The 72,089-nt window shown below is 42.9% G+C and overlaps 2 protein-coding genes across 3 annotated transcripts in view; one reads left to right on the top strand and one right to left on the bottom strand.

Annotated features, from left to right (window-relative positions):
• LOC136121639 (zinc finger protein 62 homolog) overlaps positions 1-3,641 on the bottom strand; it is a 12,719-nt gene extending 9,078 nt beyond the window's left edge. Inside the window, exon 1 of the mRNA XM_065875551.1 lies at positions 3,597-3,641. The gene's annotated coding sequence lies outside the window, so the exon portion shown is untranslated. The remainder of the gene's footprint in view (positions 1-3,596) is intronic.
• A 45,268-nt stretch (positions 3,642-48,909) lies between these two features.
• On the top strand, positions 48,910-66,986 carry BTNL9 (butyrophilin like 9). Of its 2 annotated transcripts, XM_065875556.1 has the most exons (11): positions 48,910-49,083; positions 54,025-54,159; positions 56,104-56,451; positions 57,792-58,073; positions 60,384-60,512; positions 60,691-60,723; positions 61,039-61,059; positions 62,462-62,482; positions 62,713-62,739; positions 65,125-65,151; positions 66,057-66,986. In XM_065875556.1, the coding sequence occupies exons 2-11, from the start codon at positions 54,051-54,053 to the stop codon at positions 66,680-66,682; spliced, it is 1,623 nt and encodes a 540-aa protein (XP_065731628.1). In that variant the 5' UTR covers positions 48,910-49,083; positions 54,025-54,050; the 3' UTR covers positions 66,683-66,986. The 2 variants fall into 2 exon arrangements, with proteins under 2 accessions (XP_065731628.1, XP_065731629.1); XM_065875557.1 differs by lacking the exons at positions 48,910-49,083; positions 65,125-65,151; positions 66,057-66,986 and adding an exon at positions 63,301-63,314 and having other exon boundaries at positions 54,150-54,159.
• Positions 66,987-72,089: the final 5,103 nt, after the last annotated feature.

The raw sequence follows: 72,089 nt of genomic DNA, 5'->3' as shown, positions 1-72,089 counted from the left end.
ACAGTCAAGAGAATAACAAAATATTAAGCTATCCTTACAAACATTACTGAAGATACATTCCAGTATCTCAGTTATCTCTGCGACTGAGCGTTACCCAGCAAACTTATATAATGATCCATATCCTACTTTTCTCTGCAGCCACTGGGCTAGTCCTAGGGACACAGAGATGGATAAAACAAGTCCTGGCCAATAAGGACTTGCAAACTAGTATGAGAGTCTGGCAGGAAAACAACCAACACGATAAAAATGGCAGACACTAGTCATGGATGAGGGAAGAAGGGGTAGGGATAGACTCTGCTTCAAAGAACTAGGAAGAGCTTCAAGAAGAGAGGAATAGTTCTAACAGAGGGAAGAGCAGGTGCAAAGGGGCTGGTGTCCACCACCCTCTGGACATCCGGAACAGAAGATGGCAGGCACAGCTGGATAAGTGGGCAAAAAGAAAGGCTGCACCAGGCTCTGCCCATCATACTAAGGAGTCCAGACTTGATCCCGAGGGGTTTTAGACAAAGAGGGACAAACTCGGATATGCATTTTGAAAGATCACTTATTTGATCAAATCAGGAGTTAGTAAAGGGTCAGACAGAAAACATTTTAGGTTTTGTTGGCCACATACAACTCTATTACTTGTTTTTCTTTTCCTTTTTTTCTCTTTGCTTTGCTTTTTAACATCCCTTTAAAAATGTAAAAACCATTCTCAGCTTGCAGGCCATACAAAAACAGACCACAGACCCAGAAGTCTACCAATTCCTGTTAGATAAAATCAAGGAATCAGAATTAATTTAGGATGGTGTGAGATAATGGCATTGTGGCCATTATCTTTTTTTTTTTTTAAGACTAAAGTATGCTAGGATAATATGGCATGATGTCTGGAATTTCCTTTAAAATACTTTAACAAAGAAAAATGAAAAAGGGAAGAGGGAAACAAATGTAGCCAAATCCTAATAACTGTTGAATCTGAGTGATGGATGTATGGAGTTCACTGTACTATTCTAGTTTCCAGTTATGTTTACATTTTTTCATAATATAAAATTAAAAGAAATACAGATCACTCATACTAGTTGCAATGGGAGAATGGATTGGGAGCGGGAGGCGGGGGGAGAACTGAGTCCTGCAGTCTAGAAGGAGGTTATTATAATCCAATCAAGACTGATGTGGTGGCTAGCTCATGTGTCCCCTATGACACAAGAAAGGAATCGCTCCAAAAGCACAACTCCTGCATACAGAGAGGGACAGACAGGTTTAATTTCTTAAAAGTTCTCAAAGCTGATGATGCGGAACTCCTCTCTAATCAGTTTTCAACAGAGAGAGAACTGGTTACATCCCAATAACCTAGTTACATCAGTTAACAGTTTCAGCCACAGAAAGCCATCCACTCCTTCCAAATTACACATGACCCACACCTCTGGGCAAATGTGTGCTTCATGCTGTTCATATTCTACCACCAATGCCTAGAAAAGAACATGCAGATAGTAAGAATCTGTCCGTAACTCTTACTATCCCTGCCCAGGAGAGTCAGGAGCCACTTCTCAAGAGTAGACAACTCACAAGAGAGGAACTGTGGCTCACTCTGGTTGAAAATTCCTCCCTTAACCACACAATTCAATAAGCAACAGGTGCGACACCTGCAGCTGCCGTGGATTTTCAGAGTACCAACCATATTCCATAAATCAATCTACCATCTGAATTAAGTGTCTTAAGTTCTTGGATATTATACTGGACTTGGAGGTGACCAGAGAAAGGAAAAGAGAAAATAAGAGGGAATATGAGGGCAAAATGCTTACCAACTCAGAACACAGAAGTGGGAGGATGAGACGAATGAAAGATGAGACTAAGGAGTGAGAAAAGTGATACGCAGATGGACAGAGAGTACGATTTGTGATTTAGTTATTGCATTAAGTTTACGAGTATCAGAATTGTAATTGGTTAACATAAGTTGGTTCTACTGCTTAATCCTTATGATTAAAGGTGATTTTTCCTTAAAGTAAAAAATGAAATAGAGCACTCTCAAACTTGGTAGGGGAGAAGAGATTTCTAGTCATCCTAAGGAATAAGGTAAGCAAAGGAGATTTTCTGAAGCTAAAGGGGCAAAGACTGGCTTGAAGACAGTCATTAATAGATGGTTGATTAGGCTACTGTAAGTCTAAGTATCATAAACACAAGTCTCTGGAGAGAAAAGTTACTTGGTTTAACTTGTTCCTTAAACACTCTACATGACTTATTATAATAATGTATTGCCATATTTAACAATCTACCGATAAATGGCAGAGTTAATGTAAAACAAAATTTTTTTATCACTGTTAATCCCTTCTTTAAAAACCCTTGCTCAGATAAGCTCTGGTACAATGTCCCTGGGTGTGCCATTGTTTGATGTAACAAAGAAACTGGAAACAACGCAAATAGCCTGAATAGATCTAAAAAATTACAGGACATCCAAAACATCCAAACAATGTCCAGTCCAATACCACAGCAATGTATTAAAAAAAAAAACAAAAAAAAAACCCTTTGTGTTCTGATGACCTCTAACATAGATTTACCAAAAGAAGCAAGGGTCAGAACTCTGAACAGTACCTTACCACCTGTGTAAAAAAAGGAGGAACTAACTACATTCAGATCTGCCAGTGTTTGCATAAAGAAACTCTGGGAAGATACACTCAAATAACCTAACACATGTGGTTGGTTATATACTGGGGTTGGGCCTAGGCAGACGGCTGGGCAGAAGAAAACCTTTTCACTGACATCTTTTCATATTTTTAATATCTGAACCATATGAATACATTACATAGTCAAAAACTTATTTAAGAAAAAATCCTCGTGTTTTCAAAAAGAAAACACTCCTGGTGGCCTCCTAGTCCAAAAGTCTTAGAGCAGCACACCCAGCCCCGACATTCCCCATTCCTAATTCACATCCCCACGCCTGGGCTCCCACAGGCTGTCCCCAGGTCTAGGAGCCTCCTTGACCTTCTTCTCCCTGGTACCTAGTCAATTCCTTCTCATCTTGTGAGAGGCAGCTACAGGCAGCCTGATCCCCTGTCTGTAAAACAGGTGAGCTCCCCTAGGGCGAAGGCCGAGAAGCGCCTCCCAGCGGCTCGATCCACACCTGCGGTAAGAGTCTCTCAACATCACTGCCCCATCAAAGAAAAATGAAGGGGGGGGGGTCCCTCCAACGCTTGTATTCACTCTCAAATCCCAAGGCCAAACTGAACTGCCACGGGGGCTTATTTTAAAGCACTAATTTTCAGTGTTCCCCTCCCGCCCGAAACAGCAGCGAAGAGTTGAAAAACACGGGTGCGGGGCCCCAGCCCTTCTGCACGCACCGGGTAGCCCCAACCCGGCCCTGACCCCCTCGGACCCGCCCGGAGGTGGGGCGTGCAGGGAGCCCATTATATTCCAGGGGCGAGCCCTAAACCCCTCGGCCGGCCCGAAATCTTCCCTCCCCTCCACTTCCCCGAACGCGCTTCCTGATGTATGTGTGGGGAGGGGGCGCGCTTCCTCCCGGATCCCGCCCGAGACCCGAGGGGTAGCTAGCACCCTGCCAAGAAGGGAAGGGCGTGGCAGGCTAGGGCCGGGGGCGGGAGCCCGGGCGGCCTCGGACTCACGTACTGGCTGTGGGGGCACCGCGGGAGCCCGGCCGCCGGCGGGACAAAAGCGCTGACGGCCCGGCCGGAATAACTCACTCCGGCTCTGGGGCACTTCCGAGTCCTCTCTGGGAGGTTGGAGGACTGACTCGATGATAGTTCCCGTTTCGGGCACGTGACCCGAGGCGCTTCGCGACTGAGTGGGCGCAGAGAGTATTGTTCCTTTACTATTAAGATAAATTCAGTGCTCGTTGTGGCGCGAGCAGGGGGGCGAACTGACGAAGTTCCAGTTTTCAAGGACTTTACGTTCTGGGGTGGGGCACATAATAAAGCAAATAAGTGGCTCGGTAGAATAAACACCTGATAACCTCTGTATTTGAACGTAACTTGTTACAAAGTGAGGCTGCGTGGGCGACCCCGGGAGGGAGGAATGAGGGCAGAGGAGAGGGCGAGGACTGGGGCCCCTGAGGGTCTTAACACGGGCCGGCGCGGCGGCTGGAGAGCTCCTGCCCTCAGAGCGAAGCGAAGCGCTCCCGGACGGGCAGCTCAGAGACCAGACCTGACCCCAACTCTGCAGCTGCGGCAGCGGGGCAGTGACCTCCGGTGTCGGCTTCTGAAACCCTAGCTTGAAATGACTGAAAAGCGATCCTTTTTTTAAAGTAACATCTAAATATCTTTTATCTTAAGTTTAAGTAATTGCAGAAGACATCTTGAGGGCACATTGTGAATACGGACATTAAAAAAATATATAACAACCAAACAGCTTCTCATTCTTTAAGACGCATCCAAAGGACTCTAAATACGTGACGATTTGATATTATTATCAACTATTATACGTGACGATTTGATACTATTATCCACTTTATATAGTCAGGAATTTTACATATTTTTGGGTATTTTCCTTGAACCTATATCTTTATGTACCTCACAGGGTTTTTATCCTAATCTAAAATATTTTAGTTCTATGTGCATCACTGAATTTGATTCTAATGTAAAGTAGTTTTATGCTTTAAGTCTTATCGTTCACCCTAGCATGCATTTCCATAACAAAATTAGTTTACCATTTTTTTCTCGTGTTAAATATTTTCTGAATTATTAATAAAAGTGTATAGCACAATATCAGTATCAATTCTTAGACAAAAAGTAAAATGCTTTGGAAGCACAACTTTTAATAAGATGGATTTTTTAATAGTTCAATATATGCAAGTTACTTGGATGGATTTTACTTATCGCTGTAGTTGTTACAGGAGAGTAGGTTCTTGTCTCACGGCAGAAAAAATTCAGAGATGAGACATGGAGGTCAAGAAAGAAACTGAGGGTTTAAGCGCTAGCTAGTAGGCTCTGAACGGAAGAGCGGGCGGACCCAGGTGAGTAGCTACCCAGAGTTTCTTTGGCAAGCCGGTGATGTGGGGTGCAGAAATGAATGGAAGGAATATTCATTGGGGGGGGTTGGGGTCGTATTTCCTGATTTTCATCCCAACTCCACCTTCCCGAGGGGAGGAGTGATTTTTGTCCTTGTTTAGCCTTGATAGGTAGTGTCATGGCATTGGTGCATAATGGGAACTTTTTATCTGCAAGGCCAATTTTATTGTAATGAGGGCATATTGAGCAAAATGTTACATTTGGACCCTGGAGATTCCCACCTTTTCTCACCTTTCTTTGCCTCCAGGACACATCACCCCAAAATATGTGGTTTCCTGTCAGTCTGGAGGTTCCTGCTTTTATTTGTTTGCCCAAGGAGCCCCGGTGTTCAGAAGATATATGGTTTCCTGACATTTGGCCTGTGCACCTCCTTTCTCTGCTCATATCTAGCTATCTGCCTGCTCTGAGTGAGCAAATGTTCAGCATCATTTCCACACTTCTTTTACATTTTTTATAGATGCAGGTAAATAGTGGGAATAGAAGGGGATTCCTTGTAGCAATGGGTCTTTGATCCATCTGGCTCCATACCAGTAGGAGGTGTGCTCTGTCATAGAAAAGACCCAGGCAGCTTCAAACCCTGGGAGGAGAGTCCCAGGACGTTTTCAGCTGTGTGGTTTTAGGCAATAGCACATGCACATGTTGAGGACTGGGATTTTGAGCTACCCCCAAAAGTAGCCTAGAACACATGTAGGTATTGAGCAGTTGAAAAGTGGCTAGTTCTCTGAGCATCTGAATTTTTAATTACAGTTAATTTAAATAGTCACATGTGGCTAATAGCCCCTTACTGGACAGCAAGGCTCTAGATGTTGCTTTGGGCAGTCCTCACATGCCTCCAGAAAGATGCCTCACACTCTAGATTGAAGGTTGCTATGTTGGGCTTGCCTACCATACATGGCAGAGGAAGACTGTTTTTATCCTTTATGTAGCAAAGTAGAAAAATATTTATGTCCAGGCTGGGTGGCTTTGCTCAGTGAAAGGTATTTGGTGGGGTAGGGAGTGGGAGACAGGGATCATTATTGAGAAGCCCGCATAATCTTGATTTTTATTTTAGGTAATTTTTTTCCTCCATGAGTTTTGCTATACTTCAGGCACCTTTTGTTTGGCCTTGTGTCTACACACACGCGCGTGTGCGCACCTTTTCCAACACCTGTCTCTTCTGGAAATCTACAAATCAGAGCAGTGTCTAGACCTCCCCTGTCCACTGTGTTAGCCACTATCCACATATGGTAAGCATATTAAACAGCTAGCCTGAATTGTGATGTGCTGTAAATGTAAAATCCATACTGGATTTCGGACTTGGTAGGAAAAGAGAATGTAAAATATTATTATTTATGTTGATTACATAATGAAATGATAATATTTTGGTTTTATTGGGTTAAATAAAAGATATTGTTAAAATGAATTTCACCTGTTTCTTTTTACTTATGTGTCTGCCAGAAAATCAGAAACCACATACATGGCTGGCATTAACATTTCTAGATTACGTTTCTAGATGCTGCTCTAGAAGGCCAAAAGGTACCGCAATGACTGCCCAGAGTTTGCCCTTCCTTTAGGGTTCATCTGCCCCCTTTGGAGTGGTTCAAGTAGAGATTAATGTTGAGCTATGCCCAAAGGAGCTTGCTTACAACTCCACTTTTAGTCCTTGAATTTGGTCAAAAGTCCTTCTCCCACTATGGCATAATATCACCTCATTATGTAAAATTTGGAAAAAAAAGAAAAATTAGGAAAACTAATCACTTTTAATCCTGTTACCCAGTGGCAACCACTGTTAACATCTTGGTAAACTTCTTTCCCTTTTTATCGCCAATTTTCAGTTTTAGATAGTTATAATTGTACTATATCTCCAATTTTTAGATAGTGTTTTTACAAATTAAATTATACATTATCATTTTCCATGTTGTTACTCTTTGTGATATTCTACTGACCTATAATCTCTTCAACTTCTCTGCTTTTAATAATTTAAGTTCTTACTAAGTCTTTTTTTTAAAAAAAATAAATCGGTGCTGTAATACATAGTAGTGTGCAAAAGCCTTTTCTATGTTTTCCTTGGAATAGTAAGAAGAGTCAAGAAGCATTGGAAGCAATCAGAGCAGAGAAGTGGACAAGGATGTTACCCCCTCCTACCATTATTTCCCACTGCAGCTGGATAAGGGAAAAGAAAGCAGAATATAAACACTGGAAAGCAGGGGCATAATTATCCTATTTGTAGATTAAAAGATTTCATTTTTGAAAAGCCCTAGAGATTCAGCCAAAAAAAAAAAAAATCTAGAATAAACAAGAAGAGAATTCTGTTAAGGGTGTGGCTCCAAATTAACATACAGAAACCAATCATTTCCTTATGTACAAACTAGAATTAGAATAATGGAAGGAAAGCTTATGTTTACAGTAGAAACAAATATACAAAAGGCCAAATACCCAGAAATTAACCAGATATGTGCAAGACCTATGTGAAGAAAAGTTACATTGCTCCCGGGGTCACAAAAGATTAGCTAAACGTATGGAAAGATTCTCAGATGCACTATTCACAGACATGGATTCAGCATCAGAACAATGTCATTTATAAATTAATCTGTAACTAATGATCCCAATAAAAAATAGCAATAGAGGGTGGGAGGGAGGGAGACGCAAGAGGGAAGAGATATGGGAACATATGTATATGTATAACGGATTCACTTTGTTATAAAGCAGAAACTAACACACCATTGTAAAGCAACTATACTCCAATAAAGATGTTTAAAAAAATAGCAATAGAATCTTCTTTAGCAACATACCATTTATTCTAAAGTTCATGTGGGAAAATGAACAAGCTCTTGCTTGTTTGTTTCTAGCTAGAAAATGCCTGAGAAAAAGAAAATGTGATGGGGGAGCACTGTTACAGAATATCAACAATTAAGTTGGTATAATTATGAGACATAAAGTCTGAAAATAGACCTAAACAGCCATAGGTATTTAGAGTCTGATAAATGTTGCACTTCAAATTAGTGGTGAAAACATGGTGTGGGGACAACTGTCAAGCATTAGAAAAGCATGTTGGGATTCAAACCTCTGTTCTTATACCAGGATAAACTCCAGATGTGTCAAAGAATTAAGTGTAAAACTTGCCCACACTAACCATCACCGCTGCTGCTAGCACCTCCATAAAAATATTAGAAAAAAGAAACACAGGACATTTTTTAGATCATACTGGAATGAGGAAGGGTTTTCTTTTTTTCTTTGTTGCTCTAACACAAAATCCAGAAACCATAAAAGTGAAGAGTAATCAATTCAAATACACACAAATAAATTTTATTTTAAAGCCACCATAAGAAAAGTGAAAAATCAAATGGCTAACTGGGAAAAAGTATTTGCATTTTGTATCATAAAGGGTAAATTTCCTTGCTACACAAAGAGCTCTTCCAAAACTGAAAGAAAGACCAACAATCTGATAGAAAAGTGGGTTCACAGAAACGTATGTACAAATGATTCATAATAAAATGCAAACCCAAACTTCACGGAGATGCCATTTTTCTCTCATCAGAATGGCAAAGATCCAAAAGTTTGAGAACACACTGTGGTGATGGGAAAAGGGAGGAAGCAGCCCTCTCCTGCTGTGCTGGAGGAAGTGCAGACTCTCCTAGCGCCCAGGAAGGCACTGGGCAGTATGGATCACCATGCATGCATCCTTTAAAAAAAAATTTTTTTTTTAATTGAGGTATAGTGAGCTACCAGAAAACTACTAGAGCTCATCAACAAACTTGGTACAGTTGCAGGATACAAAATAATACACAGAAATCTCTTGCCTTCCTGTACACTAACAACAAAAAAATCCGAAAGAGAAATTCAGAAAACAATCCCATTTACCATCACATCAAAAAGAATAAAATACCTAGGAATAAACCTACCTCAGGAGGTAAGAGACCTGTATTCAGAAAACTATAACATACTGATGAAAGAAATCAAAGATGACACAAACAGATATAGGGATATACCATGTTCTTGGAGTGGAAGAATCAATATTGTCAAAATGACTATACTACCCAAAGCAATCTACAGATTGAATGCAATCCCTATCAAACTACCAATGGCATTTTTCACAGAATTAGAACAAAAAAAATTTTAATTTGTATGGAAATACAAAGAACCCCCCCCCCCGCCCCGAATAGTCAAAGCAATCTTGAAAAAGAAAAACAGAGGTGGAGGAATCAGGCTCCTTGACTTCAGACTATACTACAAAGCTACAGTCATCAAAACAGTATGGTGCTGGCACAAAAACAGAAATATAGATCAAGGGAACAAGATAGAAATTCCAGAGATAAACCAACACACATATGGTCAACTAATCTATGACAAGGAGGCAAGAATATACAATGGAGAAAAGATAGCCTCTTCAATAAATGGTGCTGAGAAAACTGGACAGCTACATGTAAAAGAATGAAATTAGAACACTCCCTAACACCATACACAAAAATAAACTCAAAATGGATTAAAGACCTAAATGTAAGGACAGACACTATAAAACCCTTAGACAAAAACATAGGCAGAACACTCTCTGACATAAATCACAAGACCTTTTTTGATTCACCTCCTATAGTAATGACAATAAAAACAAAAATAAATAAATATGACCTAATTAAACTTAAAAGCTTTTGCACAGCAAAGGAAACCATAAACAAAATGAAAAGACAACCCACAGAATGGGAGAAAATATTTGCAAATGATGTGACCAAAAAGGGATTAATCTCTAAAATATACAAACAGCTCATGCAGCTCAATATTAAAAAAACAAAAACCCAATCAAAAAGTGGGCAGAAGACCTAAATAGACATTTCTCCAAAGATGACATACAGATGACCAAGAGGCACATGAAAAGATGCTTAAAGTCACTAAGTATTAGAGAAATGCAAATCAAAACTACAGTGAGGTAGCACGTCACACTGGTCAGAATGGCCATCATCAAAAAATCTACAGGGCTTCCCTGGTGGCGCAGTGGTTGGGAGTCCGCCTGCCGATGCAGGGGACACGGGTTCGTGCCCCGGTCCGGGAAGATCCCACATGCCACGGAGCGGCTGGGCCCGTGAGCCATGGCCGCTGAGCCTGCGCGTCCGGAGCCTGTGCTCCGCAACTGGAGAGGCCACAACAGTGAGAGGACCGCGTACCGCAAAAAAAAAAAAAAAAAAAAAAAAAAAATCTACAAACAATAAACGCTGGAGAGGGTGTGGAGAAAAGGGAACCCTCCTACACTGTTGGTGGAAATGTAAGTTGGTACAACCATTATGGAGAACAGTATGGAGGTTCCTTAAAAAACTAATATAGAACTACCATAAGATCCAGCAATCCCACTCTTGGGCATATACTGGAGAAAACTGTAATTCGAGAAGATACATGCACCCCTTTGTTCATGGCAGCACTATTTACAATAGCCAAGACATGGAAGCAACCTAAATGTCCATTGACAGAGGAATGGATAGAGAAGATGTGGTACATATATACAATCAAATATTACTCCGCCATAAAAAAGAACAAAATAATGCCATTTGCAGCAACATGGATGGACATAAGGATTATCTTACTAAGTGAAGTAAGTCAGACAGAGAAAGACAAATATCATGTGATATCACTTACATGGGGAAGCTAATAAAAAATGATACAGATGAACTTGTTTACAAAACAGAAACTGACTCACAGATCTTGAAATCAGATTTACGGTTACCAAGGGGGAAAGGCAGGGAGGGATAAATTGGGAGATTGGAATTAACATATACACAGTACTATATGTAAAATGGATAACTAATAAGGATTAACATATACACAGTACTATATGTAAAATGGGTAACTAATAAGGACCTACTGTGTAGTACAGGAAACTACTCAATATTCTATAATAACCTACATATAGGAAAAGAATCTGAAAAAGAATGGATATATGTATGTGTATGACTGATTCACTTTGCTGTACACCTGAAACTAACACAACATTGTAAGTCAACTACCCTCTAATAAAAATTAAAGAAAAAAAAAAGAGAAACTAGTTCTTCAAGTCAGCTATGGCTTGACCATAACATTGGATATTATAGATACCCATTGTCTCATTTATAAAATAAATGTCAATACCTGCAAAAAAAATTGAAGTATAGTTGAGGTACAATATTATATAAGTTACAGATATATAATTAGTGACTTACAATTTTTAAATGTTATACTCCATTTATAGTTTCATAAAATATTGACTATATTCCCTGTGCTGTACAATATATCCTTGTAGCTTATTTTTCTTTTTAATTAAAAAACATTTTTAAAAAATTTTTGGCTGTGTTAGGTCTTCATTGCTGTGCACGGGCTTTCTCTAGTTGTGGCGAGCATGGGCTACTCTTCATTGCGGTGCACAGGCTTCTCATTGCAGTGGCTGCTCTTGTTGCAGAGCATGGGCTCTAGGCACGTGGATTCAGTAGTTGCAACACACAGGCTCGGTAGCTGTGGCACGTGGGCCCTAGAGCAAGTGGGCTTCAGTAGTTGTGGTGCATGGGCTCAGTAGGTGTGGCTCACGAGCTCTAGAGCACAGACTAAGTAGTTGCAGCACGCGGGCTCTAGGGCACATGGGCTTCAGTAGTTGTGGCTCACAGCCTCTAGAGTGCAGGCTCAGTAGTTGTGGCGCACGGACTTTGTTGCTCCACACCATGTGGGATCTTCCTGGACCAGGGATCAAACCTGTGTCCCCTGCATTGGCAGGTAGATTCTTAACCACTGAGCCACCAGGGAAGTCCTGTAGTTTACTTTATACATACTAGTTTGTACTTCTTTTTTTTTTTTTTTAAGAAGATGTTGTGGGTAGGAGTTTATTAATGAATTAATTTATTTTTGCTGTGGTGCGTCTTCATTTCTGTGCGAGGGCTTTCTCTAGTTGTGGCAAGCGGGGGCCAGTCTTCATCACGGTGTGCGGGCCTCTCACTATCGCGGCCTCTCTTGTTGTGGAGCACAGGCTCCAGACGCGCAGGCTCAGTAGTTGTGGCTCACGGGCCCAGTTGCTCCGCGGCATGTGGGATCTTCCCGGACCAGGGCTCGAACCCGTGTCCCCTGCATTAGCAGGCGGATTCTCAACCACTGCGCCACCAGGGAAGCCCCTAGTTTGTACTTCTTAATCCCCTACTCCTTTCTTGCCCCTCCCCCTTCACTCTTCCCACTGGTAACCACTATTTTGTTCTCTATATCTGTAAGTCTGTTTCTTTTTTGTTATATTCACTGGTTTGTTGTGCTTTTTAGATTCCACATATAAGTAATACCATACAGTATTACGCATACATCCTTTGCCTTGGCAACTCTGCTCTAGAAATTCACCATACTGGTGTAGTCATGCACTCATGAAATGGTGTGTGCAAAAGTCATTCACTGCGGCACTTTTAAAAGTAAACGATTGAAGAAAACCTAAAAAGTCCAAAGCAGGAAAGTAACTGAAAAAATTCTTGTACATCCACATGTACTAGTTTGCTCGGGCTGCCATAACAAAGTACCATAAACTGGGGTGTCTAAAGAGCAGAAATCTATTGTCTCACAATTCTGGAGGATAGAAGTCCAAGATCAGTGTCAGCAGGGTTGGTTCCTTCTGAGAGCTGTGAAAGAGAATCTATTCCATGCTTCTCACCTAGCTTCCGGTGGTTTGCTGGAAATCTTTGGTGTTCTTGGCTTGTAGACACATCACTCCTTCTCTGCCTTCATCTTCACATAGCATTCTCCCTGTGTGCATGTCTGTGTCCATATTTCGCCTTTATGTAAGGAAACCAGTTATACTGGATTAGGGCCCAACCTGTGTAACAGAGAACAAATCTGACTCCACATTAGATCTATTCCTTTAGCTCTAACCTTTGTGCTCTGTTGCCTGTGCTTAGTCATGCTGGCTCTGCACCTTCTGTAAAAAAATGTTGCCTATAGCCTGAAATATACAGGATAGCCCATTCTTAAGGCTCTGACCTTTAAAGGTATAACATTTTTCCATTAAAAAGTTGCAGAACAGAGAACAAGTTTTGTCTTGTTGGAGGTTTATAGGAAAATTGTGACCAGACCTACTTGGACAGTTGCATGAACAAAGGGTTCCAGTGCCAAGAAGTTTGCAACAATCAGCCACACACCCTCCTTTTGGTATAAAAGAAGCCTGAAAATTAAGATGGTTATTTGGGACACTAGTCCACCCCCTCTTGATCGGATAGCTTTTCAGATAAAGTCGCTATTCCTTGCCCCAACAGCTTATCTCTCAATTTATTGGCCTGTCGTGCAACGAGCAGTACAAGCTTGGAACTGGAAACATCTACTCCATTGTGACCTCATCTTAATTAATTATGTCTGCAGTGACCCTATTTCCAGATAAGATCACATTCTGAGCTACTCAGGGTCAGGAGTTAGGACTTCAACAGAAGAATTCTCAAGGGGATACAAAACAACACTTAACACCATGCAACAGACTAATATTCACCCATAAAAAAGAAATAGGGAGCTCTTTATGAATTGGTGTGGAAATATCTAAGATGCAAGAAGTCAATGTTCCAAGTTATCATATGCTATACTTTGTGTAAGAAAGGATGATAAGAATATGTACATATTTGTATACATTAAAATATCCCTGTAAGTTTGCACCAGAAACCACTAACATTGGCTGTCTGTGGGGAGGTAGCTGGGTTGTTGGAGGAGACAGGTGGGAAGGAGAATTTTCAGTGCATATCCTTCTTATATTCCTTGCATTTTGAATCATGTGAGTGTAGTATTTATTCAAAATTTTAATTTAAGCTTAATAAAACTTAAATGGAATCAGACTGCTAAACTACTCTCAAGAAGGATTGTATCAATTTACGAGGCCCCCAGCCATAAATACAGAGCCCTTGACACACACACCTCTCCAGGATTAGGTTTTAACAGGTGTGGTTTTTTCTGTAAATTTCCAGGCAAAAAAATCATATCTTGTTTAATTTGCTTACCCTTATAGTGATCTCCTCCATCAACCGCTGGCCCTTCTTAGATCAAGTATCATCTTGACACCTTTTGTGGAGTTTTTATACATTGTACGAATACATTATGTATTAAAGGAATTTACCTTTTGAATTTGCTATAAATGTTGCTATTCTCTTTGCTGTTTGCCTTTTAATGTCAGTGGTTTTTACACAATGGATGTGTAAAATTCTTATGTGGCACTGTTGAGCTGCAGGAGAGACAGGGAGGAACCTGCAGAAACATGATTTATCAGGGACTCTTAAGGGATAACTCACGATCCCTGGAAAAAGATCTGGAAGGGACAGTAGTTCTCCTTCTGTGCTCATTTTTAGGGCAAAAGTAGATGTGTCTTTTTTTTTTTCAGAAGTCCTGGCTGAAACTTGTATCTGCAGTGATAATCAACAATATTGAGGACTCTTATGGTGTGTATTTTGTACTAGGTACTGTTCTAAGTGCTTTACATATATTGATATATTGAATTTTCTCATCAACCCTATGATGAAGGCACTGTATATACCACCCTGCATCCTATAGATGAGGAAACAAAGAGGGTAAGCAAATCACCCAAGGATACACAGCTGGGCAGTTTAGAAGCTATGATCTTTGACATCTTTGAAACATTGTCTTGAAAACATCTTTGGCACCGGCTGGTCCAAGCCCAGCTGACTGATCTCCTCTTGGAGATGCCATTTTTCTCCTCTTGTCGCTCACAGACCACAGGACACCAAGACCAAGTAGGAGCCCTTTTTTTTTTTTTTTTTTTAAAAAGAGAGAGAATTAGACTTCCTGTTGTAAACATGGATTAACTCACAGTTATATAAGACTTCGGGGAAGTTGAAAATCAAAGGAGCTCTCTATTTCCCTAATTTGGAGAGCCAGCTCTTAGAAAATGGAACCCTGCTCCAAGGCATCTCTCTTGAATCAGTGTTGGGCTCTGGGTTTCTAGGTAATTGGGTAACTCTGGGCTGGTACTTAACTGCCCTGGGTCTCAGCATCCTCATCTGGAAAATAGGTAATAACAGTACCTACTTCACAGAATTGTTGTGAAAAATAAATTAGTATATATAAAGCACTTAGAGCAGGGCCTGACATATAATAAGCACTATATCAGTATTAACTACTATTGTTACGGGGTCACATTCCTATAGGCATTGGCTCCTGAGGGGAGTAGATCATCCTCCTTCATTCCCCAGTGAAGAGAAAGATATTGAGACAGGACCTGAGGTCTTAGAAGTGCAGCTTTATGTGGGGTCAAATGTTGACTCCTTCTCCCTGGGTCTGGCTCTCTTGGAGCCCAGAGAAGCACTTAGGGGAGAGGCCTGCCTCTAGCAGGGGGGTATCTGTAAGGGACCCAGACTGCCTAGGATCTGTGGGTATCAAGTGTAGCCAGTGGTAGGTTTTTCTCCCAATAGTGAGGTCTTGTGAAACATCACGGCCTGTTCTTGGCTGGGCTAGGGAAAATTACAGAAAAGGCTGAGGTCCATATTTTTACCTGCATGGTGGGCACAAGTGTTCCTAAAACTCTGGTCCTGTGACTTCATTCTGCAGGCATGGGGTACCATCTGCTGAAACTGAATCATGGAAGCAGAAACATCTCATCTGCATCCTGTAGAGATGTGCACTCCCCCCCACCCCCGACCACTCCACCCAATCCAAGATGGCACAGCATGGGGCACTGGGTCATAAGATGGGCTGCTGGGGGGAGGGAGGTGGCACAGGCATCACCTGTGAGCACATCCAGGACATCTGTCAGAAACCAGCAGGAGAAGGGGAGAGGGGGAGGCTTCTGATTGCAGAAGGGGTGGGAGGCTATTCTGGAGCTGAGCTGTTTGCCCCTGGGATCTGGGCACCACATGGCCACCGACGCTGATAGTCAGTGCCAGGACTTCCATCCTCCACCCTGAGAAGTTTCAATCTGGACACATATGGGGTCCACAGCAAGGCACCCTCCCTCAACCCCAAAAGACACAGAAACAGGAGGAAGAAGGCTACCATCTAGGAATTAAAATACTAAACTTCACTATAATAAAGAGAATCAGTTTGGGGGAGATAAGCCAAGAAATTGTCTATACAAATGTGTTTGAGCTTATAAACATCCCAAATCCCAATGATGCCAAGAGTGCAGTCTCAGAGAGGCACTCGGGGATGGGATTTCAGTTTGTGGACTGTGGATGATACTGTTGGACGCTTCCCCAGTAGTTATTCTACCTCCCTTCTTCTTGGCTAACAGAGCCCCCAAATTATAAGGGACAGCAATATGCCCAGACTGTTCAGGATTGGTGTAATGATTCTTACTGTTTTTTCAGATACTCAATTTCCCAGCCTTCCCCCTTGTAGCCAAAGGAGGCCAGGTAACCAATTTGGGCCATTGAGGTGTTCAGGAAAAGTTTGCTGTGGGTTTAGGAAAGATTTTGTTTTTAATTAAAAAAAGGAAACCAGCACAGAAGAGAGCTGGCTGATACTGCCTGTTCCTCCTTCTTCTTCCTGCTTAAAGGTCCGTATGATGCCTGGAGCACCTGCAGTCTTCTTGTAACCATGAAGCAGCACACAGGAGAATCTAAAGGCAAACAACTGATGAGTGCAGGGCAGAAGATAGGGTGTGATGGCTAATTTTGTGTCAACTGACTGGTGCCCAGATATTTCTATTCTGGAAATTCACATTTTAAAAACTTTAAAAAATTGAGATATAGTTGATGTACAATATTACATAAGTTACAGGTATACAACATAGTGATTCACAATTTTTAAAGGTTATACTCCATTTATAGTTATTATAAAATATTAGCTACAAGCCCCATGTTGTACAATATATCCTTGTAGCTTATTTTATACATAATAGTTCATACCTCTTAATCCCCCATCCCTATATTTTCCCTCCCCCCTTCTCCTTCCCCACTGGTAAACAGTAGTTTGTTCTCTGTATCTTTGAGTCTGTTTCATTTTTTGTTATATTCATTAGTTTAAAAAAAATTTTTTTAGAGTCCACATATAAGTGATATCATATAGTATTTGTTTTTCTCTGTTAACTTATTTCACTTAGCATAATACCCTCCAAGTCCATCCATGTCATTGCAAATGGCAATATTTCATTCTTTTTTATGGCTGTGTAGTATTCCATTGTATATATATGCCACATTTTCTTTACCTCTGAATGAGATTCACACTTGATAGACTGAGTAAAGCAGGTTGCCCTCTCTTATTTGGGTGGGCCTCATCCAATTAACTGAAGGCCTGAATAGAACAAAAAGTCTTACCCTCCTCCAAGTAAGAGAGAATTCTTCCTGTCTGATGGCCTTCAAACTAGGACGTTGGCTTTTTTCCTGTCTTTGGACTGGAACTAAAACATTGGCTCTCTTTGGTCTCAAGCATGCTGACACCCTGAAGATCTTAGAACTTGCTGGCCTCCATAACTGTGAGAGCCAATTCCTTATAATAAGTCAATCTCTCTCTTTCTCTCCCCCTATCGTTTCTGTTTCTCTGGAGTACTCTGACTAATACATGGGGTAAGCCTGAGTCTCCATCAATGCCACTGGTCTGCTGCACCAGTCCTGATGTTGGTCTGCATCACCACGCTCTTGACACGTGACAAAATGAAATGTTCTCATTGTTCAAGCCATTTAGTCAGTCTTTCATTACCTGCAGCAAAAGCATTCCTAAATAGTCCTGGTTAATGGAAATGAACTGTCTTTCATTCTCAGCTCCAGTGTACAAAATAATCACCCTGGGAAGATGCACCCTCCAGAAATTGTTTTAATAGCTCTGGGTGGTATTTAAGACTGTATTTGTCACAAGCTTCCAAGGAATTCTATTAGGCTCTGAGAAACACTGAACTGCAGAAAATAGGGAGGCAGTAGGCATAATATCAATAATAAGGTGGAAAATACTCCTGTTGAAAGAAAGAGCAGGATAAAAAGCGTTAGACTGTAAATGATTTACCTATTTAAAGAGACATGCAGAAGAACATTCTCTACAGTGGGGCAAAAAGGCTAGAAAGAAATTCATTTCTAGTGGTGGGATTTTGACATTTTTGTTTGTTAGCTTTTCAAAACTTCTGTAATCAAAGCCTGCCTTAGTAGTTTTAGTGGGGGAGAACATACATGTATTTAAAAGAACATCCTTCTGTTAGTCGTCCTTGCCCATCCTGGTGATCTTCTGACTATGAATCCAGCTTCCTGGTTACCAAGGCACCTCGTGATGCCTGTCCATGTGCATATTTCAGTCCCTGACACATAAGATTTCCCATTGTAAATGAATAAGTTAGCATTTGTGTTGTTCTGTCAACTGTGAGCCTGGATATAATGTGAATCAGATAAGACAGACAAAACTGAGTTTGTGCCATCTAGACCCTGGCTTGTGGCAGGGCCCTTTGGCAGGGCTGGCAGGACCAAGAAAGAGAAAATTACACACCAGCACCCACATTAACTGCAACCAACATTTTAAGCACCTACTATGTGCCAAGTGCAGGGCTTAGCACTTCACAGACCATCTCATTTAATCCCCAGAACAATCCTGTGAGGAAAATACTGTTGGCACAAAAACCAGGAGGAACAGAGAGGATGGATCTAGGTGTAATTATTAGGAACACCAACACATAGGTGCAGATTTGGGTGGAAAGAAAGATAAAATATCCTAGGAAAAGTTAAAGCTACAGAAACAAAAAGTGTTTAGAGACTGGACAGAGGTTCTGGGGGGAAATGCAGCCTGCGATTCTGCAGGTACAGGGGGGGCTCCTTAGTGTAAAGATAAAATAAAATCCCCTAAGGAAAAGTAAAACTAAGAGGAATCCCCTGTGGAAGCAACATACAAAAGGGACCCAGCATGGCTAACAGGGGCCCAAAATAAAATGGAGCCAGGCGGCTATGACAGGCTGGGGGTTCAGTCATATATTCCGTATTCTTAGAAAAACCGCAATCACACAGCTATAAGGACTTCTGATTCTGCTAAGGATCCTGCTGGAAAGCCCCTAACAAGAAGCTCCAACAACAACAAATCATTGAGGAGTTTCAGTCAAGCTCTAAGGACTTGTGGTCAGGCTTCAAGAGCCATCCAAGTCTCTTACAAGCCTCCCAACTGTGGCTTCTGTGGTTTTTGCTTTTAAAAATCCATCGCCTCCTCCACTCCCGGGAAATGTACTTTCAGTCACAGCCAAAGGCTGCATATCCCCAGTTCGCAAACCTTTCAAACAATAAAGCTGTCCTTTTGCTTTAAGACAACCATGACCCTTTACTGGGATTTATTTCTGATTTAGGACAACAGTAGCATTGTAAAGGGAGAGAGTTATCCCATGAGCTTAAAAAGGATTAAGACTCACTTTGAACTGGTATTTACTTAGAAGTGTAAGGAAGGAATAACTTTCCCTCTACCCTTTTACATTCAGTGACTGAGGGCATATGAATTTAACTAACAGAAGACAGATTAACAGGAGAAAAAAGGTATATAATTCTATTAAAATTTGACATGCACAGGAATTCACAGAAGAGACCAGAAACTGCTGTCGAACCCAAGTTCATATGCCTCACCCACAGTGAAGCTAAACAAACCAAAATGTTGAAGTTTGGATCAGAGAAAGTTTTATTGCAGGGCCAAGCAAGGAGAATGGGCAGCTTGTGCTCAAAAGACCCAAACTCTCCAACAGCTTTTAGGGAAGGTTTTTTAAAGGCAACATTTGGGGTGAGGGCTGCAGGATGCATGACTTTCTTCTGACTGGTTGATGGTGAGGTAACAGGGTGGTACTCCAGGAATCTCAATCATCAACCTGGTTCGGACCAGTTTGGGGTCTCAGCATGTAGTTAGTTAAATTAAGGCCCCCTGAGTAGGGGCCTTAGTTCCTGTTGAATATTCAAAGATATGTATCAGATTATTACATACGTATAGATTGACATAGATGTATATATATCACTTGAGGAGGAATTAGTACTGTTTTTATGCTGAACTATTATTTCTGGACTGCTTTTCCTGTTTCTGCATTCCCTCACTTTCCTAATTAGTAACTGCTTGAATCTGTTCTTTGGAACTCAGGAAAGGGCTAGGAGACAAAAGCCTTTTCCTACAAACTCAAGGGGTGGGGGGTGCAGTCTGGCAGGGCTTTTACACAAGAAAGGCCCTGCAGCACCCTGCTCAGTTTCAATCTCCTCTTTTCCTTGATACTCCTCATTCCAAAAGGGGAACAGGTACAGGATAAGAGAAAGAAAAAAGCTTTGGACAGAGACGTTAACCGTAAACTAGGCAGAGAAACTCAGTTTAGGGGGACTCAGTTTCAAAACTGAAAGGAAAGATTAGACTCAAGAGCTTATATACCCTTCTTAACAAAGTTAAGAGGTTTTGTTTGGGTAGCAAAGGACAATTTCTGGATAGGTGACTAAGAAATATATGTGGGAACCAACAGAAGATAAGGGTTTTAGTAAGGCTTATTTTTGCAGACTTATCTGGGGTGCAGACTCTGTCTTTGGGGATGAGTGGCTTTCCTCTTCCAGGTACCCACGAACAGAGCACCGCCTTCCCATGGGGAAATGTATGCCTTGTTTTTAGGCAGATAGGGGCAGAGAACCCTTTTCTGTACCTGGTGATTCTCAATTGCCTTTAGCTCAAAACGAACCTTATGCGGAAGGGGCCTGTTTCGGGATGGCATAGTCTAGTCCCTGCCAGAGGTAGTAAGGGCCACCCAAAGAAGGGTTAATTCAATGATCTTTCCTACATTTTACCGCCACTTAAATAACTCTTCACTGTTCCAGGAAAAAAAAAATCCACCATGCCACGCGGAAATTTCGATTCTGGAGAGGACACCGTGTTGCTCACGCTGCAGGTGTGACTTTCCAGATCCCAACCGGGGAGACTGTGAGAGAGCGCAGAGCAAGCCTCTTAGCCAAGCTCCCACCACTTCCCTGTCACTTCTCCTTGGGGTTAAGCGAGTTCTGCCACTGCTCGCTCGCTCCGCCCTCCGGCAGCCAGTGGATCGCGCAGGACGAACAGGCGCTTGCCCACCCTTTCCATCCGCAGCAGCCAGAGGCATGGGAACACGGTCTCTTCCAGCCCTTCCCTCTGCGCACCTATCTGACATCCCATAGTCTACGGCTGCTTGGCCCCTGCCCTGTACCCCCAACAACTGCGGCCGTGACCCCAACCTTTGAGCAAAAGTAACCAAGACAGAGAAGCCGCCGGGGCGCTGCGCTCTACAGGCCCTCTGGTGAAGTTCTGGTTTTGCTCTAGGAGGCCGGGAGGACCGCGTGTCACTGGTTCTGGCCGCCCTGCTGACCCACAGAATTTAAGTTCTCTTTCGGAGCTCTAGTTTACCATGTTTCAAAGTTAAACCTAAAACCAGGGGTGGCTGTAGACCTTTAGGAATGAACTGAAATTCCTGCAGAATGAAACAAGCATTTTCTGAGCTCCCCAGTCGTGGCCAGGAACAAAAAAGGCTGGTAAATATATAAATCCCATTAGTGAAGCAGAGAAACGAGGGGTCCTTGGAGAAATGGCTGACTGGGGAGGGAGTGAACCTGAAACACCTGGGCCAGGCAAGAGGAATCTGGGGCCAACCTGAAGCTACCCTCTTTGGGCAAACTGATTTGCACTTCAGTGAGAATTATGACTGCAGTGGACCAAACACATCTAATAAATTTAAATCCGCGGATTGATAATGGCATCCAAAAATATCCAACACCTTGAAACTGAGCAAAACCCTCCCCCACTCTGCCAAGTACAAAGGCCCCTCCGTGTCCTCTGCTTCTTGTTTGTAGAAAAGCTGAAATCTCCCAGGCCTCCCTGAGTCACAAAAGAGCGGGCTCCAGTAGTTAACGATTTGGACAATAGAGTCACAGAATCTTTCAGTGTCTGATGCACATTCCCGAGTTGTTTTACAGATGCTATAACTGCCACCAGAGGGAAAAAGCTAACTGCACGATGACCAGACTGTAGCCATGACATAAGCTGCTCCATCTTGAGCACTACGGGGTCTTTGGCTAGCACAATTCCACGAACTGGCCTCAAGAGAATGGGATTAACATTATCGCTCATAATAACCTATATCTTTGTGGGCATCAAAATAATTGCAGCAGGCTTCCCTGGTGGCACAGTGGTTGAGAGAACCTGCAGGGGACACAGGTTCGTGCCCCGGTCTGGGAAGATCCCACATGCCGCGGAGCGGCTGGGCCCGTGAGCCATGGTTGCTGAGCCTGCGTGTCTGGAGCCTGTGCTCCACAACAGGAGAGGCCAAAACAGTGAGAGGCCCACGTACCGCAAAAAAAAAAAAATAATAATAATAATAATTGCAGCTTACTCTGCCCATATATACAAGTGAACAACTAAAATTGTCAGCAAAGAGATGCTACAGACCCAGGCCGACATCTTCCACTCTAAGTGTATAACGCCCTATGTTAGCATGAAGAAGTTACAGAAGATGGACCTTCGCCCCTAATTCTATAGAAATGGAATGATGTCTAACAGTGGAGATTTATAAGCAGCTCTTTTGCCCCTTCCCTTTTTGCCTATTTCTGTTCCCCTTAAACCTTATAGAAATGAGACCACTAGGTAACATTTAACCTAACTCCTGATTTATGCTCTACTAAATGCAGATGATAACTTGCCTAATCTGTTGACTCTTTCCCTAGATTAAGAGTAGGAGCAATCCCACTACTGGGCATATACCCAGAGAAAACAATAATTCAAAAAGAAACATGCACCCCGGTGTTCATTGCAGCACTGTTTACAATAGCCAGCTCATAGAAGCAACCTAAATGCCCATCAACAGATGAATGGATAAAGAAGATGTGGTACATACATACAAGGGAATATTACTCAGCCATAAAAAGGAACAAAATTGGGTCATTTGTAGAGACATGGATGGACCTAGAGACTGTCATACAGAGTGAAGTAAGTCAGAAAGAGAAAAACAAATATTGTATGTTAATGCATATATGTGGAATCTAGAAAAATGGTACAGATGAACCGGTTTGGAAGACAGAAATAGAAACACATATGTAGAGAACAAATGTATAGACACCAAGGGGGGAAAGCGGGGAGGGGGTGGATAGTGGTGGTGGTGGTATGAATTGGGAGATTGAGATTGACATACATACACTAATATGTATAAAATAGATAACTAATAAGAACCTGCTGTATAAAAAATAAATAAAATTAAATTTAAAAACAATAAAAGAAGTAGGAATGAAGAATTAAATAAAGTATGACTAGCTCTCTACCCCCAGCAGCCCCCTTAGCAATCCTGCAGGCAGATCACGCAGATGAGATAACATCCTAAAGAAAGATCACAAGGAGTCAGCCAGCCTGCATGCAATGGAAAATGATGCAGAGCTTGACCACCTCCCTTGATGATTCACTGAGATTCTGCCCTTTTTCTCTTTAAAAACTGTCATGGCTTAGCAGAATCTTTGGAGTTGGTTTTGGGGACAAGAGTCTGCCTTCTCCCCAGATTGACAGCCTTCCAATCAAAGCAACTTTTTTTTTTTTTTTTTTTGTGGTACACGGGCCTCTCACTGTTGCGGCCCCTCCCACCGTAGAGCACAGGCTCTGGACGCGCAGGCTCAGTGGCCACGGCTCACAGGCCCAGCCGCTCCGCCGCATGTGGGACCCTTCCGGACCGGGACATGAATCCGCGTCCCCTGCATCGGCAGGCGGACCCCTAACCACTGCGCCACCAGGGAAGCCCTAAAGCAACTTTTCTTTCTACCAGCACTTGCCTCTCAAATATTGGCTTTCTAGTGGTGAGCTGCCAAACCTGAGTTTGGTAACAATCTCATTTACTGCTAGGGAACCACTTTACTGAAAACTGGCAAAGTGTGTGTGTGGGGGGGAGGGGTTGCGAAATCAAGCATTTATTCTGTACATACATGAGTATAACCAAATACTTGATGAGAAATCTCCTTTATAAAAGCGTTCCTGATAATCAGTGGGTAGCCATGGGGTTAGGATGTCATTGCCACTCCCAATGGAAGAACGGATGTAAACAAAATAAACAAACAAAAAAACCAAATAATCCAACAAAAAACAACTAACCAACCAACCAAACAAACAAATAAAATAAAAAACCCTGAATCTGATCAATTCTCTGGATCCAGTTACCAATTTATAGGAAATATAGGAACAGAGAAGCATGAAAGAGAGTCAGCCAGCAACATACAAACTGTGGGAAACTAACAGAAAAATGACTCAGTCTCTTCAACAAAAATTTGCAAGGAAAAAAAAGAGAGAGAACTGTCATATTAAAAGATACTTAAGAGATGTATCAACTAATGATGATATTTCTAATTTATTTGGGTATTGATAAAACACAGAAAGTAAAAATATCTATATGTTGTTTGTGTGAAACAATTGGGAAAATGAGAACAATGACTGGATACTTGATATGAAAATTTATTAATTTTTTTAAAACACGATAACAGTATTGTGGTATTATTTATACTGAAGTCTTTATGGATGAAATAATAAAATGTCTGAGATTTGTTTCAAAATTATGTGAAGGATTGAGGGGAAGTAGGTGGGAATTTAGATGGCAGAAGATGACCAGGAGTTGGTAACTTTTGAAGCTAGTGATGGGTTTATTATATTTTACATATAATAAAATATTATATGTAATATATTTTATTATATGTTATTTTTTAAAATAGCATAAATAAAAATATTTTAAAATAAAAAATATTTTAAAATATTATATTTTACATCAGGGTTTATTATATTTTACTTTGTATGTGTTTGAAAATTTCCAAATTGAAAGTTTGAAAAAGGGAAGGCAGAGAGAAGGCAGAGTTTGAAGAGGCGCATACACTTGCACTTTGTCACAGCAATTGCGGCTCAGTCAGCTAATGGAGGTGCAGGAGAGAGGAAGAAAGTAAGGGCGTTTAGTGGGTGCATAGACAGGCTCCATAGCTTTACTCTCCAGGGTGGGCCTCTGTGCCTCTGCTTTCACAGCCCCTGCAAATCCAAAACACAGGGGTGCTCTCTGGGCTCCAGCTGGGAGATGGCACCACATCTAGGCAAGAAGGAAAACACCACAAGATGATAAATGGCTTGAGGGGCCACAGGGGTTCCCAGAGCAGAGCTCCATGCTCCTGGTGCAGCGACCTTGGTGTATCAACAGTATTCTTCAATCTGCACAAGCATTCCTTGGAACCCTGTTCCCAGAGGGCACCCATGATCACAGGAGTATAGCCTTTATGTGCTACATTCTCCCCTCCCCCTGCCCTCCTTTGGATTCATGATGTCATTAGGCTATCGATGTTTCTGAGGAATTCTGCAGTAATTTCAATTTGTTTTAACCTACTGTTTTGCAAAATGTTTTTTTTTCCCATGGAACCCCCTTTTACATGGAACACCTATTAATATTTCTTTGCCCCAATGGGCGTCCTATCTAAAATTGCCCCTGCCAACCTCCGCAACCCAGCTCTGCCGTGATCCAGACTCTGACCCTACTCTAGTTCCTCCTTAGCATGTATCATTATCTAGCATTATATTAGCTTTCCCCCAGTCTTCAGTAAACAGAGCTACGGTTGAACCAGTTGCTCAGGGCCCAAACCTGGACTCCCTTTCTCTCATACCCAAAGTCCAATCCACAGAAACAAGATATCAGCTCTACCTGCAAAACCATTCTGGCCCAATCACTTCTCACCTTTGCACTGTTATTACACTATTCAGAGCCGTCTTCACAGCTCACCTGGACAACTGTGACAGCCTTCATAGTGGTCTCCCTGTTTCCTCTCTTTGTTTTTTTTTTATAGTTAATAATACTGTATATACTTGAAATTTGTTGAGTAGATCTTTCTTTTATTATTTCATTCTTTTTATTCCTCTGTTCATGGACATTTAGGTTGCTTCCATGTCTTTGCTATTGTAAATAATGTTTCAATGAACATTGGGATGCATGTATCTTTTCGAATTATGGTTTTCTTCAGATACATGCCCAGGAGTGGGATTGCTGGATCCATGTGGTAGTTCTACTTTCAGTTTTTTAAGGATCCCTGCTTCCCTTCTAGAGCCCCAAAACACTCATCCTCCACACAAAGGCCAGAGGGATACTTTAAAAATATAAATTAGATTATGCTTCTGTCCTGCTCTCCACCCTTCACTGGCTTCCTGTGGCACTTGAAATGAAACAAAAGATTCCTATCATTTTCTCCAAGGCCCTGTATGATCTGGCCTTGCCTACCTCTCAATCTCATTTCCCACCCCTACTGTTCCCCCGACAGCCTCCTGCCCTGTTTACTGAGCTCAAGTCACATTGCCCCTCCCCTCACATTCCCCCAGAAGTGCTAGGCATGCTTGGCGGGGCAGGGAGTGTTTTTACTTATTGTTCCCTCTCCCTGGAAGCTATCTTTCCAAAATTTTTGCAAGCCAGTTTATTCTCTCACTTTTTGGAGATCTTTGCTCAAAAACCTCTAGAACTACCCTACTTAATAGAGCCCCCGCCCCTTCAGCCTCCCTTATTTTTCCTTTATAGCATGTATTTGTCTCTGATATTCTGTCTTTGTTCATGTGCTTATTTTCTGTCTCTCACTAGAATGTCAACCTGCCTGTGTTGTTCACCACTGTTTCTCCAGTGTCCATACAAAAAACAGGCACACAGTAGGTGTTCTCTGCATCCTGGAGCAAATGTTCTGAAGGTAATATTTGTATATGCACACAGAACCCAGCCCCACACTCATGGACAAAGGTCACTGCAAAGTTAGAGTAGGAAGCCTGATCCTTCTTCACTCCAGCCTGATCCTTGGAAAACCTTGAAGACAAAGAACAAACTGCTAAGCAGAGGCACTGCAACCACCATCCCAGGGGCCCCTGATTCAACTTTGGAAACCCAGAGAGACTATGTTCTGTAATTCTCCAGGCTCATGTATACCTAGAGACTCCTCTGAGCCAAGGTCAAGGTTCCCCTTCCATTTCTGTGAAGCGCAAAGCTGCATCATAAAATGATACCAGTTCCCAAAACAGCACATTCCTGGTATTCTCAGGCATCCTTGAGGCTTCAAGACAATGGTCTAGTGAAAAGATGGGGACATCTGTGTCTATATGTGTGCATGTTTAAAATATTTATTAAATAATCTTTTATTTTGAGATAATTGTAGATTCACATGTAGTTCTAAAAACATGATACAGCGGTAGCTCATGTACACTTTACCCAGTGGCCTCCTGTGCCCTTTCATAGCTACAGTCACCTCCCTCCCTTCCCCTATCCCATCCCCAACAACTGGAAACCACTAGTCTATTCTCCATCTCCATAATTTTGATATTTCAAGAATGCTACATAGATGCCAAAATAATTCAATGAGAAAAGAAGAGTCTTTTCAACAGATGGTTCTGGAACAACTGGATATCCACAAGCAAAAGAATGACTTTGGATCCTTACCTCCAACCATATAAAAAAATTAACTCAAAATGGATCAAATACCTAAATGTAAGAATTAAAACTGTAGAACTTTTAGAGAAAAAAATGGGTGAATTTCATAATCTTGGATGTGGCAGTGGTTTCTCATCCATGACACCAGAAGCACAAACAACTAAAGAAAACAACAGATAAATGTGATGTCACTAAAATTGAAAAATTCTGTTCCTTAAAGGATACTATCAAGAAAGTGAAAAGACAACCCACTGAATGAGAAAAAATATTTGCAAATAATTACTGATAAGAGATTTGTATTTAGAATATATATATAGGACTCTAACAAATCACTCTTACAAATAACCCAAATCCCCAAATAAGATATACACATGTTCAATAAGCCCATGAAAAACTCCTCCATAGCATTAGTCATCAGACAAATGCAAATCAAAACCACAATGAAATATCACTTCACACACACTAGGAGGCTATAAAAAAAAAAGACAGATAATAATAAGTCTTAGTGAGGATATGTAGAAATTGGAGCGCCTTTAGGTCGCTGGTGGGAAAGTAAAATCATGTAGCCACTTTGGAAAACAGGCTGGAAGTTCCTGAAAAGGTTAAACATAGAATTGCTATATGATCCAGGAATTCTACTCCTAGGTATATACCCAAGAGAAATAAATACATATGTCCACATGAAAAATTGTACATGCATGTTCATAGTAGCATTATTCATAATAGTCAAAAGTTAGAAACAACCCAAATGTTCATCACTTGATAACTGGACACACAAAATGTGGTATATCCACACAATGGAATATTATTCAGCTATAAAGAAGGAATGGTACATGCTACAACATGGATGAAACTTGAAAAACTGTGCTAAGTGATAGAACTCAGTCACAAAGACCACATGTCCAGAACAGGCAAATTTATAGAGACAGAAAGTAGATTGAGTTTGCCTATGGCAGGGGCAGATGAAGAGATCGAGAGGTGGCAACTAACGAGTACGAGCTTTCTTTTGGGAGTGATGAAATTGTTCTAAAATTGACTGCAGTTATGGTCGTGCCTATCAGTAACTATGGTAAAAGCCATTGAATTTTATACTTTAAATGGGTGAATTGTGTGTGTGAATTATACCTCAATAAAGCTGCTACAAAAAAAGAAAGAAATAGCTAAGCATGGGAATTATTTTTACAAAAAGTCTGCTATATAAGAGGAATATACAATATGTGACCTGTTGGGATTGGCTTTTTATCTTACTCAGCATAATTCCCTTTAGATCCATCCAAGCTGTTGCATTTATTAGCAGTTCATTCCTTTTTATTGCTGAGTAGTTTTCCATGGTAGTGATGTATCAAAATTCATTTAAATATCATATCAAGGTTGTTTCCAGTTTTTTAAAATTAATTAATTAATTTTTATTTGTTTATTTTTGGCTGCATTGGTTCTTTGCTGCTGCGCGTGGGTTTTCTCTAGTTGTGGCGTGCGGGCTTCTCATTGCGGGGGCTTCTCTTCTTGTGGAGAGCACGGGCTGTAGGTTCGCGGGCTTCAGTAGTCGTGGCTCTCGGGCTCTAGAGCACAGGCTCAGCAGCTGTGGCGCACGGGCCCAGCTGCTCCGCGGCATGTGGGGTCCTACCGGACCAGGGATCGAACCCATGTCCCCTGCATTGGCAGGCGGACTGTCAACCACTGCACCACCAAGGAAGCCCTGTTTCCAGTTTTTGATATTACAAAGAAAATAGCTGCTATGAACATTTGTGTACAAGTTTTTGTGTGAATCTAAGTTTCATTTCTCTGGAATGAGTGCCCAGGAGTGCAATTGCTGGGTAGTATGGTAATTGCATGTTTAGTTTTTAAGATACAGCCAAACCATTTTCCAGAGTGGCATTTTACACTCCCACCAGCAGTGTGTGAGTGAACTAGTTTCTCTGCATCCTTACCAGCATTTAGTGTTGTCACTATTAAAAAAATTTTTTTAACTTTTTATTTTATATTGGAGTATATTTGATTAACAATGCTGTGGTAGTTTCAGGTGTACAACAAAGTGATTCAGTTATACATGTATCTATTCTTTATTAAATTCTTTTCCCAATTAGGTTGTTACAGAGTATTGAGCAGAGTTCCCTGTGTGTCACTATTTTTTATTTTAGCTATTCTGATAGGTGTGTAGTGATATAAGGTGATAGTGGTTTTGATTTGCATTTCTCTGATGACTACTATGTTGAACATCTTTTCATGTGCTTACTAGTTATGTATATATCTTCTTTCCGAAATGTCTCTTCATGTCTTTTGCCCATTTTCTACTTGGATTGTTTGGTTTTTTTTTTACTGTTGAATCTTGAGAGTTCTTTACAGACTGTAAATAATAGTCCTTTTTGGATATGTGGTTTACAGAATTTTTCCCCTAGTCTGTAGCCTGTATTTTCATCCTCTTAACAGGGCCTCTCACAAAGAAAATGTTCAATTTTGATGAAGTCCAGTTTATTGATTTTTTCCTTTTATGGGTTATGATTTTGGTATCCAGTATAAGAACTTTGCCTAGTCCTAGGTTCTGAAGATTTTCTTCTTTTTTTTTTTCTAAAATTTTATAGTTTCATATTTTGTCCTTAAGTCTGTGATCCATTTTGAGGTCATTTTTATATAAGATGTGACGTTTAAATTGTGGTTCTTGTTTTGACTATTCAATTATTCTAGCACAATTTGTGAAAAGGCTATCCTTCCTCCATTGAACTGCTTTTGCACATTAGTCAAAAATCAGTTGGGAATATTTGTATGCATCTGTTTCTGGGATCCTTATTGTGTTCCATTGTCCTATGTGTTTATGCTTCAGCCAATACCCCACAGTCTTGATTACTGTTGCTACGTACAAAGTGTTGAAATTGGGTAGACTGATTCCTTGTACTTCATTCTTCTTTTCTGAAATGATTTTAGCTATTCTTTGATTTTCCATATAAATTTTAGAATAATCTTGTCTATGTATACAAGATATTTTTGGGGGATTTTGATACAAATGCACAGGTTTACTCATATATTACATTGGAGAGAATTGGTATCTTCACTATGTTGATTCTTTCAATCCATGAAAGCAGTATGTCTTTCCATTTATTTGAATCTTCATTGATTTCTTTTATCAGTATTTTGTATTTTTCAGCATGCAAGTCCTGTACATGTTTCAAGAGATTTAAGTTAAAGTATTTCTCCTTTTTTGAGCAATTATAAGTGGCATGGTATTTTAAATTTCAGTGCTCCCATGTTCACTGCACAATTAATTTTTGTATGTTTATCTTGTACCCAGTGATCTAGATTAACTCACTTTTTTTTGTTTTTTGTTTTTTTTTTGCAGTACGCAGGCCTCTCACTGTTGTGGTGTCTCCCATTGCAGAGCACAGGCTCCAGACGCACAGGCTCAGTGGCCATGGCTCACGGGCCTAGCCGCTCCACGGCATGTGGGATCTTCCCGGACTGGGGCACAAACCCATGTCCCCTGCATCGGCAGGTGGACTCTCAACCACTGCGCCACCAGGGAAGCCCTCTAGATTTTTTTTAGTGGATTTCTTGGGATTTTCTACATAGACAATCATATCATCTGCAAATAAGGGACAGTTTTATTTTTTCTTTACCAATCTCTAGGTCTTTTATTTCCTTTTCTTGCCTTATTACACTGGTTAGAACTTTCCTTATTATGATTTTTAAAAAATTTTTATTTATTTATTTATTTTTGGTCGCATTGGGTCTTCATTGCTATGCGAAGACTTTCTCTAGTTGCATTGAGCGGGGACTACTCTTCATTGTGGTGCATGGTCTTCTCATTGTGATGGCTTCTTTTGTTGCAGAGCGCGGGCTCTAGGTGCGCAGGCTTCAGTAGTTGTGCCATGTGGGCTCAGTAGTTGTGGTGCATGGGCTTAGTTGCTCTGTGGCATGTGGGATCTTCCTGGACCAGGAAATCGAACCTATGTCCCCTGCATTGGCAGGCGGATTCTTAACCACTGTGCCACCACGGAAGTCCCTCATTACCATGTTGAATGAGAGGGGTGAGAGTGAAGATGCTTGCCTTGTTCCCAGTCTTGGGGGAAAGAAATCAGCCTTCCATCATTAAGAACCCTATTAGCTATCGACTTTTTTTGTTTTGGTAGATACTCTTCATCAAGTTGAGAAAGTTTCCTGTTTCTACTTTTTCTGAGAGTTAAAAAAATTATGAGTGGGTGTTTAATTTTGTCAAATACTTTTTCTTCAGTAATTGGTATGATCATGTGAATTTTCTTCATTAGCCTGTTGACTTGGTAGATTACACTGATTAATTTTCAGATATCGAACTAGCCTTTTATCCCTGGATTAAATCCCCTGTGGTCATGGTGTATAATTCTTTTTATATATTGCTTATGTTTTTAAATGTTTTGTTAAGATCCCACCTCTCAGGTGAAAGACTTGAAAGATGGGACACATTTTAAGGTCTGTGGTGTCCAAACCCTTTGCTCCTCAGAGAGAAACTCTGAGTTGTGAGTTCCCTCCTGGTTGCATGTCACCATGCCTGGGGTGGGTTTTATGGTGATACTGTGTCTTGGTCTCTCCTACACATTTTGATCTGGTTATTTTCTTGTGTGCCTGAACATGTAGGATTTGCTCATCTAGTTTCTAGATGTCTTTCAGGGAATTGTTGCTTATGGAGCTGTAGAGCCAGTGTGTCCATAGGAGGAGGTGAGTTCAGGAGCCTCCTATGTCACCATCTTGAGCCAGAACTCTTCTTTTTTAATGTTGGCTTTTATTGCTATGATTTTTCCTTTTGGTCCTACTTTTGCTGTGTCTTATAAGTTTTGCTGTGTTATGAGTTCATTTTCATTTGTCTTGAGATATTTTCTAACTTCCTTCTGAGTTCTTCTTTGACCCAGTTGTTGTTCAAGAGTGTGTCATTTAATTTCCACATTAATTTTTTCATTTCCCTTTTGTTAGTGATTTCTAGCTTCATTCCATTGTATTTGGAAGATACTTGGAATGACTTCAATATTCTTAAATTTGTTAAGACTTGTTTGTGGCCTCATATATGATGTATCATGGAGAATGTTCTGCGTGCCCTTGAGAAGAAAGTGGATTCTGTTCCTTTGGGCTGGAATGTTCTGTATATCTGTGAGGTCTATTTTGTCTATAGTGTTAAAGTTGGCTGTTTCCTTATTGATTTTCTGTCTGGATGATCTATCCATTATTGAAAGTGGGGTATTGAATCTTCTACTCTTAACTGTATTTCTGTCTATTTCTCCCTTCACACCTGTCAATATTTGCTTTACATATAGATGATTTCATCTTGGTGTACATGTATTTATAATTGTTATATCTCTCTGTTGAATTGACCTTATTATCACTATGTGATGACCTTATTTGTTTCTTGTGACAGTTTTTGACTAAAAGCCTTTTTTTTTCTGTTATGACTATAGCCACTCTGCTTTCTTTTGGTTACCATTTGCATGGAATATGTTTTTCCATGCAACACTTTCAGCCTGTTGTGTTCTTAAATCTAAGGCAAGTCTCTTGTTGAAAGGATATAGTTAGATCTTGTTTTTTTTCTCACTTAACTACTCTGTCTTTTGTTTACTGAGTTTAATTCATTTACATTTAAAGTAATTATTGATATGTAAGGAGTTACTATTGCCATTTTTTTTAATTAAAAAATTTTTTTTTACTATTGCCATTTTATTTGTTTTCTGATTTTTAGTTCTTTTGTTCCTATCTTACTTTCTTGCTTTTTGTAGTTTGATGATTTTTTGTAGTGATGTACCTTATTCTTTTCTCTTTGATTATTACTTTGAAGTTACCATGAGGCTTTCAAAGAACTTCTTAATGTTATAACTGTCTATTTTAGGCTAGTAACAGCTTAAGTTCAATCACATATGAAAACTCTACATTTTTACTCCTCTTTCCCCTACACTCCATGTTACTGCTGTTAGAATTTACTTCTTTTTATATTGTGTATCCATTAACATTTTTTGTGGTTATAGTTATTCTTAATACTTTTTTCTTTTAATTTTTATACTAGGGTTAAAAGTAGTTTACACACCACGATTCCAGTGTTATAATATTCTGTGTTTGTCTATATATTTACCTTTTCCAGGAAAATTTGTACTCTCATATAATTTCATGTTGCTGTTTAGTGTATATTCATTTCAACTTGAAGAATTCTCTTTACCACTTCTAGTGGTGACAAACTCCCTCAGTTATTGTTTATCTATAAAAGTCTGTATCTCCTTTATTTTTGAAGGACAGTTTTCCAGGTGTAGTATTCATGATTGGCAGTTTTCTCCTTTCATTAGGTTGAATATATCATTTCACTCTCCCTAGTCTGCAAGGTTTCTCCTGAGAAATCCACTGATAGTCTCATGGGGGTTCCCTTGCATATGGTGAATCACTTTCTCTTGTTGCTTTCAAAATCTCTCTTTGTCTTTGAGCTTTGACAACTTAATTATAATGTGTCTCAGTGTAGATTTCTGGATTAACCTATATGGGGATTTTGGGACTTCATGAATTTGGATGTCCATTTCCATCCCCAAATTTGGGTAGTTTGCCCCCTTTCACTCTCTTCTTCTAGGATTCCAATAATGCATATATTGTTTCATTTAATTGTGTCCCATAAGTCTCAGATTTCTTCATGACTTTTTCTTCTTTTTTCTTTTTGCTCCTCTGTCTGGATAACTTTAAATGACTTTACTTAGAGGACATTAATTTTTTCTTCTGTTTGATCAAGTGTGTTGTTGAAGCTCTCTACTGAATTTTTCAGTTCAGTAATTGTATTCTTCTGCCATAGAATTTCTGTGCCTTTTTAGTGGTATCTATTTCTTTGTAATAACTTCTCATTTTGTTCATGTATGGCTTTCCTGATTTCATTTAGTTGTCTACCTGTGTTCTCTTGTTGTGCACTGAGCTACTTTAAAATAATTACTCTGAATTCTTTGTCAGGTAGTTTGTAGGTTTCCATTTTATTACTTTTTGCTACTGAAGCTTTATTAGTTTCCTTTGTAATGTGATGTTTGCCTGATTCTTCATGATCTGTGTATCCTTGCATTGGTGTCTGTCATTTGAGGAAGTAATCATCCCTTTCAGACTTTCCAGCTGAGAAAGATCTTCACCAGTCAGCCTCACCTGGGAATCTAGGTGGGCCAGCTTGCAGCATCCTTAGGTAATTGGGGTCTAATGGTGGGGTCTGTGAGGTCCATGGTCAAGGGGGGCCCATTACTGGTGCTCTATGGTTGGGAAGGACCAGCCATAGGTTCTTCAGTTGGGCAGGGCTGCTGGCATGTCTTTCTAGTCAGACAGGGCTGCTAGCAGGGTCAGTGGGTTTGGCTCCACGGTTGGGTAAGGCTAGCTGGAAGGACTCTGTGGCTAGGCAGGGGCCACATTTCGGCATGGCCACTCACAGAGGACGTGAAACTATCACCAAGATGTGAGTGAGCAGACCACTAACTACCTAGTTCATTTGTTTGTTTGTTTCTAGATGTTCCCAGGTAGTCTAGCCATGGCAATTCCCCTAGTGTTCTGTATTTTGATTACCGTTGCTTTGTAGTGTATTTTGAAATCAGGAAGTATGATGTCTCCAGCTTTGTTCTTGTTCAAGATTGTTTTGGCTATTCAGGGTCTTTTGTGGTTTTATATGAATTTTAGGATTGTTTATTGTATTTCTGTGAAAAATACCATTAAAATTTTTATAGGGGTTGCATTGAACCTGTAGATCACTTCAGTAGCATGGACATTTTAACAATATTAATTCTTCCACTCCAAGAACACAGGATATCTTTCCATTTGTTTGTGTCTTCTTCAGTTTCTTTCATCAATATCATATGGTTTTCACATCTTTCACCTCCTTGCTTAAATTTATAAAAATATTTTAATTTTTTGATGCTATTGTAAATGCAATTGTTTTCTTAATTTCTTTTGTAGATAGTTTATTAGTGTATAGAAATGTAAGTTACTTTTGTAGATTGATTTTCTATCTTGCAACTTTACTAAATTTGCTTATTAATTTTAACAGTTTTTTTTTTTTTTTTTTTTTTGGTGGAGTCTTTAAGATTTTCTGTATATAAGATCATGTTATCTGCAAACAGAGACAATTGAAGACTGGCTTCCTGCAGGGGAAGACCTTCACCAGTCACCTCTGCTATGGAGTCTGGGGCTTCTCAAATCTTTTCTGGTGATTTCTTCTCTGGGCTTGTGTGTGTATTTTCCCAGTTAGGAAGGTTTCTCTGTTTCCTTTTTCGGGAGCTTATAATCTCTTGCTCCCTCTGGTGTCTGTCTGCAGCACTTCAGAATTTATGACACTGCTGCCAAATGCCCCGTTCTTTGTTCTCAGCAGCCCCTAGGCATCCAGACTATGCTGGTTCCCTTTGGTTCTCCAAGTCAGGAGAGACAGAAGCAAGTCCCTCAGTCTATCCTGCAAAGAACCAGAATATTGGACACATGTTTCCCTCTTCACCTCCTTCCCAAAGGAGAAATCACAGTTTGGGTGCTTTCTTCCATTTGAACTGTGCTTTGCCGCCAGGGGGATGGGTGGTAGTAGCTAAAATGCAACCGTTTGTCTTCTCCAGTTCAAAACAGCTGTGTTCAGTTTTGCATTCACCTGTGGTACTGCAACTTCCTAGCTGGTTTCTGGAGTTCCTATAAATGTACTGCGGTCCATATATTGTTTTTAAATTAGTGTCTCTTTGAAGGAATGAGAAGTGGAACTTCCTGTTCCACCATATTTTTTACTACACTACCCTGGCTTCATTTTTTTTTTTTAATATTTATTTATTTGACTGCATTGAGTCTTAGTTACGGCTGTGGGATCTTCACTGCTGTGTGTGAGATTTTCATTTCGTCATGCTGGATCTTTTAGTTGTGGCATGCGGGATCTAGTTCCCTGACCAGTGATCGAACCTGGGCCCCCTGCATTGGGAGCGCAGAGTCTTAACCACTGGGCCACCAGAGAAGTCCCATGCCTTCACTTTTAAAGTTTAACTGCTGATAGCTTCCAGTCTATACTACCACCACCCCTCTTCCTTTTACCTCGCAGCTAGGCAAACTGAGAACAGAGCCTGAACACTCCCTCTTTTGGCATCAGAGAGAAGTTCAAACCATGGAAACGCTGCCTCATGCGTGAAGGAATTTTCACCCCACCCGCTTCCCCGAACTGCAGTGAAAGCCAAGTCAGTTTCCTTTCTTTGCTTTCTTATGCCATTTTTCACACCTGCTTAGGAGTCTGCCTTGCTTTTCCCAGAAAGCCTCATTATGTGACTAACAAACTTCCTCCTATCTTTTTGATGCATGTATGACATCATCAGTCTCAACAACTGAACCAAATTTTGAGGCAGGAAGAGGATCCATTCTCCCTCTGAAGGGCGACCACTGCAGTATATCTTTTTCTATCCTTTCCACTCACTCTACCAATGACATTGTATTTGATATGAGTTTCCTATAGACAGGACATAACTGGGTTGTGGGTTTTTTTTTTAATCTATTCTGCCTATTTATTTATTTAGCCGTGCCATGCAGCTTGTGGGATCTATGTTCCCCGACCAGGGATGGAACCCCAGCTCTCAGCAGTGAAAGCACGGAGTCCTAACCACTGGAATTCCCAGTGCCAATGGAATAATCAGGGAATTCCCACGGCCAATTTCCTCATTGGCATATTTATAGCATTTAAATTTAAGGTAGTTATTGGTATGTAGAGCTCAACTCTGGCATTTTATTATTTGTTTTATATTTGTTTCCTGTTATCCTTCCTCTGTTTCTCTTTTCTTGACTTCCTAGGGATTACTAGAACATTTTTAGAATTCCATCTAGATTTATTTCCACTATTTTTGAGTACATCACTTTGTATAGTTGTCTTAGCATTTCATCTGGGTATTAGATATAAATATATGTACCACAACCTACTAGTACTGACATTTTATCACTTTGAGTAAAATGTGGAATACTTACTTCCATTTAGTTCTCTTTACCTTCTCCACATCTGAAATAAAATTTCCTTAAGTATTTCTTCTACCTATATTGAGCATCAAATGAGATAGAATTATAACTTTTGTTTAAATCACGAAAGATAATTTCAAAAACTCATGAGAAGGGCAATCTATTGTCTTTACTTGTGATCAATCTAATTTTTTCCTTCATTCTTGATGTTGTAAGATTCCTTTTATCATTTTCTTCCCGTTTTAATAATTTTCTTTAGCCATTCTTTAAGACTAAGTCAACTGGCAACATATTCTTAGTATTTTTCATCTGAGAATGTCTTCATTTCCTTCTCATTTCGAACATCTGATTCAATCCAGTGTTGGCATCAGTCAACTGCCTATTCTTAAATTGAAAATTGGATATTTTTAATATTACATTAGTAAATCCCAGATCCTAGTCAAAGATGCTGCTGTTTTATCAGGCAGTCACACTCTTTGGGTTTAGCACTCAGGTCCTCATCCACTTTTTACAGTAGTGGTTTCAAGAACTATTTAATTTTCAGAGACTTCACTGTGCTGTTTTGGTCTGCTTGGTTTACTTGGTGATGTTGGAGATTCTTACTCATCCCTTCTAGTGCTTCCTGTGCAAATAGAGATGCTTCCCTAAGTCAGACTTCCTGGTATCTCTAGGTGATGGGGGGGAGTCCCTGGCCCATAGAGAAAAAGAATGATTCCCCTGGCCTCTTGTCAGTGGAGGTTCCTGCTCAATCCTTTGGCTAGTACCGCTTTGCCCACCTGATGTTGTCAGTGATGGGGGTGTGGAGTGAGCCTACTTGGGCCACATTCCTTTGCTGAGTAAGGGGGTGAATCATAAGATGCTTGGCTGCTATGTTGTTCCTCCAGACCTATGCCCCTAGTCAGTGCATCTTCTTCTTTCAAATTTTCAGTGTTTCCTTATGGTTGCCTCATGCTATTTCCAGGGTTTATAATTTTATTTAGATGGATGCTCAAGGGGAGATAAGTCTATGCTCTCCTATCCAGACCCTTTCTCTGGTGCTTATACCATCATTTCTTTTTTCATCTATTTTTCATCTATTCAACCAACAAACATATATTAGGGTCTGTGCACTGATCAAAACCCCAGGGAATGTCAGAAAACAGCACATGGAGGCTAATTTCTGTCTGGTGAGGAGAGATGAGCAAAAACAAATGATCAAATAGAGGTCACCTGTGTAGAGAGTGCTCACCTTAGTGTCTCAGGTCATAAGAGTGGAGGTCAGACTAAATTCTACTCAGGATTCCAGTTATTTCTGTTGAATCAACTTCCCTATTATCTATCCCCTTATTGTAGCCGCCTTCTTTTCTAGTTCTCTTCTTCTACTTGTATGACTTTAGGGCTGCCTAGTTTGCCACTCTACACCTGGGAGATTCCAATCATCCTTTTTCCATGCTGCTGCCTTGGAGTCTCTCTAAGATGCAGGTCTGGTTGTAACCTCCTCCTGCCAAAAGTCAGTAAACAACTCTACAGAGCTACAATTCCTTCAGTGGCTATGGAGAAACTGTCTACACCTTTACTGCAGTATATTCACAGTCTCCACGGTCTGCATCTTGGTTTCATCAGACCTCACACCCATTCCCTCTTACACATAACAGTTTAGAGCTACCAAAGGTCTTTCAACACATCACAGCATATCAGCTCTCCTTATCATGGTGTGTAGTTGACCCTATGCCTATCATGCTTCTCCCTCTCATCCCATTGTCTACCAAATACACGATAAAACAAAACAAAACCCACCTATTTATCTGAAACCACAGGGTGTAAATGATGCCTCCAGGAAGCTGTAACTTCCCCTGATATTTAATTACTTTCTACTCTGTGCTAACTTTACTATGCTTCCATACTTGCCCTTTTCACAATGAAATATTTTTGTTTACAGTTGTTTCCATGTTCAGTTAGTGAGTAAACAGAAGCTCTGTCTTATTCACTGCATCATATTTAGTATTTAGGAGCAGTCAGGCATAGAGTAGTTGCTAAATGTATGTTGAATGAACAAAGTCCATGAAAGGGCTTACAGCAGTGTTATCAGTCTATATTTATAAAAGAGGGTGAGAGGGCTTCCCTGGTGGCGCAGTGGTTGAGAGTCCGCCTGCCGATGCAGGGGACACGGGTTCGTGCGCCGGTCCGGGAGGATCCCACATGCCGCGGAGCGGCTGGGCCCGTGAGCCATGGCCGCTGAGCCTGAGCGTCCGGAGGCTGTGCTCCGCAACGGGAGAGGCCACAACAGTGAGAGACCCGCGTGCCGCAAAAAAAAAAAAAAAAAAAATCCCAGTGTTAGAGTGAAGTAAGTCAGAAAGAGAAAAACAAATACCGTATGCTAACACATATATATGGAATCTAAGGAAAAAAAAAAAAAAGGTCATGAAGAACCTAGGGGTAAGACGGGAATAGAGACACAGACCTACTAGAGCATGGTCTTGAGGATACGGGGAGGGGGACGAGAAAGCTGTGACAAACTGAGAGAGTGGTATGGACATATATACACTACCAAACGTAAAACAGATAGCTAGTAGGAAGCAGCCACATAGCACAGGGAGCTCAGCTAGGTGGTTTGTGACCACCTACAGGGGTGGGATAGGGAGGGTGGGAGGGAGGGAGACGCAAGAGGGAAGAGATATGGGCACATATGTATATGTATAACTGATTCACTTTGTTATAAAGCAGAAACTAACACACCATTGTAAAGCAATTATACTCCAATAAAGATGTTAAAAAAAAAAAAAGAATAAAGGGAGTCTACACAGACATAGAGAACAGACCTGTGGTTGACAAGGGGCGGGGGGAGGGATGGATTGCGAGTTTGGGACTAGCAGATGCAAACTATTATATATAGAATGGATAAACAACAACGTCCTATTGTATATTCAACATCCTGTAATAAACGATAATGGAAAAGGAAAAAAAAAAAATCCCAGTGTTGCAATTATAAGAGAAAAACATAAAATATATGAACTATTCACTGAAGATAAAAAGTGGTAAAAGATATGCCAGACAAATATTAACCAAAGGAGAACCATAATGTTAGTGTCAAATAATAAAATAAAAAGAGGTTTTAAGAAAAAAGCACTATTAGAGATAATTATTCCATCAATATAAAAAGTTAATTCACTAGGAAAATATTTAAAAATTTAAAGTATATGCACCTTATATCTTTAATATTCACAAAGCAAATATTGATACATATACAAGGAAAAATTGACATACTGTGCATTTCGAACCTGACTAAATAAGTAGACAAAATTAATGAGAATATAATATTTGAACTACAAATTAATACGTTTGATCAAGTAGACATTCTTAGAATACTGATTCCTCAGAAAACATTATTTTGGAGCATACGTGGACCATTCACAAACTTTCACCATGTACAAGCACATAAAATGGTTTTCAGAAAATCTCAAATAATTGGTGTCATTCAGGCAATGTTCTCTAATCTAAATACAATATAATTAAGTTAAATAACAATAATAAAAATAGTGTAAAATTCTCATATATTTGAAAAATTTTAAACACACTTCTAAAATAACTGAGGACTCAAAAAAATTATAATAGTACTTATAAAATATTTAGAATTGAATGATATTGAAATCACAATATATCATAATGGATGAAATGGAGCTAATTTGGTTTGAGTCAAAGTTATATCCTTAAATATTATTATTAGAATTGAAAAAGTTGAACATTTATCTGTTTGTCATTTATATTTAAATCATAATATACTGGAAGAGAATAGAAGGATAGAAATTATAAAGAGAAGGATTTGTAGAAATAAAAAGACAGTACAGATTAATAAAGCTAAAGTTAGATGATTCAAAGTACTATTAAAATAGATAAGCATCTGGCAACATCAATCAAGAATAAAAGAGAGGGCTTCCCTGGTGGCGCAGCGGTTGAGAGTCCGCCTGCCGATGCAGGGGACACGGGTTCGTGCCCCGGTCCAGGAAGATCCCACATGCCGCGTAGCGGCTGGGCCCGTGAGCCATGGCTGCTGAGCCTGCGCATCCGGAGCCTGCGCATCCGGAGCCTGTGCTCCGCAACGGGAGAGGCCACAACAGTGAGAGGCCCACGTACCGCAAAAAAAACAAAAAACAAAAAAACAGACAAGGACAGTTTGGAAAAGGAAACGTATTGAACAACATTGTTCAAGAAACAAAAATATAAAAGTAATACAGAAATTTTGCAAACTCAAACCAAAGGGTATAAAAAACATAATGCATGATGACCAAATTGAGCTTCTCCTGGAATGAAAGGTTAGGTCACTGTTGGAATATGTGTTAATGTAATTATTATCTTAATGAATTAATGGAGTAAAAGTATAATTTTTTAACAGATGTGAAAAATAAATTTCAACATCCATTCATGATTTAAAATTTTAGTGAATCCAAAATAGAAGAAAATTGCTTATGAATCTAGAATTAAAAGAGAACCTCCTTAATCTGATACAAAAAAAAAAAACTTAGCAAACATCATGCAAATTGTATATCATCACAGCAAATATTACACATAATCAGGAACATAATAAAGATGATTGCATTAAATATAGCTCTCCAAAACTATACTGGAGTACTAGTCATTTCAATAAGGGATAAAATGGGAAAAAGTTATAACATTAGAAAGGAAAAAATAGAATGGCCGCTACACAGAAAATCTAGAAGAATCTACAGATGAATTCATCATATTCTTGTGACTTAAGATTAATAACCCAAATAAACTGCATTTCTATACAACAGCAAAGAAACAGCAAAGACAGAAAAACAAACATTCCACGTACAATATCAAAAGTGTGTAAATTAGGAATAAGTCCAATAAAATATTTGCAAACTTATTAAAGAACATTATGAAACTTTATTAAAAGACACTAAAGAAGACTGAAATAAGAGGAGAGACATAAAATCTTTCAGATAAAATATGTGTAATTTAAAGATATCATTTCTCCCAGAATTAGTCTATAGATTCAAAACAATTTCTTTGAAAATCTCAGTGGAGTTTTCTTAGAACTTGGTAAGTGAATTTTATGTGGTAGAGCAAACAGCCAGGAATTGACAAGACACAGCAGAATATGAACAAGACTGGGAATCTTAGTCTCATGTATATCAAGACATATCCCAGAACTGTGATGATTAAGCCAGCCAACATTTTGGGCGCAGAGATAGCCAAGTGTACCGATAGTAAAGAACAGAGAGCCAGGAAACAAATCCAAGGTTAAACAGAAACTTGATGTAGACAGAGTTGACATTGTGTGTTAAGACACAGTCCATTAACGAAGCATGTTGGCACAGTTGTTACCCATTTAGAAGAAACTGAAATTGATCCTGTACTTCATTTTACATAAAAAGATAAAATACACGTAGATCAAGATTTATACAGATCTACATGCTCACCAGCATCTGATGTCAATATTCCGGATTCAGCTGTTCTAATAGCCCAATGAGTGAAACCATAGGCACCAAAAGCGTAAAGTACCACAGGTGGTCTTTAAAGATGGTGACATTGGAGGCTTCTAAACTCTCTGTTGCCAAATCTTGGCTCCCTGTGCACCTATGCTGAATAAAAATAGGGAGACAGAGATTTGGAAGATAAGAAATAGAGAGGTTTTTAATCTTCTTTGCCAGGCAAAAGGAAGACACAACACAGCAGGCTAGCACCTCAAGAACTGTCCCTGTCCTGGGGAATTACAGGGGGTCTTATGGGTGGAACTCTCTGTCCAGGGTAAGTGATAAGGATCAAAGTGGTGAAGGTCTTGCATTCTGCTTCTTCTTCTTCTTTCAATATTTTAAAACAGTCACATTGTAACAAGGAAGAGCTAAATCGGACTCCGTGTTCGATCTGTTTCTTTGACTTTAACCTTTGCTTTTCCTTGCTTTTGTTATTTTAATCATACATAATGGCCTGCCTCAGGGAACCCTGCCCCTCTGCCTGAATGTTAAACTAAAGTGCCTATGTTCAGTTCACAGTGAGATAATCTGACCCCGCCCACCACTAGATGGCTGCAAGAAAGAAGAAATTAACACATCCCCTCCCCGAGGCTGGCCTTGCCAGGGGATATTTGCAAAACTTATGGCCTTTTTACTCTACTTCATCTCCTTCCCCTCTCTGTGCTATAAAAGAAACTGGCATCCAAGCCCTGAAAAGATGGTTTTTCAGACATTAGTCTGCCATCTTCTCGGTCTGCCGGCTTTTCGCGTGGCGAGCAGAGCGAGCTTGGACTCGGTAACAACTGCTGGCATCAGGCAGCCTGGTAACTGGTTCCGTCATCTCTGCATTATGGGCCTTAGACCTTTTTCTGAAATGCAAACAGCTACAAGGGGTGATTTGCTACAAAAAAATGCAGCGAGAGTAAATGCCAGGTGGGTTGTACAATTCATATGGAGTCAGAGTAATTAGCTTTGTTTAGCTTTGTGAAGGACAAGTCTAGCTACAAGTGTTTGTTAGTAGTAACAGCTAAAGAATAACCAAGATTGCTTAACTGTTTCAGGCCTGCTTATGTTGTTTCCCCAGCCTACTCATTGTTTGCTTACTTTCCTTGTTTGTCAGAAAAGTCTCATTTCTATATTTGCTACAACGTCCCCGGCTCCCATGGACACACAAAAGAGGTAGTTATACATGAAGCAATCCCCTCTGAAAGAAATCCAGAAACTGGCCGAGTGACTCTTACACATTGGGCTAATGAGCAAATACCCACATCAAAACAGGTAGGAAAGGCTGGGGCACACTCTTGCCAAAAACCCCACCCCTGGCACAGTGCCAAAAAATCAGAGCCCCACCCCCCAATTCCCAGTTTCTGTCTGAAGAGTGAAGGGTTTGGAATACACAACTAGCACCTCAACTTTTAAGGCTCCCATCAGAGGGATCGGCCTCCAAAACACCTAGCTCTGCAAGTCATGGGGTTTGTGCACATGAGACCCACAAACTACTATAGCAAACAAAGAAGCAGTTATTAATGGGAGCGAACACTTACTGCAGCTATCATCCCAGTGCTCAGAGCTGAGGGAGCAGGAAAAAAGTGCCCATCTTCCAGTCTTTTCCTGAATGGAGTCTATCTGCACACTTTAAAAGCTGCTACCTGAGCATCAGGCTTCTAATTTAGCACACATCTCAAGGCTGATGCAATCCTCCTCAGAGACCAGGAAAGCCTGCAGGCACTCCCCATCACCCTCTCCCTCCTGCCCACCCCAAGTAGCTATTGTCCCACTGAAAGGAGTTTGTACATATGTCTCTGCCTCAGCTTTTGTGGCTGCTGCCCAAGGGGACATCTCCCTTGGTCACGTGGCTCTGATAGCCAACAGGGCTTCCATTCAGGAGCCCCACAGACTATAACAAACAAAGAAGCAGTTCTTAACTGGCTTATTGTAGGGCTCATTGTAGAGGGAGCAGAAATTCCCATCTCCCCGGTTTTTCCCTTAAAGGGGTCTATTTGCATACTTCAAAAGTTGCTACCTCAGGGTCAGGCTTCTATTCAAGCTTGCATCTGTGGGCTGACTGCAATCCTCCAGGGAGACAAGGGAAGTGTGGGAACATCCCCCTGGCCCTCTTTCTCTAGCTCACTCCAAGTCACCAGTATCTCCATGGAAGAATCTTATACACCTGTCTGCTACCTGATCTTTTGCAGCTGCTGCCTGAGGGAAGTACCCCTGGATCACTGGCTCTGATAGACAACAGGGCATACATTCAGGAGTCCCACAGGACTGTGGTCAAAAAGCAGTTCTTAATGGGCTTAGGAGCAACCATCCCATGGTTTTACACCCCAACTCAACACAGAGGGAGCACGTAAAAAAATCCTACCTCTTGGGCTTCCCTGGTGGCGTAGTGGTTGAGAGTCCACCTGCCAATGCAGGGGACACAGGTTCGTGCCCCAGTCCAGGAAGATCCCACATGCTGCGGAGTGGCTAGGCCCGTGAGCTATGGCCACGGGGCCTGTGCTGTGCAACGGGAGAGGCAACAGCAGTGAGAGGCCCGCGTACCACAAAAAAAAACACCTTAATTTTATCAAAGTAATGCAGGCTCATGTTTAAAGAGTAAAATTGGACAAAAAGCATAACAAATAAACCGTAGTCCTTTAACCTCCCTCCCTGCTTCATCTCTTCCCTAATCATCCTAGTTGTGCTGCCAGAGGGAGAATTTTGTGGCTTTTGGGTTTGGTTTTTCTGTAATTACTTCCTGACGTCTAAATTATGTGTTAATACCACCAGTCCCTGTCTATTGACTCTGCTGGAAGAGATCAGGATTAAGTTGTTTACACTACCTTCTACCTTCTACCTCCTCACCCCTCTTCCCACGGGACTATTACAGTTTCATTTCCTCCCATACACACATTCACATTTTTGAACAATAATCTTTCAACTAAGAAAGTAAAAGAAGATCTTCAGAAATGAAGGAAATCAGAGAAATTACACTATCGAAGGACATTTATGGAAATAAAATACTGGAGGATATTTCAAGCAAGATGAAGCCAAGGAAAGATAAAGTAGATGAGACATGTGACACAAACAGTGATATGCAATAAAACTGCCAAAAGTTGTGGTTGTTACTGTAATTGCTGCTAATGCACTCATGATTTTTAAATGTAATTTTTAGAAAATAGTTCCTCAAATAGGAGAAGGAAAAACTGTATTTGAAAGCATCTGAAACAAAACTTCCAGATTATTTCAATCAAACCTGGGAGTTTGGAGGGGGATGAGTAGAAAGGAAGAGAAGAGAGGTAAAGCATGCCCAATATTTTGTCTCATTCAGAAGTAACCAGCACTTCTAGACACTGAGGGAAAAAATACAGGCTCATACATTTTGAAGAGTAGTTACAAATAGAAATAGGTTCTAGAACTTTGAAACCACTAGAGGGGGCACAAAGAAAACTGTATGATCCAACCAGTCAGGAAAGAAAATACACAAGAAGAAAGCATGTTTCATAGGAACATAAGGTAAAGGGACAAGAATAAGTCAAAGAAAATCAGTAGCCACAATAAATGTGACAAATTAAGTTCTCCTATTAAAATACAGAGACTTCATCTTGTGGCAGATACGTTATCCATTGTTTGTGTTCTAACTTTGTTTATGGTTATCTTTCACCTTAGAGTGATATAAAATTTTAATGTAGATAAATATGCTAATAATTTATTTTATAGTTTCTGGGGTCTGTTTCGAATATAAATATAATTTTAAAGGCATAAATATTTAAATAGCAAGAAAAATTTATTTCTTGCAAATGATAAAGTTGTCTACCTAGAAAACCCAAGAGAATCCACTGAAAAATTATTTGAACTGATGAGAGAGCTTTAAAGGGTGGTCAGGTGCAAGATATAAACAAGAAGACAATGATTTTTCCCCATACTCTAATAATAAGGAATAAAAACACTTTTTAAAATCCCTTTCATGATAGCCACACAATCTATGAAATAAAATCTAGGAGAAAAACTTTTAACAATGTGCCTGAAGAAGCAAACGAAAAGACTATACTGAAGGACAAAAAGTGGACAATATTCTTGGATGGAAAATTAACATATAATAAAGACGTCAGTCATTCTAACCCAAATCCCAGGATGTTTATTTTGAAAAATAGAGAAGACAATTCTGAAGTTCATACAGAGAAGCAAATATGTAAATATACTTCAGACACTTTAAAAAAGGAAGCAAAGGGCTTCCCTGGTGGCGCAGTGGTTGAGAGTCCGCCTGCCGATGCAGGGGACACGGGTTCGTGCCCCGGCCTGGGAAGATCCCACATGCCGCAGAGCGGCTGCACCCATGAGCCATGGCCGCTGAGCCTGCACGTCCGAAGCCTGTGCTCCGCAACCGGAGAGGCCACAACAGTGAGAGGCCCGCGGACCGCAAAAAAAAAAAAAAAAAGAAAGAAAGAAATTAGCAAATCTGTCTGCCCCTGAGCAGTGCAGAGCAAAAACCATCTCCCTTAATGACCGTCTCCTCTTTTGTGTATCAACTTATGCGATTAGCTAGTATCCTTCATGAGGAGGAATCTCTGCTGGTACCCAAGAATATGCCAAGGGTCAAGGAGACTTGGCACTGAACACCGGGAGCCAGAATTGTAGATGAAAAGAAAATATAGTCACATAAAGACATTTGTAAATGTGGCCCCATTAGACATTTATACAAGTTCAAACTGTACGGGGCAACTTGAAGAGTGAGAAGGAGGAAGTGTGTGCACAGAGAGAGGTGGAGGAATTCATCCATGAAGACATTGGAAGAAGTTTTTAGCAGGAACTTGGGGAAAGAGATTGGCAGAGAGAAGAGGTGGGTAGGACGCCGGGTGTAAATGCATGGGGGTGAAAGTGACCACCGTGGGTGCTTGACTTGTAAAGATTAGGGGCCAAGAATAAAAAGAAAGAAGGTTGGAAAAGCTAGAATGAGCACTGAGAGGTAGAGAGAGGGGTGATACAAATTTCTGCATAGACTCTGAAGATGAGGGAAAACATTTTATGTATTCTCAAACTCAGGAGAGAAGATGACTCTCCCCCAAACCTGCATCTGTGCTCACAAGCTTATCTTTTTTTTTTTTTTTTTGCGGTACGCGGGCCTCTTACTGTTGTGGCCTCTCCCGTTGCGGAGCACAGACTCCGGATGCGCAGGCTCAGCGGCCGTGGTTCACGGGCCCAGCCGCTCTGCGGCATGTGGGATCTTCCCGGACCGGGGCACAAACCCGCGTCCCCTGCATCGGCAGGCGGACTCTCAACCACTGCGCCACCAGGGAAGCCCTATTGTGTCAATTTTATGTTTAATCTGTCCCTGAGCACCCCTCTGTCTCCCCAGCCCCAGGGACCTGAGCTCACCACTCAGCCCCCTTTGCTGTCCTGGGATGTGTCGGGATGCATGCACCAGCCTGCCTGAATATGGAGCATTACCTTCAAATTGGTGCCCCAAAGCTCACTGTTTTCACCTCCATCCACTAACCCAGAACCCTAGCACTTGCACAGACCCCTCCCCAAACAGGCATTTCTGGGATTCTTCCACGTGCTTGAGTTACCCCGTGTCACAGATCTGACTTGTCCCTTAGGAAGGATGTCAGTGTCGGGGTACAGCCAGGTGGCTGGCACCTTGGTCCACTGTGCTTCTCTCCCACTAATACCAAAGTTGCACAGTGGCATATGGCAAAATGAGGTGGGGTGAGGTAGTCATTGCTTCTTATTTTTTGATTTCCACTCCATTAGAGAAATCCCAGTACAGCACCCCACTGTATTTCCAAGCTGTATGTGAGCAGCTCTTGCAGGTTTTACTTATGGCAAAGTTACCGGGTTATTTTTCTTACTGTCCTTACCCTGCAGAGGAGGGTATAGCTGGGTAAGAGTTGAGCCCCAGACCTTTCCTAACCGTTAGTTAGTGGATATTCCTGTCCTGTCTCTGTATCTTTTGCTATGATGGAGAAGAGAGAGAGGCTAGCCAGGCATGGCCATCCTGCCTCCCTGGAGCCCCAGATATCCCGGGCAGCCAGCTGGAGCGATTTTTCCCTGCTCTGAGCCTCTGTAGTTTGCAGTCTCTACAAACCTCCTAGATAGATACCTTTCCCCTCCTTCTAAGACCTTGGAGGGACATTTTCCATGGAAATTCAATTCATGGTTTTCCTCACACAGGCAGGATGTGACAGAGACTTCCTCGTTTTGTTCTATCTATCTTGGTTTTTATAGCAAAGGGCAGAGCAAGCAGCATTGTGTCTTAAGGTGGAAGGTGGGTGGGTAATTTTGTCAAAGATGAGCTGGTTCCCCTCAACTGAACTGCCAGCCCATGTCTAGGAGACCTTAGCATCTGGAATCTGAATACTTCACAACTGTCTCCCTTGCAGGGAAATTGAGATCACCAGGATTCATCTGCCATTTTGGACCCTTCGCTGCTACTTGCCAGGTATGTGCCTCATTCTCAATGCCTGTCTAACCCACCACCTTTCAGAAATGGGAGGCAGAAATGAGGGCTTAGGAGAGAGTGCAAGATGGGTTGGCACCATCTTATCAGCTGAACCTGGCTGCAGGATAGGGATGTCAGTGTGACCAAGGGGAGATGCCCATTTAGGCAGCCCCATTGAAGAGGAAGGATTCTGACACATCCCATTTCCCCCTCAAGCCATGCGAAGCTTCAAAGAGGGTCCCTCCTTGGGACAATTCATCTCCTGTAGAGACAAGGGGTGGAAACCCTCTTGTGGACCTATTGAAATAAAAACCAAAGCAAGCCAGTGAGCATTAATTGACAGCTTGTGAAAGGCAAAGCATTGCAGCAGGTGCTAGAAGGGGAGCGGGGTGCAAGAGTGCAAAAGCCCTATGCCTGGGGGCTCGTAGCTTAGGATACGGAGAACGGGAGAAGGGCAAAGCACACGCAGCCCAAGCTTACAAATTAGCAAAAGCAGAATATAATCATCTTTAAAGGGGCTTCCCTGGTGGCACAGTGGTTGAGAGTTCGCCTGCCGATGCAGGGGACACGGGTTCGTGCCCCGGTCCGGGAGGATCCCACATGCCACGGAGCGGCTGGGCCCGTGAGCCATGGCCGCTGAGTCTGCGCGTCCGGAGCCTGTGCTTCGCAATGGTACAGCAAAAAAAAAAAAAAAAAAAAAAAATCTTTAAAGAGAAATTCAAGAGCTGAAGGACTGGAAATCAGGGGAACATAAATGTTGTTTAGGAATTGGGGATGCAGGAGGAGAAAACTGGAGTGGAGTTGGAGTGAGGCTAGGCAAAAAATGAGAAGGAAAGAAGAAGGAAGAGGAAAGATAGGCTTGGGTGGAAGGTAGCCGCATTTCAGCAGCATTTCTTTGGCGTAGGTGTGCACGACCTTTATTCCTCCTTGCGTCTTCAGAGGCTCCCTGGAGAGCAGGGAGCATGTACCCCGCCAGCAAAGCTTAGCTCCAGCCTGAGACCCCCTTTCTGGCTGTCCTTCCCCTCACTGGGTGCTCTCTCTTCCCCAAATATGCAACGTGGCCAGTCTCAACTTTCCCCAGCAAAACCTCCCCATTCTTTTTCTTTTCAGAAAAAGAATCTGAAATCTATTTACACTGTGATGCGAATAGCTGAAATCAGAAAGTGTTTCCCTTCAGAGGGGTAAGGATCAGAGACTTTCAACTGCAAAGGGAGGTTGGAAAAGGCAAACTTCAAGTAGCGACTGGGGAGTAGGGTGCCCTTTAGATCAGGAAGGGGCATTCAGCCCTTCTGAAGTCCCTTCAAGAATTTGCCAGACTGTCTCTCTCCTATTAAAGTCTCTAAAGTCAGGTCCTTGAGTGTTGGAAGGAAAGGTACCACAAGGCATTACCTCCTGCTAGAGAAGACGCTGTTGATAAGGTCTAAGGGAAACTCCAGTTTTAAGTTGTTTTATCAGAAGTGGATTTTTAAATTTTTGTGCATTTGTTGGTTGGTTAGTCTTGTGGCTGACATATGGGGACTCAAGCCACTTCTTCAGTGCATGTGAGATGCTGTCAGGGTGAGCACTGCAGTCTGTGACCAGGCGATTCCTAACAGGGGTCACAGTTTGGGGGACAGGAAAACTGAGGGTGCACCCAACTTTGACACACGACAGCTGGTGAGGAATCTGTATCAAGAGAAGGGCAGAGCTTGGGAGGAACTCCCACTCCACCACCTTCTAGCCGTGTGTGCCAGGCAAGTCACTTGGCCTCCCTGCACCTCAGTTTCCTTGCCTGTAATTTGGTCCTATAATAATAGTGATAATACTTCTGATATAGGTAAGTACTTGGTAGATAGTAAGCGCTCGATTTATATTAGTTTTTATTACTGTGGGCACATGCATGTGTATATGTGTGTTTATGACCTCTTCCCCCTGCAGTCTCAGTGACTGAAATCCCGTGAATATATCACAGCAGAGAACTGCCGTCCTGATAGTAATTCCAGTGTCTGGAACACACTGACTGACAGGTGGCAGCCTCCCCCTGCCCGGGAATACTGGAGCACGTGCTCCTGCTGTGGAGTGCCCCTGCCCCCTGCTGTGGGCCTGTCTAATGCCCCATTGCTGCCTTGGGAAGGACTCAGGTTAGCACCTAGCGCAAGTATTGACCAATTCCTCAGAGTCTGGCCGATCCAGATGGATCCAGAAACACTCTCTGAGCCCCTCTTGTTTGGGAAGGCATTAGCTGGTGCTGATATACCCTCCTGGCTTCACCCCATGGGGCTTTATGTCCTTTGCTGTCAGTTCTAGGCCTGTCACAGACACATTCCTGCCATCAGCCAAAAGGGCCAGAGGCTGGACTGTCCAGCCTGAGCCTGGACCCTGGCCCAAGGTCTCTGTTCTGCTGGTTATTGTGTGAATAATGATTCCAGTAGCTGCTGGCTCTCAGCCAGGCACACTTCAGAGGGGACTCCTATCTCCTCCCTGAGGAGTCCCTTCTGAAACATGAATGGAGCCCCCCCCAGCTTGCCCCTCTGTCTTCCCACCTGCGTGTGGAAGGGCAGGGCCCGCAGACCCTGGCCCACTCGACTCATAGGCCATTGCCCCTCCCTCCTGCTGTAGTCGTGTCAGCCAGTGTCCTTCCAGCACAGAGGTCAGTCAGGGAGCCTCCCTTCCTTTAACTCATCTGCACACCTCCTTAGACTAGTCTTCTGCTGCATGACCAGCAGCTTTTTAAGTCCTTCATCTACTGTAAGCTTTCTTTTTTTATTGTTAACAATTTTAGTCTAAGAATTTTGTCAATTTAGGTAAATAAATCAATTGAAAAACAGATTAAAGGAAATAAAGAAGAAAAAAATACATGACCGCCTGAATAGTTGCAGAAAAATAATTTACTAAAAGCTAATACTTTTTTCTCTCAGCTTTATGGAGTAATTGACAAATAAAAATTGTATATATTTAAAGTATACAATGTGATATTTTGATATGTGCATTCATTGTGAAATGATTATCACAATCAAGCTAATTAACATATCCATCTTCTCACATAGCTACCTTTTTTTGTGTGTGGTGAGAACACTAAAAATTTATTCTTAGAAAAATTTAAGTATACCATACAGTATTATTAATTATGATCACCATGCTGTACATTAGCTCTTTAGAACTTATTCAACTTATAACTGAAAGTTTGTACCATTTGACCAATATTTACTCCATTCCCCCCTCCCCTTCCCAGCCCCTGGTAACCAACATTCTACTCTTTTTGAGTTCAACTTTTTTTTTTTTTTTACTGTAAGCTTTTATATATAGAATGGATAAACAAGGTCCTACTGTAGAGCACAGAGACCTATATTCAATATCCTATGATAAACCATAATGGAAACAAATATTAAAAATATATATATGTGTATAACTGAATCACTTTGCTGTACAGAAGTAATTAACACAACATTGTAAGTCAACTATACTTCAATAAAAAAATAAAGTCCTTCATCTACATCCCGCTAGTGATATTCCTGACAGTGTGGCTGGGGCTCTGCAGCCACAGGACCCCAGGAACACGTGCCACCTCACAGGTCTGTGGGAAAAGGAAAACCAAACAGTGGAGTGGGGTGGCAGACAGAGGGAGAAGGGAGACTGGGGGAGCTGGAGAGTAGAAACTGCATGGGGCTTTCTGCTCTGGGGGTGCTATGATGGCATGAAAGGAGAGGGAGGCAGCCTCTGGAAGAAGATGGAGGCAGAGAGAGGAGCTGACTTTTTTTTTTTTTAATATTTATTTATTTGTTTGGCTGTGCCAGATCTTAGTTGCTGCACGCGGGATCTTTGTTGCTGCATGCGAGATCTTCGTTAGGGGCATGCGGAATCTTTTTAGTTGTGGCATGTGGGATCTTTTAGTTGTGGCATGAGAGAGTTTAGTGTGGCATGCAGGTGGGATATAGTTACCTGACCAGGGGTCAAACCGGGGGGCCCCTGCATTGGAAGCGTGGAGTCTTAACCCCTGGACCACCAGGGAAGTCCCTGACTTTTCTTTAGAGAGCACCCATGCCACCCATAGGAGGCTTAAGCTTAACAACCCTCTGAGTTGGACTGGTTTCTTCCATTGTTTAAGCAAAGAAATTAAGGTTCAGCAAGTTCCATAATCTGTCTAAAGTCTTACAACTAAATAGAGGAGAAATGTGGAGAGGCTTATATATCTCCCAAGATGTACAGCTGCCCAGGCTCACTGGTTCTCAAGCTGTGAGGCATTACTTCAGGTCCCAAAGGGGCATCAGGAGTGAAGAGGGAACAGCCCTTGCCTGAGTCTGGGTCTCCAGTGCCACAGATGAGGCACGGGGAGGGCTAGATGGGACGGCACCATCACTATGGTCTCAAAGATGCTACTGACTCAGTGACAGTCACCAGCTGACCTCCTGGGAGCTCCACCTGAAGCCTCAGGGATGGAAGAAGGTGTCCTAGATGTGGTTGGAGTTAAAAGGCAGCCAGGCATGCATCCTACTTTGGAAAGATTAGAACTCTGTGTTTGTTCCTCTGTTTTGTGGACCTGATGTTCCAGGTCAAAGGGAACTGGGAGCAAGGCTGGGCAGAGAGAAGGAAAATGCATCTGGGAATCCTCATAGGTTTCCCTTTGTTTGGGCAAAGTCACTAAATCCTAGCTCAGCCCCAGCACAATGCATGGCTCTGTTCCTGGCTCTAAACAATGCGAAGCTCAGAAGCTGCTTCCTCTGGGACCCTTTGGCCTTGTCCTCTCTCAGCTCTGTGAGTCCAAGCAAGGCCAACAATGCCATTAGCAGTGCCGCCTGTTAAAATTAGAAGCAGCTCTCACATCTGGCTATGATTGAAAAGAAGCCAGGTACTGGAGCCTGCAAGAACCAGACAAAAAATAATTGAGGCAGTGACAGACGTCAGGCCTGATGCACGGAGTTCCAGCTCTCCTGCGTCACTCCAGTACCTCTTTGCCCTCTCCAGGTGGCCCCCACTGCTGAGGAAAAGTGATGGATTTCCCAGTCTCCCTGGACTCCTGCCAGCGAGTACGTCTTCCCAGCAGTCTCTCCTTCCTCACTCACCTCCTCCTCCTGCTTCAGCCCAGGGAGATGCACTCAGGTAACCTGTCTAATCTGTAGCCCAGACAGCCAGGACGTGAGCACCTCAGCTTCTTCCCACCCCTCCTGCAGGTGATTCCAGGGCTGAGATCTTGTAGCCTGGTACCAGGCTGTGCCAGGGGCTAAAATGTAAGATTTCCATCCCAGTTGTTAAACAGCCACCGCCCCCAAACACCATCCAGCCCCACAGTGCCCCCCCACCATCCCTGCAGCCACCCACAACTCCACAGCTCACAAGCATGGCAGAAGGCATAGCGGCAGGGTGCCAGGAGATTCTTATTGGTCTGTGCTTAGGCTGAACCAGTTGGAAAATATTTTTAACTCCTCTCCTGCATATAAACCATAGCTTTTGAACGTCAGGGAGGATCCTAATCTCACCATCTCTCATGAAAGAAGCAACTAACAGAGAGTGTAAACTAGTTATGCAAATACAATTCCCTAATTCCCTGAGCTGGAAACCAGGGATACCAAGGTGACTAGGCACAGCCCAGATCCTCAGTCATTCAAGGGAGGGGGACAGACGTGACATACACGGCTGTCCAGCTGTGTGACCAGAGCTGCAAGAGAAATGTACCCAAGGATTTGGGAGCATAACTAAGAGACCAGTTTGTTTTTTCCAGAAAGCCATGAAGGGCCATAGAAAAGAGGTATTATTTGAGTAGAGCCTTGCAGGATGCACATTCTCCAGGAAGATGACAGATGGAGAGTAAACTGAGGCAGGCTGTGCCCAGGAAGAGGGCCAGGTGTCAGGCACGGGGGCAGGGACAGCTGGAGAGAACCTGGAGAGGGAAGCTGGTAGGGATGGTATCAGGGCTACACCCAGTGGGCAACAAGGGTTCTCAAATGGAGTGAAGAAAGGTGCCCCCATGCTATATGGGCAAAGTGAAGGATGGGAGAGATTCATAAAGGAAGAATTTAGGGTGGGATTAAGCTGAGATTTTTTTTTTATTTTTATTTTTTTTTTGCGGTACACGGGCCTCACTGCTGTGGCCTCTCCCGTTGCGGAGCACAGGCTCCGGATGAGCAGGCTCAGCGGCCATGGCTCATGGGCCCAGCCACTCCGCGGGACGTGGGATCTTCCCGAACTGGGGCACGAACCCGTATCCCCAGCATCGGCAGGCGGACTCTCAACCACTGCGCCACCAGGGAAGCCCTTAAGCTGAGCTTTGAAAGAAGGAAAGGAGGTGTACAGAAGCCAGAAAAAAGAATGAAGTCATGCTGGGTAGAGAGGCACTGCAGCAGGAATAGCAACTCTCATGGAAATTGCAGAAAACAGGGAGTAGAGGAGCCATACAGAGACATCACTGCAGAGAACAATCAAATGAAAGATCCAGATAAATTAAAATCTTGAAAGCAGGGTTTGGCCTTAGATAGGAAAACCCATGAAACAAGGAGCCCCCCCCAGATTACTTTAATACCCTTTGTTATTACAGAAGCTGTCCATGTGCATTATAAAATGTTAGAAAATCAGACAAAGCAAAAATAAGAAAACATCTATTCCCACCAGGCAGAAATTATCACTACCAATAATTTGGTCTATTTCCCTTCAGGTCTTTTATTCTGCACATTTATGCAAATATGTCAAATTTTTAATCAAATAAGAGGAGAGTGTACATATGGTTTTGAAACTTGCTTTTTTTTTTTGCCAAAGATTCCATTTAATTTAATGCCCTGGCCATATTTACATAACTGTCCCCAAAATAATATTTGCAGTTGGTAGGTTCAAACCAGCTACCAGTCCAGCACCACACATTTGTATCTGGTTGTAATGTTCCTTGTGTATTTTTTAATGTGGCACACTCAACTTTTTCATGACAATTACTTGTTCAAGCAACCGGACCGGTCATCCTGTAGAGCGTCTCACCTTTGTCATTTGAATGGTTTACTGCAAAAAATCATATTTGAGGAGTGCTGATTTGGGCCATTGTCTGGGTTCTCGTCCTAGAGGAATTCAGGGTGGTAGGCCATGGGGAACCCATTCTGGCACACGTCGGGGATGAGGTGGAATTCTCGTGCCACCTGTCGCCGTACCGGGACGCCGAGCACATGGAGATCCGCTGGTTCCGGAGCCGGACCTCTGACGTGGTGCACCTGTACCGGGAACGGCAGGAGTTCTATGGCCAGCAGATGGCGCAGTTCCAGAACAGGACCGAACTCGTCACGGACGAGATCGCTGATGGCAGCGTGACCCTGAGGCTCCACCCCGTGGTCCCCGCCGACGAGGGTCCATACGGGTGCCGCTTCCTCTCCAGCGACTTCACTGGGGAAGCGGTCTGGGAGCTGGAGGTGGCAGGTGCGTGACCTGGTCAAGCCCCAACAGAGAGGAGAAAATGGTCCATTTGGAAACAGGTCAAGAGTAGACAGAAAAGAACAGAGAAAGGGAAAATATCTCTAATTTTAAAAAGAAAAGTATTAAAAAGAAAGATTCATTAGAAAATGAACAAAAAAATGCACACAAAAAAGATACACAAATGGCCCTGAAACATAAGAAAAGATTATTACTTTTACTCATAGTGAGAAAAAGGCAAATTAAAGCTACAGAGATACAATTTTTTTACCCATCAGATTGGCAAACATTCAATATTTGGATCACACACTCTTGGTGGAGGTGTAGGGAAGCAGGCCCCCTCCTACCTTTATTTATTTATTTATTTATTTATGGCTGCATTGGATCTTCCTTGCTGCGCGTGGGCTTTCTCTAGCTGCGGGGAGCGGGGGCTACTCTTCGTTGCGGTGCGCGGGCTTCTCATTGCGGTGGCTTCTCGTTGCGGAGCGCAGGCTCTAGGCGCGCAGGCTTCAGTAGTTGTAGCACATGGGCTTCAGTAGTTGTGGCACGTAAGCTCTAGAGCACAGGCTCAGTAGTTGTGGCGCATGGGCTTAGTTGCTCCGCAGCATGTGGGATCTTCCTGGACCAGGGCTCGAACCCATGTCCCCTGAACTGGCAGGCGGATTCTTAACCACTGTGCCACCAGGGAAGTCCCCACCTTTTTTTTTTTTTTTTTTTGCGGTATGTGGGCCTCTCATCGTTGTGAACCACAGGCTCCGGACGCACAGGCCTAGCCGCTTCACGGCATGTGGGATCTTCCCAGACCGGGGCACGAACCCGTGTCCCCTGCATCGGCAGGCAGACTCCCAAACACTGCGCCACCAGGGAAGCCCCTGGGGCTTTTTTGATCTACTGTTTTTTACAGTATTGATGTTTAAACCATCTTAATGTTTTGCATATTCAAAATATAAAGCTAGCTTACTTGGATAGAGAGATAAAGAAGTATATATAACAAAGCCACTTGAGTGCCAGTGGGATTCAAGAGAGAGAAAAGACAATCTATTGAACTTTGGGGTGGGATTACTCTTCATTCTAGGGGGACTGTCCCTTGCATTATATGACTAAATATTAGTAGCCCTTCCCTATTTTAAAATGCCCTTCGGAGGTAGTGCTGTCCCCACATGCCACCGGTGATTTAGCCCGTCATTTATAGTCCACTGGTGGAGGGCTGCAAGCCCGCAAGTGTGTTAAGAGCAGTCACAGTCACGATGCCTCATGGTGACTGCAGAGGGTGAATGGTGGCATGAACTTCGCATACAACTTCTGGGAAGGAGCCTCATCATTCCCACTCTTCCTGCCTCTCTCAGGGCTGGGCTCGGACCCTCACATCTCCCTTGAGGGCTTCAAGCAGGGAGGCATTCAGCTAAGGTGCAGCTCCAGTGGCTGGTACCCCAAGCCACAGTCTCAGTGGACAGACCATCAGGGACGATGCCTGCCTCCAGAGACCGAAGTCATCGTCAAGGATGCCCAAGGCCTGTTCAGTCTGGAAACCTCTGTGGTCGTCCAAGGGGGGGCCCACAGCAATGTGTCCTGCTCCATCCAGAACCCCCTCCTGGGCCAGAAGAAAGAGTTCGTGGTCCAGATAGCAGGTCAGTGGGTGCCAGCGCACCGTCATCTTCCTAGTCTTCAAGTTCTCCATGTCCATTATCCCAGAGACCATCTATTGGGACACAGTGGCACTGGAGCCTGGCTGTGTATGGGGTGGGCTAAACCTGACACCTTGAAAGTCAGCCGTAATCTCAGGAACCTACTGAGTGTACAACTGACAACCCAAACAGTAATTGGGGGAGGTCCCAGAAAGCCAACATTATGAACCAAAGACCAGGCACTAAAATCCAGAAACTCTAGTTATTAGAGGGCATCATGAGAGCCCATGTGTTCCTAATTTTATCCCTCAAACAATATTTATTAATCACCCACAATGTTCCCCAAACCCTTGGCCTCAGGTCCACACTCCAGCAGGGGAAACAGATACACAAAAGAATAAATTACAGCACGTTAGAAGATGTTATCTGAGACAGAGAAACATGAAGCAGGGAAACAGGCTAAGGCGGGGTGGAGTGTATATATGGATTGAAAAGTGGTGAATCAGGGACGAAGACCGTTAGGCACTGAGTTCAAAGGAAGACCATTATATAGGATCAAAGTTTTATCGTGAGGCACCCATTTGAAGGATTTAACGTGCATGGCTCTAATTGTTTTAAGTCTTGAGGATAAACCCAACCTATGGGCCATGTTGCACATTGGTCCAAATCAATAGTGATATTACCATAACAGAAAGAAATCTCACCCTTATAAGCGATAACTTGTCCTCAGGTAAGAGGACCTCATAAGCACCGTGTGTCACACCTAGTTCACCCGAAATTTACCTGGTGATTGGGTAAGGAGTAACATCTGTGTTAGCTAATTGTCTTTATCCAAAGGAGAAATAAGATATCTCGTATCTCTGTGACAAGCACATAATTACAACTTGGAGCCAGGTGCCTAAGTGAAACTCCCAGCAGACCTGGAGATAGGGGTACTTTCTCCTTGATGTTTCCATTTCAAAGAGATGGCTCTAGCTCCTTAAGAAAAACATTCCTGGGTTTTAAAATTGGCAAGGGGCTTATTTAACTTTCAAAAAGATTTGTATACATCTTGAGGGGATAGAGAAAGAATTTACAAATTTTCTAAAGGAAATACTCTAAGAGAAGGGAAAGGGGAATCTCCCTCCGTTTTTGCACCAGGGGAAATCCAGTTTTTAAATCGTGTTTACCCTTGACAAAGGGTGTGGGTCACGTGGATATCTGCAAGGAGGCCATTCTGGTAGAGGCCATTCAAGTGCAAAGGTCCTGAGATGGAAATGTGTGTAGCCATCTGAGGAGCTGGAAAGATGCAGGAGAGACTGGAGATTGCAGGTCAGGGAGGCCTAGGACCCTGAGCCCTTTAACCCCTAAGTCAGTGCTTCAAAAACACCTGTGGTGAAGCACCAATCCTTTGTAGCTCAATACTTTTAACCAAGACAATAAAAATGCACTGCTAGAAAAATAAAATTAAAAACCGAAAGAACACATTATGCTAAATGAAATAAGCCAGACACAAAAGGACAAATACTTGAGGCTGCTGACCTATAAGCTTAAAATGGTTAAGATAGCCAATTTTATGTTACGTATATTTTCCTACGATAAAAAAATTTAAAGACCACTGAGATAAAAGCACCAATTTCTTATTATCTTCAACAGACACAAAATTATTCTATTAAATTGTCGCAAGAGTTACTAAAGGGCTGCTCTCTATTTTGCATTCATTTCTTCACTGTCCAGCCACTGTGCTTGCGAACCCTGAGCCACATTCTGCCTCTGGGCAGATCCTCCCTAGGAAGCCTGGAGAGGGAGGAGAAGAACTGTCAGTCAGCTGTCAAAGCTTTGCTAACAGTTCTTCCAAAGGTGTGGCGAGAAGTAGAAGCCAGGTGTTTGCAAGAAGCGGGAGATGACGTGTGGATTCGTCAGAGTGGTAGAGAGCAGTTATTCACTGGGTTTCAGGTATCAACACCTTGGACTGTCATGCCTTTAGATGTAAAGCAAGAGTAGGAAGAAGTAGAGGAAGGTCAGGGCTGTGGTCACAGAAGTTCTAAGCTGGAGGAGTGGGCAGAGCCCATCAGCGCCTTCCTTTCGCATGCTTCAGTTTGCAGTGTTTTCCTCTGCGCTGCGGAAGTTCAAGTTCGCCGCTGGTCCTCTGACGCTACCTCTCTCTAGAGCACTGCAGATTGGTTCTCAGGCCCGTTTTACAGAGGGCTATGCTGGGGCCCAGGAAGCGTCAACCAGGCGCTGGGAAGGTTTTCCGGCACGCAGTGTCTAGACTAGTCTTCTCATGTTTAGCGAAGACCAAATCGAGACAACTCCATGTGGGGTGTTTTCCAGACGTATTTTTACCCGGAACCTCTCCCTGGAAGAGAGCTTTCCTCGGGACTCTGGTGGGACCGCTGCTCGTCTTGGCTCTCCTCCCGACGCTGGCGCTGTACTTCTTTCGGAGGCAACGGAGGTCCCAAGGTACCAGGCAGGCTGGGGGCTGCCCTCCTGGAGTTGGCTTTGCCCAAGAGCAAAGTGGTGGAGGCGGCCACAGCGGGGCACAGCTGAGGGGCCATCCTGCGGAGGCAGGGCTGGCATGGGTCGTGGAAACAGGGGAGCGCGCACACTCACGTCTGCTCCCCTTTTTTCTTCCATGCAGAAAAGCTGAAGAAGCAGGCGGAGAAGGACAAAGGTAATCAGAGGGAAAGACGCGCTCTTCGCGCACATCCCTGACTCGCAGAAGTGGGGACGCTGGGTGAAGAAGACGCGTAGGTCACAGCGGGGGGGGGGGGGGGGGGTTGGGAGAGGGCAGAGACGGGGGTGGGCGGGGGGGCGGGGGGTGGCAGAGGCTTTCTTCCACTTCTGCTGCCTCGGAGCCTGCTCCTCCCTCGAGTCCAGCTCAAACTGGTTCTCCAGAGCACATGGGGTTCCAAGTCTGTGCACTTTGGAGATGCAAGGCCTCAGTGATCCATGTAGATTTTCCTCTTTTCTTCGTTTCTTTCTCCAGGGAAACTCACAGAAGAGCTGAGTAAGTTCTGGGTGCCATGCCCACGGTGCTGGCTGTGGGCTAGGGGGTTAACCCCGGCACACGGTGGAAGCAGGGGTTCAGTGATTTTAGGCCCCCTTTGGAGAGCAATGGATGGCAGCGCTCTAATTCGAAATCCATCCCCCTGCGCCTCCCGCCTTTCCCCTCCGAAATCGATTCGTGTGCACCTGCCAAGGAAGCCTGACCTAAGACCCTCTGGAAAGACTCTGCCAGGCCCTCTCCTGCAAATTGTACAATTCACTTACAATTCCACTGTAAAAGGTCTACTCCTTCTGGTTCATCTTCCTAGGCTAACCTCTTTTTAATGCAAATGTCACTGGGAAGGAAGCCAGCTTTAATTTGCACCAAAGTGAAAGCAATTTATCAAATCCACTTTTCTTCCCAGGGGGACTCAGCACCTTGAAACCATGTGGGGGGAGGAGGGAAGAGTGAATCCAAAGGAAGAGGGGATAGAGGAGAGGAGAAGGCCACCGCGGGTGGGGGAAGACCTTGAGAACCACCTTGTCTGCCCCAGTAAAACACCAGACAAAACAGTAAAGTTGAAGCTTGTCTTGCAGTCTACCTAGTCATGGAGGGGAAAACAAAAACAAAAAAGGCAATCAACCAAACAACAAAAAGAGCCACAATAATTCATTAACATCATAGGCCGAATTAGGGTATATTGTTGCCTTTCCCAGTCTTACTTTTAAAAGACAAAGATTAGAGAAATCAGAGGAATGCGTTTCTAGTGGCAAAATATTAGAGTTTTGGTATCTGGCCTGGGGAAATAATTGAGTGTGATGTCCTCCTAGTTCTTTAAATAATGTACCTAGTAAGTGACCCTGAGGCTCCTGCAGGGTGTATTCAGTGCCTGGACTTACACAGGACTTCCTCCCCAGGAAAAGCTTGTATTACAGGGCAAGTGAGCAGTAGCCTCTCCAAACCAGACCAGAACCCTTGAAGGAGGTTCTTCAGTAGCAAGACCAGTTTTCCCTTTCCCAGCGCTGTGCAGATTTCTGCCTTAGAGCAAAGAATAGGATGAGGTGTAAGAATCCTGCAGATGGGCTTCCCTGGTGGCGCAGTGGTTGAGAGTCCGCCTGCCGATGCAGAGGACACGGGTTCGTGCCCCGGTCCGGGAGGATCCCACATGCCGCGGAGCGGCTGGGCCCGTGAGCCATGGCCACTGAGCCTGCGCATCCGGAGCCTGTGCTCTGCAACAGGAGAGGCCACAACAGTGAGAGGCCCGCGTACTGCAAAACAAAAAAAGAATCCTGCAGATGGGTGATGCAGCATCTAGGATGGGGTTGGGTTGAGCAGTGGTTTAAGATTAAGAAACCTAACTGCCTTGGGAAGGTGGTTCCACTCATCCAAAGGCTGATGTTTTCTCTGTGTGTTCTGCTTACAGGGAAACTTCAAGTGGAGCTGGGTAAGTGACCCCCCCTTAGAACTATTTCTTGTCTACCTTGTAGCATGTGGTTATCCGTGTATGTTCGTCTTATCTCCCAACCAGGTATGACGGCCAGGCTGGAACTCCGCTGGCCGTGTGGGTGGCAGGAGAAAGGGGAGAGGCGCAGGGGTGGGTGCAAAATTTGACGTGTGAACAGGGAAGCTGCAGGGACCTGCTGTTCTAATTCTGTTTTTCCTTGGCTACTTCAGACTGGAGAAGGGCTGAAGGCCAGGCTGGTGAGTGAAGCCCGTTTTCCTCCCACTGTCCACGTCACATCTCAGCATCCCAGTCACCTGCTCTGACTAATCAACTATGCTTCATTCTGGTTTGTTCCATAGCTACACACATGTACTAATCTGTGTTGCTTGGTATAGGTTATATTTGAGTTTTACTTTTATAGTTATTTTTATATTGTCCTGAAGTGTAAGCATACGGTAAATCATTGGTGCCAAACCTGGTTGCACATCAGAATCACCTAGATTCCTGGTGTCCCCCCTCAAAGACCCTCACTCCTGGTGAGAGTTACCTTATATGTAAATATAAGGCATGTTACCTTATATGTAATTATTTCTCCCTGTACCTTCCTCCATTTCCCCCATAAAACAAACAGTCTAATGTGTATCTTTATTTTGTATGTATTCTTGCAAGAGGTGAATTTCTGTTTTGTGCGGTGCACTTTAGTTTCTGTAAAGACATTTACAGTCTCGTGCTGTTCCTTGCTTATCTCACTCATTGCTGTGTTTTACTATCCATGCCTGCTGCCACATGTAAATCTAGTCTGTATCTCCTTGCTGCAGAGCACTCCCTTTGAGCTAGCCACCCTCCTGGAGTAGACATCCAGCCTGCTTCTAACTCTATACCACCACAAACAAGGCTGAATAAATATCTGAAAATGTGTTGCCTTCTGGCTCTGTGTGGAGATTTCTCTGGGATGTATACCCAAGCGGGGAACTGCTGGCCCATGGGGGATGTGTCACTAAGTGGGATAGAAGGATCTCCTGCAGGTAGCACCATCATCCTTCACGCAGTGCATGGCGGCTCCATGTGCCCACATCCCGTGTGAGCCAGCTTTCTAAGTTTACCAGTCAATGGGGACAAGTAATTGTTCTTTCGGTTTGCACTCCTCTGGACACTAAGAAGCTTGAGCATCTCTTTATATGCTAGCTGGCTTTTGGGGCTTCCTCTTCTGAAAATTACCAGTTCCTGTCCTTTGCCTGTTTTCCATATGGCATTGCTATCTTGTTGATTTCACAAGACAGGGCTGGTGTCAGTGCTGGGGGATGGAGCCTTTTGGTTTGCAGGCATCCTTCATGCGATATTATTATTATTGTAGAATATGATATATACACATAGGATATTAATCCCTCATTGTTATTATACATTGTGAATTCCTTCTTCTCTTCCGTCACCTGCTATTAGCTTTGTCCAATGGTGCCCCTTATTGAAAAGAAATAAACAATTTTGATAAAAGCTAATGCATCACATTTTTACCTTAATGGCTTGTGTTTCTGAAGTTTTGTTGAAGAAGATCTTCCTCACATTTAGGTCACAAAGACAGTCTCTTACATTTTCTTCTACTCACTGTATATGTGTTATGTGCAGGTTTTTAATCCATCTGAAATTCACCATTTTAGGTATGTAGTGTTAGACAAGAATCCAGCAATTTTTCTCCGAATAAAGTGTCAGTTTTCCCAATACCACCTACTACACCATCCATGATTTCCCCATTGATTTGGGTATCACCTTTAGTGCATATTCAGTTCCCATGTCTTCATGGGTCTGTCTTTTGATCACATATTATTTTGGCCTTTAAAGTACCTGAAAGCGCAAGTCCTCCTCCATTTCCCCTTCCTTTTTAAAGTTAATGGACCTCTTTAAAATATAAATTTTAGGATAAATTTATGAAGTTTCTAAAAAAATCCAAAAGTAGTTTTATATGGGATTGCTTTGAATTTATAGATAAATTTAGGGAGAATTGACACCTTTATCGAATTAAGTTATTCTATGCAAAAGCTCTATATTTTTAAAGATCTACTGGTTATTCTGATGCAAAATCACGGTTGCAAGGCCTTGCTGTAAATTTATGGAGCTCTGAAAATGTCTTCTATTGCTTTTGCATTTTGTGACTTTGGTGCTCTCTTTGTTGTAAAATAGAACAAGATAAAACAAAACAGACATCCACACAGAATGGCTCATGTTAAGAAAGAGGGCAAGACAGGGTGTCCAGAGGATGTCTTAGGACAGGAGCCAGGCTCAGCTGGGCCTCCTGGAGACTAAGCCAGTCAGAGATTGAGGCTTCATTTCCATCCTTTAAGGTATCCCAGTTGCTTGTATTGGTTCTCTTTGCCCACATACTCTGTCATCCAACTGTTCCCAGCACAACTCCAGCCTGTACACAGCTTTGGTACAAGCCAGCACTGACACCAGCCCCCTACCCAATCCCAAATTCCCGGGAAGATGCCGTGGTGGACCCAGGCCGGTCTGGATCCAAGCCAGCTATCATGGTGGGAACGAGGTTACTTAGTTTGTAGGCGTCCCTTTTGCATTTTGAGCCTCCCTCAAGGTTCTAGGGTTACTGACCCAGACCTCTGAGCTTCTTTTTCCTGTCTGTTTGGTTTCAGAGTGGAGAGCAGCTCAACAACATGCAGGTAATTGAAGCCAAGGAACTGTGCCTTGTGAACTGGGTTGGCTGGATCTTAAGTGGAATGGAGGTATCCAGAACTGAGATTAGAGGAAGGGTCTGTCCAGGAGCCCAGTATGGGCCCCACACACAGACACAAAAGCTCACTTATAAAACACATAATATGACACATACGCCTGCACACATACATGCTCACATGCATTAACGTGATTGAACTCACACGTGCACACATTTGTGTGCACACATGCTCCCACACGCACCTAGCTTTCTGGGTTTTACTAGATTTGTTTCCATCTGGCAGAAAGGTTGCTACTAGGGCCTCTTTGCAGGAGAGAATACAGAGTTTGTAAGGAACCTCCCACATCATCCGACAGAGGGTTCCTATCCATCAAATGGGTGTGTTTTGGGGGGGGGGGATGGGGTGTTGGAGTGCAGGGTACCGGACTAGATGACCTCAGAGGTCCCCTACAGTTTTAAAATCCTAAAATTGCTGTAAAAAAGTCCCAGAGCTCACTAGTGATTTCATGGTCACACAGGGTAGTGAGAGCAGCCGGGACAGAATCAGCCCTAAGCGCCTTCCGGTTGATCAGGTCTTGGGGAAAGTGAGCCCACCTCTATCCCCACAAACCTACCTCATTTGCTCTCTCTGCTCTGCATGGCACCATGGAATTCAAGAACCTTCCGGTTCAGGAAAGAAATGGGATTCCTCTAATCACTTTCAAAAATTAGGAAGTGACTTTCATGCCCCTTCAGTACCAGGGTGGTGGGAAGAGGGTTGCAGGAGAGGGAGTGACTGTTCCACTGATTGGTCCATCAGGAGAGCCAGAGGGTTTGCCTGTCGGGGGAGGGGACAGGCGTGGGAGTAAGGGCAGAACCGTCCTTCACCTGCACTAAACATATGCCTCTGCGCAGTGGATGTGACCCTGGATCCTGGCTCCGCCCACCCCAGCCTGGAGGTCTCCGAGGATGGCAAGAGCGTGTCCTGCCGCAGGATGGCGCCAGGCTCAGCGGCCGGTGACCCCCAGCGGTTCTCCGAGCAGATGTGCGTTCTAAGCCGGGAGCGCTTCTCCACGGGCCGCCACTACTGGGAGGTGCACGTGGGCCGCCGCAGCCGCTGGTTCCTAGGTGCGTGCCTGGCAGCGGTGCCGCGCGCCGGGCAGGCGCGCCTGAGCCCGGCGGGTGGCTACTGGGTGATGGGGCTGTGGAACGGCTGCGAGTACTTCGTGCTGGACCAGCACCGCATCGCGCTCACCATGCGCGTGCCACCCCGGTGCGTGGGCATCTTTCTGGACTGCGAGGCGGGAAAGCTGTCCTTCTTCAATGTATCCAATGGCTCCCACATCTTCACCTTCACGGACACCTTCTCTGGGGCACTCTGCGCGTATTTCAGGCCTAGAGCCCATGACGGCAGCGAACACCCAGATCCACTTACCATCTGCCCATTGCCAGTTAGAGAGAGACGCGTCCCCGAAGAGGAGGACAGTGACACCTGGTTACAACCCTATGAGCCCTCGGACCCCGCCCTGGCCATGTGGTGAGGCGCCCTCGTGGCCACAGGACTGGGTCCTGGGCGGCTTCCTGGATACCCAGTCAGTGCTTTGCTCTCCTGCTTCCTCTAGACGGAACAAATACAACGACCCCTGTGTATGAACCAAAACGCCAGCGAAGGCTTAAAAGGCTCAGTATAGCCAAAATGGGAAAAAGCGAGACCTTTGCCTATGTATCAATAGATGTGTATGTGTACATGTATGAATATGATTTTCTTTGGAAAAAAAAGGCAATTCCAAAGCTTATTTGTGCGTGTTGTAGGTTTGAGCTGATGAGTAGAAATATATTCATGTTGCTGCTAGTCAGGGTGTTCACTGTGGAAGACATGAAAGAAACTGGAATGGGGGAAAAAGAGGAGAAACTTCACTGGATAAAATTAGAGGTATCAGTTAACTTGTGTATTTTAATAGTTTTGTATATATTTTCTAGCTCTAGAAAGATCTAGAAACAAGGACACTTCATAAACAATGAGTTCACTTAGGGCTCAGATCCTAGTTTTCACTGTCAATTCCCACTAAAATGAACTTGGAGAAATGGTGGGTTCCAGGGCTGGAGCAGAGAAAGTACAGGTAAATCTGGAACATCTTTTGCTGTAATGTACAAACATGCTCAAAAACTGACGGGGGGGCTTCCCTGGTGGCACAGGGGTTAAGAATCCACCTGCCAATGCAGGGGACACGGTTTCAAGCCCTGGTCCGGGAAGATCCCACATGTTGCGGAGCAACTAAGCCCGTGTGCCACAACTACTGAGCCTGTGCTCTAGAACCCGCGAGCCACAACTACTTCGCCGGCATGCCTAGAGCCCGTGCTCCGTAACAAGAGAATCCACCGCAGTGAGAAGCCCGCGCACTGCAACAAAGAGTAGACCCCACTCACCGCAACTAGAGAAAGCCCCCGCACAGCACTGAAGACCCAACGCAGCCAAAAATAAATAAATAAAGAATTTTTAAATGTCGAAAAACTGATGGGAACATAACAAAAAGACATAGGAGCTAGGTCGAAGGGGCTCCCCTGACCAATCATGGGACAGTTTGAACATTAAAATGAATAATGCCAAGAAATGCTTAACAAGGGGTTGATCAAATAAAAAAATTCACTAAGTGTGCTGTCTCTTCAGCCAGAGAAAAGAAATACAAAAACAGCAACAGATGAAAAACAGAAGCGAAAGGAGAGAATGAAATTGTGAACTCATGGTTTTTACTATGTAATAGATGAAGCACACATATGATACATAGATGGATAGATAGAGAGATAGATTAGATAGGTAGATGATAGATAGATAGGTAAGTGTGTGCACATACATATAGTTCCTAGCTCTGTCTGCTTTGAGGGCTTAGAAACAATAACACCCCTGTACCACTGAGCACACCTTGTACCCAGAACTTAGGTTTTAGTACTATGTACCACTGAAAGGAACCAAGGCTCCTTGGAGAAATGGTGGACGCCAGGGCTGGGGCGGGGAAAATGTAAGAAGGGTGTGATGTTCTGATTTATACTAGCAAATATTTATGTGGTCTTCAACCTAGATTTTTTTTTTTTTTGCGTTACGCGGGCCTCTCACTGTTGTGGCTTCTCCCGTTGCGGTGCTCCGGCCGCTCAGGCCCAGCGGCCATAGCCGCATCCGCGGCGTGTAGGGATCCTCCCAGACGGGGGCACGAACCCGTGTCCCCTGCATCGGTAGGCGGACTCCCAACCACTGCGCCACCAGGGAAGCCCCAACCTAGATTTTAGAGCAGAGCTCTTAAACTCTTGGAATTTCTAAGTGATAAGAGTGATAAGGGTGTCTTTGGATATTCATAACAAGCCACTTTCAACCACACCCGAGTTAATGAGATAACTTTTGGAAAGCCAGTAAGGATGGGGCTGGTTGCCAGGGGAACCAACTGTGTGAGAGAGGGTTGTAACTAACCCCCGCCCACGCACCCCCCCTCCACCGCTGGGAGGGGAAAGGGGATGGAGATTGAGTTCAGTCATCAAGGGCCAATGATTTAACCAGTCATGCCTATGTGATGAAGCCTTTTTACAAAACCCCAAAAGGACTGGGTTCAGTGAACTTTCAGGTTGGTGAACACTTGGAGATGCAGGGAGAGAGGTGCTGAGAGAGAGCAAGGAAGCTCTGTGCCACTTCCCACATACCTTCCTCTATGCATCTATTCCATCTGATTCCTGAGCTATATCCTTTTGTAATAAACCTGTAATCTAATTAGTAAACTCTTCCTGAGTTCTGTGAGCTGCTCTACAAATTAACAGAACCCAAGGCAGGGGTCTTGGGAATCTCCAATTTATGGTGGGTGGGACAGAAACACAGGCAACCTGGATTTGTAATTGGTGTGAGAAGGGTGGGGGGAGTCTTATAGGACTGAGCTCTTAACCTGTGGGATCTGACACTACCTCTAGGTAAATAGTGTCAGAATTGATTTAATAGCTTGAGGGTGTTGAAGAAACACATAGCAGAATGGGTCTAAACCATCTTTTACCGGAATGCAAGGAAGTCCTCAGACAATAGTGGGGAGATGTCAAATGGACAGAAAAGCCCGCTTGAAGGGACTCCCAATAGCCGAATTTGAACATCAAAATAATTAATAGAAGTTACAGATTGAGAAAAATGAAATCCAAGATTATGTATATCTGTACTGATATACATAAATGAACAAATAAATGGGGGAGAAGAGAAAACTTCACCCTACAATAGAAGTCTCAAAGTATCTCAACACAAAATACTAATTATTTTAGAAGTACAAAACACTTATCAACTTTGCAGTGGAGGAGACTGGCAGATGCCACCTCAACCAAGTGACAAGTTAACATCACCAGATATGACATAAATTCACACGATGTGCCTTCTGACACAGTACAGTGAGAAGACTACAACAGCATCACTTGTGAGGTAGTCTTGCCCCCGAAATTCACAAATCAGGAGGAAACATCAGACAAACTGGCTGATACTCTTCAACAATGTCAAGGTCATAAAAAAGATAAAGCAAGACTAAGGAATTGCCTCAGATTGAAGGAGACTAAAGAGACATGACAACGAAATGCAACAGGCGACTCTGGGTGGGATCCCAGACAAGACACTATTTCGAGAAGAGGAGACATTTTGAAAACATGGTTATGGATCAGGGACTTCCCTGGCAGTCCAATGGTTAAGACTTCGCCACCTTCCTAATGCAGGGAGTGTGGGTTCCATCCCTGGCCAGCAAGCTAAGATCCCACATGCCTCGTGGCCAAAAAAGATAAAACAGAAGCAATATTGTAACAAATTCAATAAAAAGACTTTCAAAATGGTCCACAACCAAAAAAATCTTTTTAAAAAAATGGTTATGGATCAGATAGTAATGTTGGATAAATATTCATTTCCTGATTTTGATCTAGGAGAATGTCCTTATTTTAAGAAAATACACACTTCTGTATTAAGGAATAATGGGACATAATTATTCCCAAATGGTTTATTTAAAAATACGGTAATATAGAGGGAGTGATAAAGTAATGTACTGGGGTCTGATAAATATTTAAAAACTGACTTTCTGGGAAAAAAATCTGTAGCTTTTTTTTTTTTTTTTTTTCCGGTATGTGGGTCTCTCACTGCTGTGGCCTCTCCCGTCGCAGAGCACAGGCTCCAGACGCGCAGGCTCAGCAGTTGTGGCTCACGGGCCCAGTTGTTCTGCGGCATGTGGGATCTTCCCAGACCAGGGCTCGAACCCGTGTCCCCTGCATTAGCAGGCAGATTCTCAACCACCGCGCCAGCAGGGAAGCCCGGAGGTTTTATTTTCTATAATCATTTACATTAGTGTGCAGATATTTTGGAGTCCTCACAGGTGTTTTGTGATAACATTAAAAATATGTTCCTTGACCATATGCAATCATTACCTATTGCTTAAAGAATTTTGCGTATTAAAACATTTGCGTATATAGTTGGTACAAAAGGCAACATTAAAGATCTTAGACATTCAGCTACATGTTATGTGACCCATAAAGGCCATGCTGGAGGCCCCCTAGGAGGCTGGAACATTCAGAATCCACACCCATCTCCTTCCAGCCCACACCCAGTGACCCTCTGGCAAATTTCTAAAAATAGGACATGGTATATTCAGTTCTCCCCACTGTTCACATTTTCCATGCAGCTATCCTGCAAACCTGGGAAAGGGTGAACACAGCATCTATGTATGGATCCCAATCCAGTGTACAAAACACACTTAATGATATGAGGCTTTCCCTGCTTGAGGCAGCCTTTGTGATGGTTAACTCACAAAAACTGGCAGAGCTGAGAGAGCACCTAGACTGTGACAACAGCATGCAAGTCAAGTTAACATTGGCTCCATAGAAATCTTACATGAAAAGACAAAGATTCCCATGGATTGGGCGCATTTTTGGTGGGCTTATAAATTTGTAGAGCCATTTCAAGGTCAATTTCGGTAATGTGTACCGATTTCTAAACATGAACGTCCTCTGACCAAGAATTCCACATCCAGAAATCTGTTCTACAGAAATATTCACACCAATACCTAAAGATACAAGAGGATGCTCACAGAAGCAGTGTGAAAGCAGATGTCTGGAACTACCTACTTGCTACTAGGAGAACAGATATATATGGTTTATTCATACTATGGGGTACTATGGCACTATAAATTTTTATGGTGCACATACATTTTTACAGGGAGCATATATTGCTTCTGTTTAAAATTTAGAAAGGAAGCTGATGATTCTTTTCCTTCTGCCTCATCTCAATGGGAAAAAAATCACAAGAAAATCTTTTTTAAATGTATAATTGAATTGATCTGATTGAACACTCTTGACAGCACAGGGTAGTAACATGACATGTTGTCATGTCTGTTATAGTTTTCAAATCACTGCCTTTGATTTCCTCTGTGGAATCCTTCCTTATTGTCCCTCAATAGCATCTTGAACAGAGCATATCGTGTTCATACAACTTTGATTATACTGTTCAGTTTGCAAACTCTGACCTTGTATCCAATTCTTTTTTTTTTTTTTGTGGTACGCGGGCCTCTCACTGTTATGGCCTCTCCCATGGCGGAGCACAGGCTCCGGATGCGCAGGCTCAGCGGCCATGGCTCACGGGCCCAGCCGCTCTGAGGCATGTGGGATCCTCCCGGACCGGGGCACTAACCCGTGTCCCCTGCATCGGCAGGCGGACTCTCAACCACTGTGACACCAGGGAAGCCCCCTTGTATCCAATTCTGATCCCAGCAGGTCGGGGGCCTGCTGTGGGGAGGGGGCCATTCTGCCTCCAGAAACTTCCTCTTGATCCCTCTCACAGGCTCTTGCTGTTCCTTCAGCGATGAGGCAATAACGGGAGATGAGAGAATTGGTGCAGCCACAGTCTCCCCAGATCCTCCCTATTCCTCACTTCCCTCAGCTTTGGCCGAACCCCTAATCTCT

This window comes from Phocoena phocoena, chromosome 3, assembly GCF_963924675.1.
Source record: "Phocoena phocoena chromosome 3, mPhoPho1.1, whole genome shotgun sequence".
Classification (NCBI taxonomy): Eukaryota; Metazoa; Chordata; class Mammalia; order Artiodactyla; family Phocoenidae; genus Phocoena; species Phocoena phocoena.
This window is presented reverse-complemented; position numbering and strand designations above follow the sequence as displayed.

Coding starts and splice junctions, on each gene's coding strand:
- BTNL9 (XM_065875556.1), top strand. CDS start 54,051: ATGGATTTCCCAGTCTCCCTGGACTCCTGCCAGCGAGTACGTCTTCCC. Junction 58,074..60,383: donor GTTCGTGGTCCAGATAGCAG/GTCAGTGGGTGC, acceptor GGTGTTTTCCAG/ACGTATTTTTACCCGGAACC. Junction 60,513..60,690: donor GAGGCAACGGAGGTCCCAAG/GTACCAGGCAGG, acceptor TCTTCCATGCAG/AAAAGCTGAAGAAGCAGGCG.